The sequence below is a fragment of the Myotis nattereri genome (assembly GCF_964212035.1).
Source record: "Myotis nattereri genome assembly, chromosome: 11".
Lineage (NCBI taxonomy): Eukaryota > Metazoa > Chordata > Mammalia > Chiroptera > Vespertilionidae > Myotis > Myotis nattereri.
The window spans coordinates 48,529,619-48,601,707 of record NC_138086.1 but is presented as its reverse complement, the minus strand read 5'-3'; the positions used below and the strand labels follow the sequence as shown (position 1 = coordinate 48,601,707).

Here is a 72,089-nt window from a genome sequence, read left to right as displayed (position 1 = left end):
TGATTCTCTCTCATCATTGATGTTTCCCTCTCTCTCTCCCTCTCCCTTCCTCTCTGAAATCATAAATAAATACATACATACATACATACATACATACATAGGAATGAAAGAAGGAAGAGGGGGAGAGATGGGCTAAGAGGAGATAGAGGGAAGGAAAAAAGGGAAAGAAGGAAGAAAGGGAAAGAAGCAAGCTTTTTCCTAGAATAGCCACCTTGTCGTCATTGAGTACAAGAATGCCATACCTATAAAAAAAAAAAGAGGCAAATCTGGGACCAAATTGCTAAATAATAAGTAGCTACTTTTTCAACAATTAACAAAGTATTAAGTACTATTCTTAACTTTGGATATGAAGAAACTGTATTTGGCTAACAACATACAGATTTTTAAATCCTTGCAAAATATACTGAGTTGAATTTTCAAAATTTCTACAAATCAATAGGAAAAAGACAATCCAATTAAAAATGGGGGAAAAGCTTAAACAGTCACTTCACAAAAGTGGATATTCAAATAGCCAATAAATAATGGTACCCAACATCATTTCTTATGAGGGAACTGCAAGTTAAAACCATTACGAAATACCAAAACACACCCACCAGATGAAAGAAAATTAGAACACCATTATGCACCAGCTAAAACTCTGGTAGGAGTAGAACTTGGTATAACCACTTTTTAAATTATTTGGCATTATCTACTGAAGCTAAACATATGCACATCCTATGGCCTAGGATTCCACTCTTCTCTATACACCCAACCAAACGCAAATTATAGGCACCAAAAGACATGTACAGGAATGTTCAAAGAATCATAATTCATCCTGACCAAAAACAGAAGCAATCCAAATATCCACCAGCAGTAGAAAATATAAATAAATCATTGTATATTTATAAATAAGTGATAATATATATTAATGAGATACTAAACAATAAGCACAAATTACTGGTATGTAAAACAGCATGGATGAGTCTCAGTGGGCAGGTTCATGCAGGGCTATTCAAGCCTTGGTAAGAGTCTGGTTTAATTCAGAGTATATGGCAAGAACTGTGGGAGTAAGTGCAGAGTGAGAGGCCTACACAAGGGAGAGACTGCTAACTGTGCCTTCCCATGCTTAGAACTCAGGAAATAGGGAGTAACTTGGGTGCTTTGGCAGGAAAGATCTTTGACAAACCTTCATTAATGTCATCTATTGGCACCAAACCCCTTGCCAAAGGCAGGATAGTATATAGCTTAACCCCCTGCATTGCTGCCAAATATCTGGTGTCCCCCAAACCTCCACGATCCTTGTTCTCTTGTCTCAGAGAAAACCATTATTTTTCTAGTGGTGTCTTTACAGAGAGAGAGAGAGAGAGAGAGAGAGAGAGAGAGAGAGAGAGAGAGAGAGAGGAAGAGGAAAGGGAAAGAGATCCTAGAAGGAATGTCTGTAAGAAGAGCAGGGAAGAGGCATGGAGAAGCACTGGATGCCAAAAATGGAGAAGGTCATTGAGAAAAATAGTGTAAAGATGTTAAAGATAATTAAGATTTTCACACATGAAAATCTTGCTTTGCAAGGAAGTTACTGGCATTGTCCAGTGTGTGTGTGTGTGTGTGTGTGTGTGTGTGTGTGTGTGTATGTGTAGCACAGTACTGAGAACTCAAACTGTGCTTAATAAAGATTTGTGGATCAATTCTCCACACAGGTCTAATAATTCTCAAATATCTAAATGTAGAATTTCCAGGACTCATAATGGGAAACACAGTGAATGAAGGCCTAACCCAGCTTGGAAGAACATAAATCTATTTCAGGGTTTGATTTCTAAAACCATATTGCGCTTTTTCTGCCATGAGTAAACTATCTTGTTTTCCAAATGGCTAGCAGTTGTATCTTCAATAGAGTAAACATTTGAAATTTTTGGAAACTATAATTAAGGAACATTGTACATATTTAGTAAGTCTGGGCCAGTCACTGTGATTATGTATTTTATTTATTTATTTAATCTTTATTGTTGAAAGTATTATAGATATCCCTTTTTTTTATCCCCATTGATCCCCTCCATCCAGCACCTGCCCCACCCTAGGCCTTCGCCACAATATTGTGTCCATGGGTTATGCATAAATGCGTATAAGATCATTTACGTACACGTTTCCTCGTTTTGTCACTATGACATCTCAGTGGGCAGTGGTACTCCTGAGAGCACCTGACACATTCTCAGGAAATTTGTGAACTAGTTCTGCTGCTAATTTGAATCTGCCATGATGGGAGTATTTACATGTCGGAAATTGGCAAATGCCACAAATCAGCCTCACTTCCAGAGAGCTGGTTGTTATACCTTTACCAGCACAGCATTGCATGGATCACTGTCCTGACCTTATGGAGTGGGAAACTGAGGCTCGGGCAAGTTACATGCCCTCTCAGAAGTTAGCCATCTCCTTCTGCAGAGCCGGGACTTGGAGCCTGTTCTCCAGCTTCCAGCCCATGCTTTATCCCTTAAGTCTTGCTTTGTAATTGCAGCATCACTAATGATCTACTTCATTAGAGGTATAATTTGAGTTTAATTGAAAAGCCTAACTTGTAATTTGAACAATCATTTTCTTAATTTGTTGTCCTACTATTTTATTATTTAAAAATTATAGGGACCCTTCAAATGGCACAGCAGAGGGAAACTTGCTTAATTACGTTTTCATTAATTTTGCTAAGCAGGCCCTTTACTAATGATTGCATAATTTGGTCCCAGAAGCAAAATCACATAGTATGCTCAGAAAAAGATGGCTTTCATCTAATCAGAACAAAGCAGTTCACTGGCAATAATCATATTGTTTCATTCCACATCAGGAGACCAGTAACCTCAGAGTCATGATTTATTACCCTGAAGGGCGCCTGTGGAAGGCAAAGCTGTGGGGTCAGTGATACCAAATCCTAGTGTTGAGGAACTGACGTGAAATCGGAGGATGGTGATTCCTCAACCCTGGCTGAACAGTACATTTTAAATGTCCGGGAATCATCCCAGACCAATGTAAGCAGAAGCTCTGGAGATGGGACCTGGTCATTGGCATTTTTTTTACCAATCACTCAGGTGATGGTTCATCCAAGACCAACTCTAGTCAAAAAGGAATTGTTTTCTTCCTCTGTCACTTTCACACAGTACTGCTGGGTCAACAGTTGGATCTACCTCCTTAGCAACTCAGGCAGAGCCAGCCCCACCCTGAGTTCCACGCCCCTTCTAACTGCACAGCCTATGCTCTGGCACCCCCTGCCAGCAGACTTCCAAAGAACTCAGAGCTGGACAGAGTCCTTGCCTACTTTCCTTCCACTTCTAGAATAAGCAGATTGCAATGCATGCAATTAAGATTAAGATCTTATTAAGATTAATAAGTGATTAAGATCTCATTTATTCTTCCTCAGTTAAGATGAATTACTTACTGTCTGGCCGGTGGCTCAGTTGGTTGTGCATCCTCCCATACACCAAAAGTTGCATGTTCAATTCCCAGTCCGGGCACATATCTAGGTTGCAGGTTCAATCCCTGGTCAGGGTGTATATGGGAGGCAACCAATCGTTGTTCCTCTCTTCTCTCTCTCTCTCTCCCTCCTCTGCCCTCTCTCCCTTTCCTTTCCTCTCCCTCCCTCTCTAAACATCCATAGAAGATGAATTACTTACCTTTTCCCTCCCCATTCACTTGCTCATTCATTCCTTCATTCCATCCAGCAGGGAAAGAGTACATCTTTTGAATCAGTTTCCAGTCCTACAGCTCTTTACGCCTCTCCCGGTAGAACTGTGTGACTACAGACAAGTCCTTGACTTTCTGAGCCTCAGGGTTCTTTCCTAAAACATGTAACAATGCCTGGTGTGTACTAGGTTTACAAAAACCAAGTGATATGTTAAGTACAGAGTAGTGTCTAGCCCAGGGGTGGGCAAACTTTTTGACTCGAGGGCCACAATGGGCTCTTAAACTGGACCGGAGGGCCGGAACAAAAGCATGGATGGAGTGTTTGTGTGAACTAATATAAATTCAAAGTAAACATCATTACATAAAAGGGTACGGTCTTTTTTTTTTTTAGTTTTATTCATTTCAAATGGGCCGGATCCGGCCCGCGGGCCGTAGTTTGCCCACGGCTGGTCTAGCCCATGACATATACTCATTGATAAAGCGACAATGTCATCAATTGATTTTTTAAACAAATGTTTTGGGTACCACCTATGTGCAAAGCATTATATGATGGGAAAAAAAACCCCAAAAATATAAATATGTTAAGAACTGCCCTCAAAAAGTCTGCAAGGTAATAAGGAAGACAAGATGAACATATGAATCATAATAAGACAGGAAGTGCACACTTCCATAAAAGTGGCATTGAGACAAGGAGAGATATTATAGCTTTTCATAGGGAATGGGATGAAGAAGTAAAGTATTTCATTTAAGCTGTGAATCTACAGATGACACCTCCCAGGAATAAAGTTGTATCCAACAAGTATTTACTGAACTTTGACCTTTCCAATATTGTCCTTGCATCCCACCGTGACCTCTGCATATTAGGACAATAGCTTTTCATTGTCCCTTCTCATAAAACCCAATCCCCCCTCCAGGCCCTGGCTCATGACACTTTTTAATGTGAAAGGCTCACCTCTTTTTCTAGACATAAAAATCCATATCATGCTTTAAGACCTACCCAACCTCTTCCTTAAAGTCTTCCCAAACAGATATTGGACCTAAAATAGCCTTTATTGAGTACTTGATTATAAGCTCCAAGTATAGTGTTCCTCAAAATGAATTACCTGGAGCATTTTCTAAAATGCATATTCACAGGCCTTAAACCAAATCTACTGAATCAATCTCTGGTGGTAGGAGCCTTGGAATTTGAATTTTATAGACATGCTAGATTATTTATATGCACACCAATGTTTAAGAACCACTTACCAGTCTATTTAATATCATTTGTTTATGTTGCTGCCTCAAACAGGATGCAAATGTTTCAATCTTAAGAGAGTAGCTCTTCCGTAGCCTTCAGCCCCATCACAGTGATTACCACCACCAGCACCTATCACTGTGCTCGGTCTGTAGCAGACGGGCACACATACCAACTTGTGTCTGTGCACATATGTATTTGAAGGAACCTGGGGACTTTACTTGGAGACTATTGTTAAGGGTACAGTTTCTCCAGTTTTAGAGAAAAATGATTTTTGGTCTGAAAATGTCATCCTACTTGTCAAATGTAATTAAATATAACATTTTAGAATGATGATGGCATTATCCTTTGCTTTTAATAACTCACTGGGTTGAATTTTGGAAAGAAATGAAGGCAAGATTTGTTTAAACAAGAATGTTGATCTTAGTATGTCTCAGAGCTTTTATCATTCGGGTGTATTGCTGTGTTTTGACCTCAAGCTTCCTTAACCTGTGTGTGGATTTTTTCCCTCAGGGAAGAATTTCTTTCAACAATTTTTTAATGTTCCTGTTTCTCCTGAAGAAACAGATAATTATTAGCTTAATATTCTTTAACTCAGCCTGAAATAGAAAGCACAGTGTTCTACAAATCTAGTTGGGAAAGGAAAGGAAACTATTGGCTCTATTAAATGGAGGCTCTCAGGAAAAGAGAACCGTGGTTTATCATGGTTTATCAGGGTCTAGCTTCAGCTTTCCTGGGAGTCTACAGGAGCCATTCACAGGGCTCACCATCACTGAGGTATCTGGCTGCAGAGTAATTCAGGAAACATGGAGGAATTCTGTATACACGTTTCTGTATTTGGTACATCTTGTGACAGAAAAAGCATTTTAGAGTTATTGGGTTCAAGAGAAAGCCCAGGGTAATTTCATCATTCTCAGCTTTCTTCAGATAATGGTCTGGCAAACTGATAGCTAAGTGGTGTCTGTGGTCTGCTAACTGCCTTGTTCTAACATAAACAGATAGAAAGAATGGGGCACTTTAGTATATGAAGGTGTGTATCGTTTTACAGGTAACAGGTTGATGCAACCCTCAAGTTCTAGAAAATCATAAAACTGCTACAATGCCTCTTCTCTTGGCTCCACCCCTTAGACACTAAATAACATTTGACAAAATTAAAAGTTCAATGAAATACCCCCTTATGGGAAACCAGTTAAGTAAACCTGCTGAGTGACTTAGAGTTTATTTTCAAGATTAATTTTGCATAAGTTATTAATGAAAATAACTTATGCAAAATTAATATAGTTTTGGATCAAAGACAAAATGAAAAGGCAGATATTTGGTAAGCTATATAGAGAAAAAAGAAAGAGCAATGAACCTTTCTAAATTAATAACTCTGTGGAAAATATCAGCAAATTCTGAGTTTGAGGAATATAAATTTAATTCTTCAAAATACCTACCTCTGGAATTTGTGTCCACAAAAGATGAAAAAAAGCCTTTATAAAATAAATCAAAGAAAGAGATAATTTAAAAACATTCCCTTATCTAGGCATTATCATGCATAAAAATATATTTAGAGCATTTTCAAAACTTTCTCTACATTAATATTATAAAATTAGATTCTCTCTTAGTACATTATAATGTATTCTAAGTAGATATTAAGCCCTTTGAATAAATATTCTGCATTTTAATTTTTTCTCACTTACACAGTTCACTAATTTTAATAAATGTGTTTTCTAATTCCAAGGAAAACATTTTAAGGCTGATTTTTGTGTTGTCATTCCAATTTAATGGTTTTTTTTATGTGCCAAGACACAATATGACTTCTTAGTATGACTCCAAGACACAATAATTATGACTGTTTCTACCAGTTTTGTAGAAGAAAAGCTTGTTACATTACTACACCAAAGCATGCTGGGAAAAGTCATTCATTGATTCAACACATGTTACTTGACGGTTTGTAGTGTTAAGCACCAAAATAAGTGCCATAGGAAAGCACTGAAAATTGCAAAATGAGGCCAGTATCAACTCACAATAGGAGAATTAAATGTTCACAAATGACAAAAACATAGTGAGTGCCATCAAAACAACAGATAAAAGAAGATACATTATGTGAGGTTATAGACCACTTATATCCCACTTTCTGTTGAATCTTCTATACCAGGAAGATACCTTGGCACTTTGTAGGTGTTCCTTGAAAAACAAACAGATAGCATTTGACCTGGGCTTGAAAGATGGAATGATTCATGCAAGACATGATAAAGAAAGCAATTTGTAAAATTCAGAATTATATTTGTGGGAAAATGAAAAAAGTAGTATAACTAAGCAGATGATAGAATTAAACATGGAGCAAAAAGAGATTGCAACTCTAACTTATCCATTCATAATTAAAAAGATATTAACTCCATGGAGAGGCACAGCTAGCAAATATAACAGCAATGAAAGCTGTCATTAGTTTAGCATCTATTATGTGCCAAGCCCTGTATATACACCATCTCTGACTTTCTAATAACCCTGCATGGCAGGTGTTATTACTGTCATGGTATAAATAACAAACTGGAGTCAGAGAAGTTAAATGTGACCAATATCCCACAGCAGCAGATCTGACTCCTGACTCTCTCTCTGATTCTTCTTCCAGAGTACTTCAAACAAAACAGCTGAAATCAGGGAAATACATGGATATGAATAGTGCAGGGAAATGTATTAAAGTTTCACCATTTATGTTCAGTTTTCCTTGAAGAATGATTTTCGTTCTGAAATCCCAATCGATGCCATGTGTTTCGGGCATAGTTTAGTGGAAGTGTCCAAGCCCACGTAATTGCTAGGGAACGAGTGGGCAAGAGAGGTGTCCACTCAGAGATGGGCACAGAGTGGGGAATGCTAGACAGGTGACATTGCACATGGAGGGTCAAGAGGTTCTATCTGGCTTTGGGGACACTAGGGAGGTTCACCATCCTGAGGATGGGAAGGTCGGATCAGCCATCATCCCACTGTTTACCTCCTCACCTGGTAGAGCCTGCCAGAGGCCCTGATAATAACACACAATGAAAAGAACCATGACTGCCATGGCCAGTATCAGCCTGCGCACCAAAGGGGTCACAGGTTCGATTCCCAGTCAAGAGCATGTACCTGGGTTGCAGGTTTAATCCCCAGCTCCAGTTGGGGTACATGCAGGAGGCAACCAATCTACCTCTCCTGCCGGGGTTCTGGATCCAGCATCTAGAAGGGCTCAGCAATCTGGAGAAGGGCTGTGTGTAACTTAATAAAGAGTCCAGAGACGAAGCATAATTTTGAAAGGTATTTTGGAGTCAGAGGAGCTTAGCTAAAAGGAACTAAGTTCTCCTTGTCTCAGGACCCCTTGCTATTTATTAATACAAATTGTCCTAAGACAAGGTGGAGATAGACACTTCAAAGGGTAGGATTAGGTACAGAATCCATTGTTAGAATGGAAGAATTTGCCTACGGCTGTTCAGGTGTTTGGCCAGTAGGAGGCAATAACATCTAGAGTAAGATGCCCTAAGATGTCTGGCAGTAAGCAATCATCCTTTTCAAGTTTGGGGAAATGCCCTTGCCACTCCAGATGATTCAGCCCTTGCTGACATGCTGGAATTGGCTTCCAGCACTGTCCCTCTCACATTTATGTTCTCTCTCTCTCTCTCTCTCTCTCTCTCTCTCTCTCTCTCTCTCTCTCTCTCTCCTCTCTCCTCTCTCTCTCCCTCTTCCCCCCCCCCCCGTCTCTCCTTCTCCTTCCCTTTCACTCTCTAAAAATCAATTGAAAAAGTATCCTTGAGTGAAGATTAACAAAAACAAACAAAAAAAGAACCCTGACCATTTTTTAAACTTCTGACAGGTTTATCATTAGGACATTGTACATGTTTTATCTTGTTAACTGCCACTAGGTTTTCTGCCATAGACTTAAAGGACATACTTCTATGTTTTAGCTGAAATATTCTGGGGGGTCTTGAGTTCCCAATAGAAAATTCACATGTGGGAAAATAGGAAGATGGCAGGATCATCCCTTTGTCTGACTTGCCACATATAAATTGCTCTTTCTCATCTTCCTTGAAGATGTCAATAATGTGGACCTGTTTTCCCATGATGCGCATGGTATAAATGGTTCAGTACCCACGAACAAAGCTTTCTTTAACATCTAAATGAAAGCCTACTAGAGTGAAATATTTAACATGCAGATTGGATCATGTGACTCCTCTGTTTAAATTCCTTCAATGGCTTTAATTTGCTTTTAGAATAATAGCCAAATTCTTTGCCACAATTGGGGGTGGGGGTGGGGGGGAGGGATGTCTGCTTGCCTTTATATCTTTGACCTTGGATTTATAAGCCTGAATGAATTTACTACCCCTGTGGCAATGTAGATCCAGGAAATAAGGTTCAATTTAATTAAATACTGTTCATTAGGTATCTATCATGTGTCAAGCTCATGGTAGATGAAGGAAATACAAGTTATATAAAACATGGACAATTATGCAGTCTCATGGGGGAAGCATATATAAATCAATAGGTATATGCCCCCTTAAAAAAACAGAACAATGAGGTACATGTCCCCTAAAAAGTAAGTTCAAGGTGTAGTGATGGAACAAAGTAGGGATAACTGTTGGGAGGTAGATAACCCAGGAAGACTGCACAAGAGATAAGGTGCCCGAATTGGGCTTTGAAGGATGAAGACTATAAAGTGGAAAAGAACAGTTTGGAAGAGCAGCCAGCATGTTACCAGGCCCGGGAGCATGAAGCCACTCTCTCAGGATTTTGTCAGGTTGGGTCATAACACACACGGGAGACAGGGCATCGAGCGGGAAGACAGAGCTGGGATAGACCGTGAGGGACTTGAATATCATGCTGAGTGTTTGGTTGCTAGTCTTCAAATCAACGGTTTTCAATAAGTTTTGAGTCTAGAGATCTGAATGGCAATACATCAGATTAAAAAAAATATATGAAGTTATATAATGTTATGTGTGTAAATATATACCAGTATAACTAGAGGCCTGATGCACAAAATTCATGCAAGGGGCTCAGCCCTCACAGCCCCAGTTGCCTCAACCCTCACACCCCCAGCTGCCTCGCAACCCTGCAGCCCCGCCCACTGGTCATTCCGGATGGTCATTCTGGAAGGTCGTTCCATCGTCCAGTCGAATTAGCATATTAGCTCTTTATTATATAGGATGAATATTTCTAATAAAGAGATGTAGTACCACGATTATTCACAACTGTAATTGTACATTAATTTATGTTTTAAATGTGAATCTTGAATCTAATTATCCCTGACAAGTTGGCCCCATCCACCCAGGCGGCTTGGGAAGTCACCTTCAGACAGTTCCCTCACACCCCAGTGTCTTCTTTCTGTCTGAGGGCTTTTTCTGGTGGCAAAAAACATATTCTTCAGGACAAATGTGCCTAGACAGGCCCTGAGGTGCCCATGAAACAATGAAAGAAGGGTGGCAGTGAGAAAATACCCCTGCTTCCTCAACCCTCAGGCAATTCTCAGACACACTGGGACTTTTGCTGCTAACAGGACTAAATGAAGACCTTTGTGTTTCTTTCTGTGAAAGGAAAAGTCAGACTGAGTAGCTAACAGAGTCATTTGGACTAAATGAGAGCTACATGAGCCCGTGTAGCTGGTGTCAATCTGTGGCAGATTGCGGCACCAGGGTCTTATGCAGAGCTGCAAGGAAACAATGCCAATTACCTCCACCAAGAGAAAGGAATCATCCAGCTCTCCGAGGAGTGACTTTAGCATGCTTATTCATTCAAGGAATAAGACCTTTCTTCTTTTTTTCTTATATTTCCCTCATTTTTTCCTTCTTTCCTTCCTTCCTTGGGGGGGGGGGGGGGGGGGGAGGGGATCTTGGAAGTTAAAAGGCAAAACTAACATAAGAAGTTCAAATTCGTCCTAGGTGTTTGCTAGTGTTGATGTTGGGGATATCAATCCATAACCTTTATTTACTGCTTTCTGTTTGCCAAGCACCATGCTAAGAGCTTTAGAATCATGACCTCACTTCATCCTCCTAATACCTCTGAGATAGGTATTATCACTCCCGTTGTATTGAAAATAAGAGAGCTGAGGCTTAAAGATGTCAGGTAACTCGCTCACAGGAGCCCAGTGAGGAGAAATAGAGTCTGGCAGATAGGACTCAAAACCAAGTCCCTCTGATGTCATGCCCTGTATTCCTAACCACTGTACTTGTGCTTCTTAAGCTTAACGTGAGTGGAAACACCACTGAAGAAGCTGGTTAAAATGCAGTAGGGGCCTGCAATCCTGCATTGCTAATGAGCTGCCGGTCATGCTGGACAGCGGACCACATTTGAGTAGCAGGGCTTGGCCACTTACTGGCATTATGATCTACTAGAGGCCCGGTGCACGAAAATCGTGCACCCGGGAAGGTCCCTCAGCCTGGCTTGCGCCCTCTCGCAGTCCGGGAGCCCTCGGGAGATGTCGGCTTAAGTCAGCAGTCAGACATCCTTAGCACTGCTGCGGAGGTGGGAGCGCGCCGCCCCCCTCCCCCCCCCCCCGTGGGAGTGCACTGACCACCAGGGGGCAGCTCCTGCATTAAGCGTCTGCCCCCTGGTGGTCAGTGTGCATCATAGCAACCAGTCATTCTGCCATTGGGTCGATTTGAATATTAGCCTTTTATTATATAGGATTCTTTCAGGGAAAGTGAGAATCCTATTCCTCTGAATCCTATTCCTCTGAAAAGTTAAAACAAATGGTAAAATTCTGTGTTCACTTTAAAATCTTCAGATAGTTTCTAGTCTCACCAAAATTTTAAAAATAACACAGTGAATTGTAAAGTTTTAGAAGAGCAAAACAGTTTTAAAAATTTATACACTACATTTTAGAATAGTTTCCATTTTACAGAAAAATTTCCCAGAAAGTACAGAGCGTCCATATATACCTTCCCCGCACATAGAGTTGTCCCTACGACTAATACATTACATTAATGTAGGGCATGTGTTACAATTGATAGGCCAGTACTGATACAGTAACTGAAGTCCATTCTTTACATTAGGGTTCACTCTTTCTCTTGGACATCCTGTGGGTTTTGATCCTGCCCTGACGGGACCCACATGCTGGAGCTCCCCATAGTCCTCTCCACATCCTCTGTCTCCGCAAGATCTGCCATTCATCACGTGTGCTCTGTTGTTTCTCTTATGAAAGAAAATAACATTTTTTGGCACTCATGTCTCTATCAAAAATGAGAAAATAAAAAACCAGAAAAAGCTTTATGTTTCCAGAAAAGTGGAGGAGAGCAATCCATCACTCTACTTGCATTTGTTTTTGCCCAGTCCCAGTTATTTTCTGAGTTTGAGATGCTTGCTACAGAACTTCTTGCTCCTGCAGCTTTGTTTGTCCTCTCCACCCCCAGCCAGGTAGGACAGCTGATTCATACAGGAGAGCAGGCACTCCACGCTGCAGGACACCTGGCACTTCCTAAGGGCACTCAGTTCTCCTCTTCTCATCCCCTTCAGCTGCCACCCCCTCCCTGCCCAGAATATACCACAGTGTCAGGTTCCTCCCCCGCAGGCCAGCGCTCTCCTAGGGGCTGTCTTGAGTTTCTTTGGTACAAAATACAGGATACCCACTTAAATTTGAATTGAGTATGTTCTTTGTATTCATCTAGTATGTCTACTGAGACTGACAAAAAATACTACACACGTTTTTGTTTGTTGTTATACGCTTGTTTTCTTACTAGATTGGCAAGCCCGTCTCTAAGATACCTCCCAGCTGCTCAAATATCACCCCCCTGAAATCAAGTGTTTCTTTTTTAAAAATATACTTTATTGATTTCAGAGAGGAAAAGAGAGGGTGAGAGATATAGAAACATCAGTGATAGAGAATCATTGGTTGGCTGCCTCCTGCACCCCCCTCACTGGGGACTGAGCCTGCAACCCAGGCATGTGCCCTGGCCCAGAATCAAACTGTGACCTCCTGGCTCATGGGCCGATGCTCAACCATTGAACCACACCGGCTGGGCGTCTCTTCTTTTGCTGGGACCTACTCTGTGCTCTTCCCCACACAGATCCACTTCTTGAGTTACTGTTCCTATTCTCACTCTAACTCCGTAGTTGACATATAAAATGTCCTGTCACCCTTTCTCTGGCATGATACTAATGATAGATCTCGCTGCTAATTTTCACTTCTTCTTGTCTTTCCGTCACCAGGGCAAACGTCAGGACAATCCTTAACAGAAATAGGTTGGCAAAGAAATAGGTTGTTCTTCCTAAGAATCCTTCCTTGGCACCATCTTCTTTTTAGGCGCAACCTTGTTTGTAGGCTGCCCTTTGTTTGTTTTGCCACATTTGTTTGCTGCTATTCACCCCTCTTTTTATGTTATGCAAAATCTTAAAATTACCCCCTTTCAATCCTCCCTTTAGTTTACTAGGGACAAGGCACTTTGCAGTTATAAAGTTGCCATCTTTTATATATTAGGGTCATTTTTGTTATAATAGTTTTAGAGCCAAAGTCATAAAATGTGAATTATTTGCTCAGCCCCAGACTTGATGAGCCATCACCATGGGCCCGTGAGCACTTTCTGGGTGGACCCGGGAAGGTCTCCTGCTTTGTTTTTATGTCTCGGAGGCCAACCAACGAAGGGACTCGTTTTGTAAGTAGGGGTTGCGAAGGTTTCAAAGGGCTCTTCTGAGCCTCACAACCCTCTCTCCAGTACCCAGCCCGTAAAGGCTCTCCGACCTTGTCAGATAAAAGCATGTGCTGGTGTCTTCCGTCACTGCATTCCTATAAAACTAAGAGGAAAAGCCGAAAGAAGTAGAAGTCATTTTGAGAACTAGATCGTTCAAGACTTACAACATACTTTGAGTTTCAAAGCTGAGAGGGATGGGAATTAGAGGTGGCACATAGGGAACTGTGAGAGCAAAACTTAGAACAGAAATCTCAGTGTGTGAGCAAGTCCATCAGGATCCCACCCCTCAACAGAACCGCCCCAGCTACACAGGAAATCAGTCTGTGCAGCACCAGCGTTTTGGACGCGAACCCGTACTGTCAATCCAGTCACTCACCCAATGGGCTACCCTGGACTGTTCTCCGAAATCAATCTCACCCCAAAGGCAGAAAGGAAACTGTCCCTGAGACATATCGAAAAGAATTTGCCAAAGTAACATTTATGTTTTTTATCTCTTCTTAGGTATCCCTGTAATCTGGGCCAAATGACTTGATGCAGTTGGGTTTCAGTCCATTAAGTTTGTTAAAAAAAAATGTTTTTGGCTTCACCAACTTGGGTGTTGTTGTTGTTGTTGTACCACTGCAGTGAGGTGAAAATTGCCTGTCAGTGAGATTTTTTCTTTCTAATTAATTTAATCAAAGCATCAAGAAACAAATATGTGAGGAAAGCTAAATCAGAAAGAGTCCAAAGGTAGTAAATGGTTACCTGTTGACATTGATATTCAACCATTGTATTTTTCATTTTGTTTTTGTTTGTACACCCAAGTTCCTTTAGGACTGTGCCTGAGAGGTAAGGGATGGTGTGACAGTTCTCACTCCAAGCCTTAGGGTCTCATTGAGGTCCCAGTTTCACTTTTGCTTCAAAAGTTGATGAATGCCACCTAAGCAATATCTCTTTTGTATGGAGCATTTTCTTTATCAAAGATATTATTTTTCCAGAAGTTACATGTACCCAGATAATTAATAATGTGCTTAGAGGTTTTAAGCTTGCAAAGTTGAACATTATGAATATGAATAACAGTCACCTGACATTTATACAGGTCCCATTAGCATGAGAGCAGGAAAAATACTTCACAAGTCTGAAAATAGTACAAAGATGCAAAAGAGCACAAGTTCTGACATGGGGTGGATTAATTTAAAGGCATCGATTACGCACAGCCTATTTATGCGTCCTCTGTGGTACTGAAGCTCTGGTGAATTTGGGATAGATTTGCCCTAAATTATGGAATTATATAATGTTACAGCTAGACTAATGGCTGAGGCAATAGTCTAAATATCCCCGATGGGAGATAGGAGGTGAGAACCAAAGTGAGTGTGATTCCTTGCAAGTCACAGTGTAGGACAGTGGTGCTAGGGTCCATGGCCAGACTCTCTTTATGCAGTTAGACAGTAAAGTAATACTATTCTGGTCCATACAGCATCTGTTCCAACCTTCTTCTTGTTTGGCTTCCTGGACCATAGATGCTGGAGCACCTAAACACTGCATCTCCAGGCTCCCTGTCAGCTGGTGAAAGAAAGTAATGAGCAGCAGCACTGTGAATCCTATTTGAGCCTCAGGGATGCTTGAGTAGAGTTTGGTCTTTATTTAAATTTTTTAATTTTTGTTGTTCCAAATAAATTTTAACTTCGTATTTAAATTTGTTGAAGCATTTCACAGATAATTTGTCTCCAGGCAAAATTCTTAAAAGCTAGTTCTGAGCCCACATACCTTACATGGTTGCTTGCAATCACAGTATTTTAGTAGCATTTGTTTAATTTTATTTGAGCAGTGTTTTACATCCAAAGCTTTAGCTGATCTAGTCTCAGAAAGATTCTTTAAAGATAAAACTGCCCACTGTGAACTGAGAGGATGGGGTGATAGAGAATGAATGCCCACCTTCAATTCTGCAGGTCACTGTCTTGACATGGTATCAATCAGAGTTTGATCTTCGATTTTTTTGAAGTATCCATGTGTTTAAATGAGGAACCTAAGTACTCTGTGCCTGGTTGTTGAGGTTGTCATGTGACCTGTAACTTAGGGACTGTGGCTGCACTGAAGAGTGGCAGCTCGGCACGTGACCTGTGGGTGCAGGGTGATCAGCTACGTGTTGAGGCTCCGGGATGCTGACCCCTCTCTACCCGCTTTGGTACACGATCACATTCACTTCAGCTTCTCATTTCTTGTGACCAAAAACATACCCAGTGCATGTGATTGCGACGCCAGCAGCTGCAATGCAAAGCCTCTGTGATGCTCTGGCCCTGGATGCTCTCTCTTCTGGATCCCTTAAGGCAGCGGTTCTCAACCTGTGGGTTGCGACCCCTTTGGTGGTTGAACGACCCTTTCACAGGGGTCGCCTAAGACCATCCTGCATATCAGATATTTACATTATGATTCATAACAGTAGCAACATTACAGTTATGAAGTAGCAACGAAAATTTTATGGTTGGGTCACAACATGAGGAACTGTATTTAAAGGGCCAGAAGGTTGAGAACCACTGCCTTAAGGCTAAGTAAACACTGTGCTGGCTAAGCCTATTTGCCTTGAAAATTTGAATGACAATGCAAACACTTCCATGTGTTCGCCTGGATACATCCATGTTTGTGGCAGATACAGGTAACTGTCTCCTATTTTTCTCATTAATAGAACCCCTTTTGTACTGGAGGTAGCAATTAGTCCAGTTGCTAGAATGGCTCACAGAACTCCAAAAAACCCATTTATCATGAAATCGCTGACTTATTACAAAGGATATAATTCAGGAACAGCCAGTTGTGAGTCTATATTTCCCAGCCTCCTTTGCGAATGTGGGTGTGGACAGTTACGGCTGGGAGTAGTTGGATACAGGACTTCTGGGAGAGCCCCAATAGAAGGGATATAGACTCAGTCCTTGACTCTTCCTCCTTTCTGCTGCTTGAAACATGAACTTTAAAAAAATGTATTAATTTTGGGGGATAGAGGGAGAAACACTGATTTGCTGTTCCACTTATGTATTCATTGGTTGCTTCTTGTATGTGAAAGCCATTAGGAAGGAAATGTAGAAAGATGAGATGGTGGCTTGAACTGAAGAAGTAAAAGTGTTGATAGAAAAAATGAAATGAATGTAAGAGAACTATTAAATACTTTGAATGAACGGGACTTGGTGATGGACTGCATAAAGCTGAGTTAGTAGGAAAAGGAATTTATTTCACATGGAGGAGCAATATTGGGATTTATAAGAAATAGGTACTTGGTTTTAGTCCATAGTTCCTGACTCATAGCTCCCAAAATTCTTAAGTTTCCTAAGGGTTTAGAATGATAAAGGTGTCTTTTTGCCTTGTGAATGAGGTGACTTTCAGAAGCACCTATGGATGGGGGTTCAGAGAGCTTCCAGGTTGGTGAGCACAGAGGTGGGGAAAGTGGGGAGCTTAGGGAGCGTATGGAAGCTCCACACCCCATTCCACATCACATACCTTGCCCTGCGCCTCTCTTTCAACTCTGGCTCTTCCTGAATTATATCCTTTGTAATAAGTTAGCGATTTCATGATAAATGGGTTTTTCGGAGTTCTGTGAGCCATTCTAGGAAATTAATTGAACCCCAAGGGGGTGGGGGGAATGTCATTGGGACTTCCCACTTAAAGCTGGTTGGTCAGTAGCATGAGTAAGAGCCTGGGCTTTGGCTGGCATCTGAAGTGTGTATGTGGTGGGGGGAGAGTCTTGTAGTACTGAACCCTTAACATGAGGAGTGTAATATTATCTATGGGTAAATAGTGTCAGACTTGAGTTGAATTTTTTAACACTCTGCTGGTATCTGAGAATTGTGTGTTGGGGGGAACCCCATACCCATGCACATTGGAATTGTATCCGGGAACCCAATTTAGGAGGCGAGAAAAAGCAAGCCATCATGGACACTACTCAGTCTTTGATAATGCCAGCTGGGTGGCTGAATTCATAAAAAGAAGCCCAGACTGAAGGGTAATCAGATTTAAGGCAATCAAATGAATTCACTTTTGAAATGTGGAGGGAATGAGATATGAAACTCAAGAGGAACAGATTTGTGCTGGAGAGAGATTTGTGAATCATCAAAATACGTGGTACAGAGAGTCAAGGGAGGTGATGGAGTGAGTAGGGGCTCTAAGGCCAAAATCCTAAGAACAAAATATAAGGATGTTTGGTATGGTTACTAGAGTAAACAGGGTCCTGAATTTGAAAGATACGCTCCGTTTTCAGATTTGAAGGCCATTTGTGTGACCTCCGAACCTTGGGAAATTTGCTAGTCTCCTCCTTTTGGGAGAGTTGCTATCATCTAGTGTTCACTGCCACACCTCAGTGTCTCCCTGAAGAGGGGGCTAGAGTGGGGTCGGCCCCATCTGTTGGCATGACTACCAGGTGACCAGTGTGTGACGCTCATCCATGAGAAACTGACTCAGAGACCCTCTGAGAGGGTAAGACCACTGGACAGCAAGTGTCTAAGGGCCACTTGATGAGGACAGAACCAATAGGTGCTGACCCAACAGGGCATCCATCTACCACTTCCATCAGTTCAATTGCTTTTCCTCTGGAAGGAAGTACAGTGCTGCAGTGATTAAGGCTCAGGTGCCAGGCAAACTAAAAAGGTTCATCCCAGCTCTTGCATCAGCGCCTTAACCTCAAGAAAGTTATTTAACTTCTCTAAGCTTCAGATTATTCATCTATAACATAGAGAAAATAATAGCATCCCAAATCATAGGGAAGTTAAGGTTTATATGAGAGAACCCATGTAAATCCCAGTGCCTGGTGTATTGTAAACATTCTGTTAGCTACAGGTGCTGGGTACCAGTTATTGCCTCTCCTCTCCAAGCCACCCACATTACCAGCTGTAGGATAACAGAGATTTAAATACTTCTCTTTTGCAGAGAGCACAGTATTAAGCTTTGTCATTGTGGGTTATTACAGGAGAGGGATTTCTTGCTGGTTTCTTGCTCCTGCTGCTTGGCTGTCAGTGGCACGTGTGATAGGATATCCAGTGGGACGCCCTCTAGCAGCACACCAGGATGTAGAGTCTCTTGTCAAGCTTGTAGCCTAGACTGGTGATCACTTAACATGGCCCTCCCAACATGGACACTGAGCATCCCAGACCCCATGGCACCATCTCACCACCTACAAGTTGGTTTCTGAGGCCTGACTCACTGTGTGTGCTTGCCACCAACCCCAGCCTGCCTGCATTCCCCAAGTTGTTTCCCCAGGCTGCAAACTGCCATACTGCTGAGCAGAACCCCAATACCCCAACTTCCTCTGCAAGCCTGCCTGCCAGTCTCAGTGCACCACCAGAGGGCAGTTTCTCCCGGCCCAGCAAATACAGACCAGCTCCAGCCTGGGCAACACAGCAACCAGCTCTGCTAGCCCGTGGACTGCACTCACCCACACCTCCCCCGGGGAGCTCTGCATTAGAATTTTACTATTCTTCTACCCTGGTGCTTGGTTCTCCTTTCAGTCATCTAATGTGAGTGACAGTATTCACTAGCTATGTCATTACTATGCAGATAGTTAATTCTTTAAAAGTTGCTTAGCAACTATTATTCAACATTTGGCTTTTATCAGTTTTTGCACTGAGATGATTTGAAACCCTTGAAAAGGGTGTACTATTTCAGGTATCTAGCACTGAACTCTATTTCTTTGCTAAAATAGCACAAGTTAATATTAAATTTGTATAACAATAATACATTTATTTAAGCCCATAATTGCCAATTGAGCCCAGCATTTCTGTATGTCTCTATCAGAGATCTGCAGAACACAGAATTAGTTGGAATAAATCCACTGTGTTTCAAATTCACTAATCTTGAGAGTCAAGATGCATCTCGATCAAATAAATTCTGAAAGGAAAGGTTGAAAAACGTGGTCAGTGATGGCGAACCTATGACACGTGTGTCAGAGGTGACCCGCGAACTCATTTTTTTGGTTGATTTTTCTTTGTTAAATGGCATTTAAATATATAAAATAAATATCAAAAATATAAATCTTTGTTTTACTATGGTTGCAAATATAAAAAAATTTCTATATGTGACACGGCACCAGAGTTAAGTTAGGGTTTTTCAAAATGCTGACACGCTGAGCTCAAAAGGTTCGCCATCACTGGACTAGATGAATTTACCAGCCTCTTCAATTTTGATACTTTCATATGAATCTAATTGACATTACAGAGGTCCTCTAGTATTCTAACAGGTCTCTTATCAAGAGAATAAATTAGAGATCAAATAGAAAATGCAAACAACCCTCAGTGTTGCTGACTACAAAACCATGCTTGAACAAGAATAGCATTAAAAACAAATTTACATGTCTAAAAATTTTTGACAGAATTCAACAGGTTTGTCCAGTTTCGAGCTCTTCTTCCTTATTTAATCCAAAAATCAAATCCCATCCAGCAAGTACTGATATTTATCTCAATAATGTAAAGTTCTGTCCACCAGTGACCTGATCTATACGTTGCAGAGAGGGTTCATAACATTCCCAAATAAAAATACCTATTTCATTAACACCAGCATTCTCAAAGCCTAAAAGCTCAATACATTTTTTAAAACCAATGATAGTTAAAATAAGGGGTTCTGAACTTGAAATGCTTTTGTTAAGCTTTATTGTACAGACTAACATTTTGGTTTCCCAGACTCAGTAATACTAAATTGCCTATTGGGTTTAGTGGCTTCTTGCATCAGCTCCTGCAGCTGTCCTATTTGTTCATCACGAAAGTCATTAAGTTTCTCTTCTGGGAGGGCGGCTCCAAAACATGCTTTTTCAGTTGAATTTTGGCTGTTTTCGTTAGCTTGTTGCCATAGCACTGCTGCATACGCCTAGTAAAACGAGAGAAAAATGAAGGTTATAGGTATAAAATTAAAATAAGGTCTGTATTCATTCAACACTGGAGGACTTAAAGAATTCTAATTCCAAGTACCTGTTTTTCTCTATCACTGAGTCTTCTGAACTTGATGAAAAACATACAATGCTGTGTTTTTACTATTCAGTAATAATTTTTAGTATTTTAAGATACTTAATAAGCTTTTAGCAAAGTTCTTTACCTGAAAAGCTGCAGGGTAGGGGGCGATTGACGGTGGGTGAGAATTGTCCGTGGATGGGCTTCAGAAATGAGTATAAACCACCCAAAAATCATGTGAAAAATTGTATGTAAACAAGCATAGCACTGTCCTGAAGCCATAGCTTTCATTAGGTTTTCAAAGGGTAGTCATGGGTCTTAATACGTCTAAAAGTGGGTCTCAAAATTTATTAAGTTCAACCCCCTCTTCAATTTAAAAACTAATTTAAATCACACTAGAGATTAAAAAAAAATTTTAAAGCCTTTAAGTCTTCAATATTTAACAACCATTTTGTCAGGAAAAACATTCTGTATTATTTTTATGCTGTAATTTTTCTCTCATTCAATCACCATCTTCAGTCTAATATTCCAACTACCATCATCATACACAAGTGACACTTTGAAGCAGATTCTCACTTTAAAATTAATCTTCAATCAGGCTGGAAGTACTACTGTATTTCAATTCGTGAAGTTAATGATGATGTGGTTAAGCGAATTAATTCATTAACTCTAGATAATGTTGTTACTCTAAGTGGTTTAAGAGAATTAAATTGCTTATAATTGCCATTATCACCAAACAAACTTTAATTCTAGACATTCCCTTTTTTTTTTTTGGGGGGGGGGGGTGGTTGTAATTGGTTTTAATATCATCAACACAACACTAAAGTGGCTTACCCACTTCTCAGCAATGCATACTTAATCCAAGCATGGAAGAGAGAAACAACAATTTCATGACTAGTGTGATTTTTCTTTATATTTACTTTTAATTGAATTTACTGGAGTGACATTGGTTAATAAAATCACACAGATTTCATGCCATCCCAAGTCAAGTCTCCTTCTATCACCATTTATCCCTTTACCCTTTTTTACCTCTTCCCTCTGTCGATCACCATACTGCTGTCTGTGTCCATGAGTCTTTTTTTTTTTTCTTAATCCCTCCCCTCTGACAGCTGTCAGTCTGTTCTGTGTATCCATGAGTTAGTCTCCACTTTGTTAGTTTATTTTGATCATTAGATTCCACAATAAGTTGTCATATGGTACTTGTATTTCTCTAATTAACATAATGTTCTCCAGGTCCATCCATGCTGTCACAAAAGGTAAGATTTTCTTCTTTTTTTATGGCTGAATTGTATTCCATTGTGTAAATGTACCACAGCTTTTTTATCCATTCACTTACTAATGGGCATTTGGCCTGCTTCCAAATCTTGGCTACTGCAAATAATGCTGCCAACGAACGCAGTGGTGCATATATTCTGGATTTCTTTGGCTATATTCTAAACCTTTACTTGTATAGGAAATAATATTTTCTTCATGTTTTATAGAAATCCAATTCATAGAGTGAACTAAGAAACACTTCTTAACCAGTTTACACAGATTCACTGTGGCTATCCCTTCCAGAGACAGCAGACTGAGACTACTTAATCCCATGAGAGACCCACTTGCAGATCTTGAAAACCTGTGATTTGAGGGACAGGCTTCTAATTTAGTACACAGGTAGTGGCTGACTGCAATCTTCCCCAGGGATGGAGAGGCTGGCAGGTACCAACTTAGCACTCTTCCCTTGCCCCAGTGTAAGGCACTGGTACACGTCTGATGCTCTGTCCCTTGTGGCTGCTGCCAAGAGGACACACCTTTGATAGCCTGGCTCTGATAGCCAGCAGACTTGTGTTCACAGGTTCAAAAGGAAATAGTTAACTGGCTGTCACCCCAGGACTTAATACAGAGGGAGCAAACAGAAATGCCAGTTTTCCCTGAAAGAGGTATATTTGCATACGTTAGGGACTGCTGCCTGAGGGTCCTGGGTCCAGGTAGCCTGCATGTAGGTGCTGACTGAGATTCTCCACTTTGGGATATTGACATGTCTTGTACACCATCAACTAGTTGTTATCTCAACTTCTAAAGTATCTTTGAAATATTTTTCTTGTATATCCATCAGGGTTCAAAGAAGAACCTGATAGTTAGCTTTAAGGGTATCTTTTCTCAATCCTGAGACCTTTATTTCCAATAGGGTCATAATGATTACATGAGTAACAAAGTTTTGACCCTTTTAGTTCTTGCTGTTATTTTTAATTCTCATTTTCTCCTGCTGTCAATTAAGCCTACATTTACCAGCAGTTTTTCTTCTTTCTGTTTCTGGAAATATTTCTTAAATACCTTTAGAATTATTTCAGTTTCTTAAGCCATACACATTTTAAAAGTCTAAGTAAAACACACCAAAATTATTTTCAAATAGGTTTCACAACGATTTCCTTACCAAAAGAATAGATTTGAATTGATACTTTAGCACATGCTTGTGAATTCTGATAAAATTCACTTCATGTACCATTAAGCTGCCATTTGTACTGATAGAGTGACTTGTTGGATTTGTGCTACCTGCCCCACACAGGATAACATTGAAGTGGAATAAACTTTCTTATACACCTGGCATACAAAATTTGAGACTGACTGTTGTTGTTTTTTGTTTTGCTAATCCTCACCTGAGGAAATTTTTCCCATTGATTTTTAGAGAAAAGGGAAGAGAGACTTGAGTGGGAATCGAACCCAGGACCCTTTGGTCTGCATGCCACAATTTTTAAACATGGGATAGAGATAGAGTCACAGAAAGCCAAGAATGTATGTATGGAGAGAGAGGCTAAAAAGATGCCCACAAAAGTTTGGGGAGCAGTCTTTAACATTTTGTTCTGAACATCTCACCTCTGTACTGTTTTGATCTCATAATAAAGATGTAAATAATATTTAATTAAATGGGAAAGAAAGCAAGGAGGAGAGAAGCTTTTAAGTAGAAATTTTGGAATGGAGAAAAGTTATACGTTTGGTTTTTCATGATATGTCCTACCAGCTGAGACCAAATCAATTTGCCTGTTGTAATTAATTTGGCTGTAAAGATTAACACAGATTAACACAAGAAATTGTAAATTCTCATTACTTTGCTTAATCACATTTTTTACTATTTGCCCTTCTTTGTTCTTTAAAACAAAACTGCAACTAAATAACCCAAAAGTACAGTCAGAAACATTCTTGATTCTGTAGAAAACATGACATATGAAAATCCAAACTATCAAACTCTATAAATACAAAGATAATTGCCTCACAAAAGGATACTCATATTTAGAAAAACATTTAGTGCAGGCTCCTAAATGGTATAAGAAGCTGCCGCCTTTTGAACTACATAAATCAAATTATAAATTCCCTTACAAGATAAGCATATATGGTGCTGCTATGGCCATAATTTCCTAGAAAACTAAAACGACAATAATTTTTCAGTTTCAGCAAATTAAATTATTTTTACTCCTTCAATATAAACTCCCAAACAGAAGGACAACTGCTATATCTAGAAGGGAAAAGTTACCTTTCTTCTACAATTACTGTAAGATTTTATTAGCAACAATGAACCAACAAACTTAAGTTTGGAGCATTTAATCAAGCTTTCCCTAGAGAACTGATTAAAAATGCCATGCCTCCTCAAAAAACAAAAACACCCCCCTCCATAAAAACCTGAAAGTTACCTGAATTACAAAAACTAAATTCAAAGACACTGTGGGGATTTGAAGTACAGCTGCTCAAGTCATTAATGCAGAATATTTTATATTACAGAAAAGAGGAATCTATGTTGGCAAGGATAGTAAATTTGACTTATTGGCTCTCTTTGACCCAGTTTTTTGATTTTCAAGTCACTGATGATAGATTTTCCATTTTTATAGCATACAAAAAAAAATCATCAAAAATAACCTATGCTATTTCCTAGCCACAATGCGTCACACTGATTCACAGAAAACAAACAATACAAAGTAGCACTAGTGTCACCAATAAGTGTATTTCTCAGGTGGCCATGAAGCTGGGCCCCTCTGGAATCAAGTTTCCCAGGTTGCCCATACACAGGACTCACATGTGACTCCAGGCCGTGGGGGAGGGGGGACATGTGTAATACTTTTAACAATAAAGATATATATGAGATTTCGCATTTAATTGGGATATCAGAAAAGCCTTAAAAAATAGTATCATGTTAAGTAAAATAAGTAAAAGGACAAGAACCATATGATACAACCCATGTGTGATCTAAAACAGAAAACAACAAATGAACAAACAAAAACTCAGACACAGACAACAGTATGGTGGTTATCAGAGGGGAAGGGATGGAGGAGGATGAAGAAGGTTAAGGGGGTCAAATATGGTGGAGGAAGGAGAGTAGACTTTGGGTGATGAGAACACAATGCAAAATACAGATGATGTAAATGTTAAAAGATAAGAAGAGAATCTTAAAAGCAGCAAAAGAAAAAAATATTAGTTACATACAAGAGGAAGCCCATAAGACAATCAGCTGATTTTTCAAAAGAAACTTTGTAGGCCAGAAGGGAGTGGCACAATATACTCAACATTATGAAAAGGAAAAAAAACTACAACCAAACTACTCTACCCTCAAGGATATCATACAGAATTGAAAGAGAAACCAGGAATTTCCCAGACAAGCCAAAGGAGTTCATCACCACTAAATTGGCATACAAAAAAATGTTAAAAAGAATTATTTAATTGAAAAAGGAAAGGCCAAAACTAGCAATAAGAAAATATAAAAAAAAAAGTCACCAATAAAGGCAAACATATAATAAAGGTAGTAGACCAACCACTTATAAAGCTAGAATAAAGACAATTAAAATGGCAATAAGTATATACCTATCAGTAATTACTTTAAATGTTACTGGAATAAGTGCTCCATTTAAAAGACCTAGGGTGGCTGAATAGATTAAAAAACAAGACCGTTACCTATAATGCCTACATGAGATACACACAGACAAAGTAAAGGGATGGAAAAAGATAATTCATGAAAATGGAAACAAAAAAGGCTGGGATTGCCAGGCAAAATAGACTTTAAAATAAAGGCTCTAACAGGGGACAAAGAAGGACCCAACAATTTCACTTCTGGGAATTTGAAGAAAACAAAACACTAATTCAAAAAGATGTATTCATGCCTATGTTCCCTGTAGCATTATTTACAACAGCCATGCTATAGAAGCAATCTAGGTTTCCACCTATAGAAGAATGTCTAAAGAAAAAGTGGTGTGTGTTTATCTATAGATATATATATAGGCACTGGGCAAAAATAGTTTTACAGTTGTGAGAACATGGAACAATTTATTCTTATATTATTTATTAATTACTGTATTATTTTCCATGCAAAGAACTGTAAACCTACTTTTGCCTATCCCTGAGTATACACACAAAATACCACTCAGCCATGAAAAAGAATTTGGGACAACATGGATAGACCTATAGGATATTGTGTTAGTGAAATAAGTCAGAAAAGGGCAAATACTGTATCATGCCACTTACCTGTGGAATCTAAAAAACTAAACAGACTCATACATACAGAGAACAAGCTGATAGTTGCCAGAGGGCTAGGTGGTGGGAGAACAGGCAAAAAAAAATGAAGGGGATTAAGAAGTACAAACTTATAAATAAGTCACAGGGATATAGAGTACAGCATAGGGAATACAAACAATAATATCACAATAACTTTGTATGGTGACAGATGTTTACTAGACTTCTCGTGTGATCACATCATATCCTACATAATAAAAGGGTAATATGCAAACTGACCCTAACAGCAAAAAGACTGGGAATGACTGGCCACTATGACACACACTGACCACCAGGGGGCAGACGCTCAATGCAGGAGCTGCCCCCTGGTGGTCAGTGTGCTCCCGCAGGGGGAGCTCTGCTGAGCCACGAGCCAGGCTGATGGCTGCCAGCACAGCAGTGGTGGTGGGAGCCTCTCCCGCCTCCTCAGCAGCACTAAGGATGTCCGACTGCAGCTTAGGCCTGCTCCCTGCTGGCAAGTGGACATCCACCGAGGGCTCCCGGGCTGCCAGAGTAATGTCTGACTGCCAGCTTGGGCCCAATCCCCCAGGGAGTGGGCCTAAGCCAGCAGGTAGACATCCCCCAAGGGGTCCCAGACTGCAAAAGGGCATAGGCCAGGCTGAGGGACCCTTCTGAGTGCACAAATTTTTGTGCACCAGGCCTCTAGTAGTATATAAATATCTAATCACTATGTTGTACAACTGAAACTAATATAATATTGTATGTCAACTATACTTTAATTTTAAAAAGCTTTGCATTCCATAATGAAAAAAGGAGAAATAATTATAGTAACTAACTTGAGAACATGATGCATTCAAATTATACTTTGAAATCTTTTTAGAAAATCTTCAGGATGTTATCAAGAAAATAAAATGAGCAGTATGTTTTCTAACTAATTTCTAACTAATTTCTAATTTACATTCTGGCCTTCATCAAAAACAGTGTAACAATCTACAATTTTCAGACACTCTCCAATGCGATCTGCTACAAGATCAAGTGAGTTACTATATCAAATTAAATAATGTATTTTTTAAAATCACACATGAAATTGAAAGTAATTTTACATTTCAATTGTGGTTATGTGCCATGATCCTAAGCCAGCTATTATTACATTAAATACTGCTTTGTTTCTAAAAGACAAATTTTAAGAGAAAATTAAAATACACTGTCTTAAAAGTTATTTTCTGCATTTAAATATTATTCTAATGAATCAAATGAAAGAGTGTAACATTATCATACAACAATATTCATGAGTTACCCAGGAACAATATATCTATAACCAAACCAAAGAAAAAGTAACTCAATCACTACAGGAAACTATGATTAAACATATAAAAAGTGAACTTTGGATATTTACTCTTAGGTTTTAAAGAAGAAACAGGAAGAGGGAAAAATTATTTTATAGAGCATCATGATAAAAAAAAAAAAAAGTAAAAGACATAGGAAACACAATGCCAAATCCATCACTGGTCAAAGAACTCCAAGCTACTGTTTTCCGTTAAGAGTATCCTCATAGCCATGCATAATACATCATTTAAACTATATTCACTAATATATTTATTTTACCACTTTTCCTATAGTTTAAGTTCACTATATAATTGTTATTATATAGATAAAATATCGCTTCAATAAATAGCTAATTATGAGAAATTATGTTAGTCTGTCCTCCCTCTGGCCCCAAAATTGGTTTCACTCTAAAACATCACTGTCATTCACTGTGAACAACTCAAATAATCAAGATGACGAGTGGTATAACTGTCCTAGCTTTATAAAAGAACCATGAACGAACACACCTTTAATTGAGGCGAGATAATTATTACCTTGCCTCTGTACCAGAAACAATGACATTATCATTTAGTCATTCTCTTATGTTAGAAACCACAATGGTGTCCTATTTCCCACTGAATCCAATTTAAATTCTATCAACCAGCCCCAGGTAAGCCAGCATTATTTTCTATTTAAATTTATCAAGTATCTCTCTCTCTCTCTCTCTCTCTCTCTCTCTCTCTCTCTCTCTCTCTCTCTCTCTCTCTATATATATATATATATATATATATATATATATATATATCCAACTCTACTCTGACATTTACCACAGTTTTATTAATTTTTTACTTATATATTCATCACAGCCATTAGATCTAAAGCTATGTGGCAGGAAAGGTGTTTTAGTCACATGATATACAATGAACAATCAATCAATGAATGAAGTCCCAAATCCCCTTTCTCATTAGATCCATCTCTGTATCTGCTTTATCCTGACTAAACTACTCCAGCTATTCTCTCCACCTGAAATGCCCTCATTTTTGTTGTTTACCAATCTAAAACTTTACAGCAAGCATGTCAAACTCACGGCCAACGGGCCACATGCCTTGTTTATTTAAGGGAGATAGGGAGACTAAGTATGAAACTACAGCTATAAAAACCCTTTATATTTTGAGATTCACATTTTAAAAAAAAATACTAGACAGAAAATTGGGTAAGGTCAAAATCAGTGATATTTTATAAATATTATATCAAAATGATTTATTCAATTCTACTTATCTGCATATTAGATAGCAATATTATGCTTTTCCTTTTCTGTACTTCAACCAGAGGCTTACAGATTTATTTTTCTTTATAGGTAATATGCATCTATTAAAAAGGCATTTTGGCCCTAACTGGTTTGGCTCACTGGATACAGCGTCGGCCTGCAGACTGAAGGGTCCCAGGTTCGATTCCAGTCAAGGGCATGTACCTTGGTTGCAGGCACATCCCCAGTAGGGGGTGTGCAGGAGGCAGCTGATTGATGTTTCTTTCTCACTGATGTTTCTAACTCTCTATCCCTCTCCCTTCCTCTCTGTAAAAAATCAATAAAACGTATTTTTTTTAAAAAATGCATTTTGTGTGTAAGAAAGATCAGCTGAACATCTGGTCATGTGATTTAAAACTAAAGAATTAAAAGTGACTGTCTCTGGAAAACACGAATGCAGAAATGAGGAAGAATGTGATAGAATGATGACTTATTAATGTAAACGTTTTGGTATTACTTGACTCCTGAAATCATGTAAACTTAAAACTTTGAAAAATAAAAAGGATGTTTAATGATTGTCTTTCTGGCAGGTAGTGCAGGTGTTCCTGAATGAGACCTTATTCCCTAATTGCTTCTTAGATTTCTCATCTGCCTGTATTTCCTAAAGTGAAGTCTTCCTTCTGATTTTCCTGTCAGCCTTATCTCTGTCTTAAGTCTCAAAAACAGCCAGCATCAGCAGCATCTGGGAACTGTTAAATATGTACATTCTCAGGTTGATCCCAGATCTACAGAATCAGAAACTACTGTGTTTTGAAAAGTCCTCCAGATGAGTCTGAGATCCCCAGAAGTTTGAGAACCACTACTATAATGTTCGACATTCACTTTTCCTGACTCCTTCCTTCACAAAGTCCAAACATATATGTTGGTGCTCAGACCATGCAAAAGATCAGTTTTGCTTAACGTAACTACCTGGGGAGAAGGGACCAATTATTCTAAACACTGCTCTTTATTCAGCCCTCTAATATCCAGGAACTGAGAGGTGTTTAATAATAAATTTGAAATATTTTAAGTGTTTAATGAAAAATAATAAGGAAAGGATGCCCTGAAGCCCTTTTCACCAAATAAAAATTGTAACTTAAATAGGAGCAACTACTATATCATAAAAAACTGGGTGTACTGACAATATCACATAGTTTTGACTGCTTTGTCTCATCTCTCTCAATTCTTACAACCAAAAAAAAAAACCGCCATAGAATGTGTTCTGTAGCACATCTATAAATGCCAATAAAACAAAACTTAGGATTATTTTTAATTTAAGATTAAATAACTCTATAATAGCCCAGAAAGACAGAATAAAGGATTCAAATAAAACACAAATGTTTTAATGTCACATATAATGTGTGTTAAATACTTCACACTAGTAAGTATCTGCAAAAGTCAATTCCCATTGTAAAGATAAAAAGCTAACATGGGCCTGGAACATTACTAAAATCAACTGAATGTGTGTTGGAGAAGAAAGCAATATAGTTACATGGAGCTTAACTTAGTACCAAAGTAAATTTCAATGGAGTAATCATAATTTATAGTTTATTAAAGTGACTACAAAGATTCATGTCTTTGCAAGATTTTATATAATTTTATTCAACTTTGGTATATTTTATATTTAAAACTTTAAAAAAAACCAGAAATATTAACATTTTTAGATGGTCTAAAAGGGTTGGAGAAGGGTTACTTTCTCAATAAAATCTTTACTCATTATGTTAAAATGGAAATTTAATGTATTCAATATGACCTCAGGATGAAAATAATCGACCTATAATTCATTATTAACCTGAGAATTAAAACTAAGATTTTTAGTTGCTACAATGATTCTGATCTCAACTTGCTTAAAACTGTAGTCTGGTCAATTCTCAGACCACCTTTGGAAAATGATCCTAAGGTCAAGATCAGCTGAGTGGAGTATTCACCAAATTTAACCATATATGGCCTGTATGTCTCTTCATTATTGTGATGATTGGGAATTGTTTATTATGAAAATTACTAGAGGCCCGGTGCACGAAATTCATGCACAGGAGGAGTCCCTCAGCCCGGCCTGCACCATCTCCAATCTGGGACCCCTCTCACAATCCGGGACTGCTGGCTCCTAACAGCTCACCTGCTTAGCTGCTTGATTGCCCCTAACTTTCTGCCTGCCTGATCACCTCTAAGCACCTCTGTCTGCCGGCCTGATCACCCCAACTGCTGCCCTGCCAGCTGGATCGCCCCTAACTGCCCTCCCCTGGCGGCCCAGTTGCCCCTAAGTGCCCTCCCCTGCCAGTCTGATCGCCTGTAACAGATTCTGCCTTGGCCCCCAACACAGTGGCTCTGTCCAGAAGGATGTCTGGATGTATGTCTGAAAGATTTCCTTTTTTTAGTATGGATAACATATATGCCCCTAAAAAGTTATATTTTTTTTACATACTTTAAATTATACAGTACATATTCAACCTCTTTTACCTGTTTTTTTTTTTTTTCTCTAAATATATCGATTTTTTTTAATGGAAAGGAAGGGAGAGGGATAGAGAGTTAGGAACATCAATGAGAGAGAAACATCGATCAGCTGCCTCCTGCACACCCCCAACTGGGGATGTGCCTGCAACCAAGGTACATGCCCTTGACCAGAATCAATCCTGGAACCCTTCAGTCTGCAGGCTGATGATCTATCCACTGAGCCAAACCAGTTAGGCCCCCCCCTTTTTTTTTTGGATTATCCACGTTTGTAGATATGGCATTAGTTCATTTTTCCATTGATTTTTAGAGAGAGTGGAAGGGAGAGGGACAGAGAGAGAGAAACATCAATGTAAGAAACATCCCTGCAGTTGCCTTCCTTAGGAGCCCTGACCAGGGATTCAACTTGAAACCCAGGTATGTGCCCTGACCTAGAATCGAACCTGCAACCTTTCCATGCACAGGACCACGCTCATGCTCAACCAACCTATCTACTTCAGCCCGGCCATCATACGATTTCTGGAATTTTATTTCAGTTAATTCTTGCAAAGTCTGTGGGTTAGGTAATATTCACATTTTGCTGATGAGAGAAAAAAAACCAACCTCTTCATTTTGAGACATTATTCTTCCCTCATTGCTGCATTTTCCTGCCAGCCCTAGAAAGGCTCCTGACAGCAGTTTCACTGGGTATCCAGAGTCAGAAGCATTCTCCTCACCACCACCCTTTCCAAAGCCGCCTCTGCATGGCACTGAGGCTGCTCTGGAGGGCGCCGAGGCTAGGTAACGCAGACAATGACATGATTTGGACCACTGGAGCCAGCGTACCCACCTCTCCTCTCTCAGCCTTTCTCTGCCGCTGGAGATAGGCCAAGATTTGCGGTGCTAGCACCTCGGATACAGGAAGTGCTGCAGTTTTTCCCTCTCCAGAGCTGCTGTCGCCGCCTGGAGGTTATAGGGCTGCCCTGGAAGTCCTCAGCATGCCTCCCGTCAGGGCAAACATGGTGGTGGACTCCACAATGGAACTGCTATTTTTAGATACTTTTAAACACCCCAGCGCTGAGGTAAGACTCCACTTCTTGATTCTGACTCTGCTTCTAGACTGTGGGACATGTACAAAATATCCTTAGGCATGCCTCAACTTTCGAGATCAGGATCACGGGCCACAGGCAAGGCGGCTCCTGGGTCCTGGAGGTGTCGCCTTGCCTGCGGCCCGGCTTTCCGATCTCGATCACTGGCTGGGGGGCAGGCAAAGGTGGCCCCGGTTCTCCGATCCAGGGCTGGGGGGGCCGCCTTTGCCCTGCCCCCCGGCTCTTGCCTGCCACCTGGGTTTCCAATCACTGTTCTTCCGTCCTTCCCCTTTAGCCTCCCATCATTGTGCCTATGTATGCAAATTAACCGCCATCCTTGTTGGCGGTTAACCACCATCTTTCTTGGCAGTTAATTTGCATATCGCCCGGTTTAGCCAATGGGAAGTGTAGCGAAGGTACGGTCAATTACCTTGTTTGTCTTTTATTAGATAGGATTCTATAGTATATACCATTTTATACATATCATATTTAGCACAGTAAAGTTTCTGGGAAATTTATGGGCATAAACACATAGGCCTAGATTTATTAGAAAAAAAGAGGATAAGTAAAAATTCTAGACTTTAATCAAAATAAAGAAAAACTGGACCCATATCCATGATGGCCAATCCCTAAAACAACTCAAAATGAAAACTATGAAAACATAATTTCTGATCATTTATAATGTAGCTGCCCACATAGCAGATCTCAATCCCAACTATAAGCTCTGGCTTATTTCTCATAACTATTTTACCATACTGTAGTAAAAATCAGCTTAAGAAAAATAATTCCATTTTGCAAAACAAATTTGCCACTTCATATACAGTCATATTTATTCTTTCTAAATAAAATAACTTCTCAAACAGAATTAGGAACCTATCTTTAAAGGGATCATAAATATAATTTAACTATAAATTCTCAATAAAGTGTAAAAAGTATTGATTTCCATAACAAACAATTTTCAATTCTCATAATAATGAGACATACAGGCCCCTCAGCTGAACTGCACCTTAGGGCCCTTTTCCCAAGGTGGTCTGACTGACTAGACTACAGTTTCACGCAAGTTGAGAACAGAACTACTGTAGCAACTAAAAATCTTAGTCACTACAGGTTCCAAGAAGAATGAGACAGTGACTGTGTAGGCTGGACCTGTCTCTAATGCCGTCTACAGAGTAAAGAGGAACCCTACCAGCATGCTCTCATTCTCACCTTTCTCATTGCCCAGTTTTGTAAAAGACATTAAGGACATGCAGAAAAGCGGGGATGCTGCACTCCACAGGGTTCATGCACCCATATCTCTAACAGGTTTCCCCATTTCACTGGGTTAGTCCTAGCCTTACGATGAGACCAGCTTTCAAGGCGTGCACATAATCTCCCGTGCATACAGATAATAAGTTTTATACTATGTCCTCATAAAATAGAACAGGAATGTTTTAAAGAATAGATATTCACAAAATTTAATATCCAACTTTAAATAGAATTTCCTCAAAGTCTCTATACGTCAATAGTAGACAAACTGTTAACATGATCTAAACCAATATTCCGAGGAAATGCTTTTGGTGTTTCTACTTTCAATAACACAGCCTATAGTAGTACAGTGCCTTCCTTTTCCAATTAAAAAAAAAGTTAAAACTTTGGTCAAATACACTTAGGGAGCAATTAAAACTTTCATGATCATATCCTTTCTTTTCCAGTCTAATTATCAATTGATTTTTAAAAGACAAGTAACCTGTAAGTCATTAGAGAGAAATTATTTTGAAATTCCCAAGAGGTTATGATTCAGTCCATAGTATATTTATAAACTATATATATTTTAATTTAATGGGATTTTTTTTTTTTGGCAGTTCCCAATAATTAAAGCCTCTGGTATTCTATCCTGGAAATTGGCAAGGTACATTCGAATTTTTTATAAATGTCATTTCATTGACTTTTCACAAATGCCTGCAGGCCTGTAATAAACAATGGTAAATAAGAGAGATGTAAAGACTGGAAGGGAAAGAAGAATGAGAAGAAATTATTTTTCAAGTTGATTCAGCAGAGATTAAAGCTCTAGTTCAGCGATTTTCAACTGGTATGCCACACAGGTGTGCTCCAAGAATTTTTAAAACATGAATCACTATTTAGTCAAGGGCACTGACCTCTTTTCCCTTTGATTGTCAAACAAAAAAAATTACAATGGCCTACACAACAATAGCAGTTCAGGGTGAATGAATCAAAATTATACACTTTTTTTGTCAGATTGGCAAAAAATATAATTTTGGGTGTGCTGCAGAATTTAATAATTAGTTTATGAGCCATAAGATGAAAAAGGTGGAAACTAGAAATAAGCTACCTGAGTTTGGGGAGGGGAGAGAAACTCGCAAAGTGAAAAAAAAAGGTAACAGAAAATAAAGAAGACACTGAGTATCCAGGTCTTTATTTCTTTCAGTACAAATTAGTGATTTTCTGATAAAAACTAAGCAGAGAAACACTGCTATTGTAATCATTCCTTCTTCCAATTCCAACCAATAGCAGCTAATTGTGAAGTAAGAGTCCCACAGGCTATACAGTATTTTTTAAGAGCTGACAAAGAAATTGGCACCAGAATGTGTTACTTAACACCAAATTCCAAAAATAATTCTTCCATTAGAAAAAGAAAAAAAAAATGTTATATTGCCCTAACTTCACAGGTTTCTTAACAATTACTGTATTCTTCACACCTAAGCCTCAGCAGTCCTTTGCTATTCTTTCTAAATTCCAGAGATTCAACATTACCAAATCCAAAGCCTGACCTCAAACCCTGACACCTCTGCCTTTCACTACAGTCCCATGTTTTCAACTGCCTACAGTGCAGCTCCATTTGGATCCAATGGGGAACATATCCTTGTCGTTATCATCGCTCCTTTACCAGTGTCCTCAGGATAAAATCATTCTCAAACATTAAAAATCTTAGAACCAGATGTCAGCAAAAACAGTTAAGTAGGGAACTCCAATGGTTCAATTCTCCACAAAAGCAACAAATGCACTGGCAAAAACTGGCAAAACCAACTTTTTCAGAACTCTGGACACCAACAGAGCTGCGTCTGTCAGAGAGCTCTGTGGTATTCTAACTCTCTTGTTCTGTCCCATGTCCTCCAGATGGGCAGTGGTGTTAAAGACAGCAGCTCACACTCCCAGTCCAGGTACCCAGTATCAGAGGGAATAAAACAGATCTTACACTCAAAGAATTACGATTGTTTTTTGTGACCTGTTTGGTGACTTCCTGGAGGAGTAGCTCAAAGGGCACTTGCCTTTATCTCATCGACTATGAACTCTCCAGTGCTGGGGGGCACGTGGAGTCAATTTTCAAAGACATGTAAGGCAAATGTACGAGTCATAAAATATTAACTTCCTCAAGCATGTTGCCATATGCCATACTTAAATGTATTATGAATTTCTTCTCTGAGTAACATCAAAATGCCTGTGATTAGATTTGCTATTTATCATTCTTAAAGAGCGCCGTTTAGGCACAAGCCGGGCTGACGGCTGGTGAGCGCAGCAGCCCACCTCCGCGGCAGCGGTAAGGATATCCACAGGGAGTGAGCCTAAGCTGTCAGTTGGACATCACCTGAGGGCACCCAGACTGCGAAAGGGCACAGGCCCGGCTGAGGGATCCCCTCTGCCCCCCAGTGCACAAATGTTGTGCACTGGGTCTTTAGTTATTTAATAAGATACAATTTTCTGATAAATGTATAGTTCATAAATGCTGAAATAAGGTAACAGAAATATTATATAATATGTATACATATAACACATACTTATATAATATATATTAATGTATAAAGCAAAATAGAATATATTATAGCCTAAATCAGCCGTGGGCAAACTACGGCCTGTGAGCCAGATCCGGCCCGTTTGAAATGAATAAAACTAAAAAAAAAAAAAAAAAAAAAAAGACCGTACCCTTTTATGTAATGATGTTTACTTTGAATTTATATTAGTTCACACAAACACTCCATCCATGCTTTTGTTCCGGCCCTCCGGTCCAGTTTAAGAGCCCATTGTGGGCCTCGAGTCAAAAAGTTTGCCCACCCCTGGCCTAAATGCATAAGGTACATGTTTTCTTTAAAAGGATTATAGCTACCCAACCAACCCCAACAAAAAATGCATAACTTTCTATTACATTGGAATAATATTTGGTAGCATCAATTGTCCAAGTACTACTTTATACAGAATCTATTAACTAGAATCTCTTAACAATAAGAACATGTCAAAAATGTCCAAAGATGTATATACACCTCACTTTATAATAAACAATATTTAAAAAGCTGCGTGAATCAAATTTTTATACACTGAATTATAGAAAATAAACAGAATGAAAGGGTTTAATCCTAAAAACACTGCTAATGTTTAAAATTCCCTTTGGAAATAATCAGTTTTAATTAATCTCAGTCTAGGTTCATAATCTATACACTGGGTTTCCTTAAATAATCCTGGTCTATATTATTTTTTAATTATTTCTTTCTAGCATTACAGCACATGTATCTTCCCATTTCAAAGAATTACTCATAAATATAGGGAAACTGGAAAGGTGTTTATAAGATGAAAAGAACAGAGATTGTTTTTTTAAAGACAAAACAGTGAAAGCATTCAAATTCTATATTCCAAAAGAATATAAATGTCAGCCTCCTAGAAGTACTCTCCTAATTAACCAGCCCTTAAAAGAAAAGTTTTAAAACAAGTAACCTAGCAATGGCTTGGATTTCTATATGGATGTAGGAACCAGTATACACCCAGTCTGGTTATCAGGAAATCAAAGGGAATTGCCATAACAAGGATACCATGCACAAAGAAATAACCACTTGAAGAAGTCTGGAGACTACAGAAAAGAATCAATTTAGGGAGGCAGGAAAAAAATCTTTGAAATTCTTTTAGTTTTCTAGACTTAGTCTCCAGTGTCAGATGTGAGTACCTTGGGGATACACAAATTACAGCAAGACAATCCATTGGAGCAAGGGAAGAAAACATCAGAATTTCTATTTAGGGTTTTTTAAAAAAAATTTGTTTTACTGGTATTTAAATTGCAGGGTGTCACATAACTGCTTAACACTGTGAAAGTCATGTACGATTCAGGCAATAAGTAATATAAGGTTAGTTCCCCAGTTCCCCATGCCACCAAACTGAGAGAAACCTCTCCCTACAACCACAATCTGCCCCCAGAGCCCGGTATTGGGACATGCTATAGTTGGTCAGGCCAGTTAAGTGGATTTACAATTTGTTATTTGGTCTAGTGGACAGGAGACTTTAAAAGATGCTTATAAAGAATCCTGTGGTTAAAAATAATAATAATAATGCAAGCACAAGCAAAAAAGATACTAGTGAACAGGTAACTTTCGAACCACTGAATAGATAACTCTTATTTAAAGATTTAGCATTTACCATCCTATCTAATAATAGACAAACATGGTAATTAACCATACCTCCGCTACACTTCCCACTGGCTAATCAGCAGGATATGCAAACTAACTGCCAACAAAGATGGCGGCCAGCAGCCAAGCAGGTGAAGCGAACATGAGGCTTGCTTGCTCCAGTGATGGAGAAACCCAAGGTTCCCTGCCTGCCGCAGCCTAGCTCTGAGCTCCAGTCTAAGCAACAATGTTGCAATTATAGAAACTAAACAAACCCCAGATACCTGCTTTCAGCCAGCCGGGGCCTCAAAGCTTAGAGAGCCAGTGATGGCAACAGAGTTTCAATTATAGAAGCTAAACAAACCCAGATACCTGCTTTCAGCTAGCCACAGCCTCAGAGCTGGAGCCAGCTCTCAGCTCCAGTGACAACTATAGAAGGTAAATAAATCACAGAATAAAAAAAAAGAAAGAAAAGAAAAGAGACTGGCAGCTTCAGTCACCTGCCAGCCTGAAAACAGTCCTCAGCCCCTCACCCAGACTGGCCAGGCACCCAAGCAGGGCCCCCACCCTAAAGAGGGTGTGACCAGCTGCAAACAGCCATCAGCCCCTCATCCAGGCTGGCCAGGCACCCAAGCAGGACCCCCACCCTGATCCGGGACACCCTTCAGGGCAAACCAGCCAGCCCCCACCGGTGCACCAGGCCTCTATCCTATACAGTAAAAGGGTAATATGCAAACTGACCCTAACAGCAGAAAGACTGGGAATGACTGGTCACTATGAAACACACTGACCACCAGGGGGCAGACCTCAATGCAGGAGCTGTCCCCTGGTGGTCAGTGCGCTCTCACAGGGGGGAGCTCTGCTCAGCCACAAGCCAGGCTGATGGCTGCCAGTACAGTGGTGGTGGTGGGAGCCTCTCCTGCCTCAGCAGTGCTAAGGATGTCTGACTGCAGCTTAGGTCTGCTCCCCGCTGGCAAATGGACATTCCTCGAGGGCTGCCGGGCTGCCAGAGGGATGTCTGATTGCCATCTTAGGCCCAATGCCCCTGGGGAGCAGGCCTAAGCCAGCAGGTGGTCATCCCCCAAGGGGTCCCAGACTGCGAGAGGGCACAGGCCAGGCTGAGGGACTCCCTACCCCCGAGTGCACAAATTTGTGTGCACCGGGCCTCTAGTTACTTAATAAAATCCAATTTTCTGATTAATGTATAGTCCATAAATGCTGAAATAAGTAAAGGTAACATAGAAAGTAAAGGCACAAGCTCATCATTATCAGACACATTAATGAGATCAAAACAATGGCAATAATGTATCCTTAATATGATGTGATGACAATGGCATTTACTTCTGTGGACTTTCTTCCCCAAACCCATAACCCCAGTTTATTCATGAGGAAAACACCAGACAAATCCCAACTGGAAGACAGTCTACAAAAAATAAGTAAATTAACTAGATGTGATATACTGTTCATACATCACCAACTACTTCCTGAGCACACACTAAATGTCGGGTGCTAGAGATATAAGCATAATCACACAATTTCTGATTCAAAGGAGCTTATAATTTAGTGGTGAAGCAGAGAAGTAACAGAGTAACTAGCACACAATGTAATAATGAAGAGGAGGGAGTGCATAATAATTGCCATAATTAGAAATGAACACACGCGAGTTCCATAGCAGCTTTTGGGTTGAGAAATGAGACATGGGACAGAGAGGGTATCTAGGACAAGGTGCCATCCAAAGGATAAGAAGTTGATCAACCTAAAAGGAGGGGTGTTCCAGACACAGGAACCAGTATGTATGGTATTTTAGAGCTACCTTATCCAACAGAGTAGTCACAAGCCAATGTGGCTTGAGCCCTTGAAATATAATACTGTAGAACCTGAGTTCTTAATTTTGTTTTACTTAAATTTAAATGTAAAAACTGAAATAGTTCAGCATAGTTAAGATGTCATTTCTCCCAGAGCTGATCTCCCCAAGTTCCAGAAAAATCATTCTTCCTGATGTTATTAGGACTTTTATAGTTACAGCAAACGAAACAGTGTGGTGGAGTGACCACCACATAGACCAATGGGACAAAATAGAGAACCCAGAAACAGAGTCACACAAACATGCCTAATTGATTTTTTAGGAAGGTGCAAAAGCAATAAAATGGAAGAGAAACAGCCTTTTCAACAAATGGTGCTGAAGCAAGTGGACTATATACCAAAAAAAGGAAGAAGGAAAAAAAAAAAGAAACAAGCTAAACCTCACATCATATGCAAAAGTTAATTAAAAAATAGACCATGGGCCTAAATGTAAAGTGTGAAAGAAAGAAGAAGAGAAAATCTTCAGGATCTAGGACGAGGTAAAGAATTCATACTTGACACCAACACCATGATCACAAAAAGAAAAAGTAATAAAATGGAACTCATTAAAACTTTCACTCTGAAGAAGATCCTGTTAAAAGAATGAAAAACAAACTACAGATAGGAGAAATATATGCAAACCACATCTAACAAGAAAACAAAAACAAACCAGTATCTAGAATATATAAAGAATTCTCAAAACTAAAAAAATAACCCAATTAGAAAATATGCAAAAGGCATGAACAGACATTTCACCAAAATCGCATACAGATGGCAAATAAGCACATAAAAAGATGTTTACCAGCCCGGCCAGCGTAGCTCACTGGTTGAGAATGGACTTATGAACCAAAAGGTAATTGTTCGATTCCTGGTCAGGACACATGCCCAGGTTGTGGGCTCAGTGCCCAGTGTGGGGTGTGCAAGAGGCAGCCAATCAGTGACTCTCATCATTGTTATTTCTTTCTCTCTCTCTCTCCCTTTCCCATTCTCTCTGAAATCAATAAAAATGTATTTAAATAAGTAAATAAAATAGCTTGGATTCTTGTACACAAAAATCCAAAAACACACTTTCAGATGGAGAGATGTTAAAAAATATTTATTTCAATTTTGGAAACTTTTTAATAAAAATATGAGGAAAAAATGGACAAGGTATTTTTTACAAAAAGTGAAATATCTTCAATTAAGTCACCTAACAGCTGCCAATAAAATATAATCCCTTTCTAATAATAACTTCTTTTTCAAGCTATCACTCTGAACTTCCATTGTCATAATTTATTTTTCCTTAACACATTGCAGACGGATCACAAGAATTCTCACTTCATATTAGTGTTTTACAAAGTAGCATACTTTAAAAAGATAATAGCTTGTAAGAACATGTAATAAATAACTTCAAAATGCAAAGGATATTTAATTTTAAAGTGTGCCTTTAACATTTATATAAAACGTTTTTTGTACTCGTTTAATATAAACTTATTTGGCCACTGGGTAAAGCTAGCAATAAAACTACTGGTCCACACTGGTGATACTCCTAATACTTGACAAATACAAGTGCCTTGTGTCATATCTGCAGTTTTCTTACTCTTCTGCATCTTAAAGTTTCTTGGGGCCCCAAATAATATATTTTAAAAAGCCACATCTCCTCAAAGGGAAACAAAAGAAAAATAAACAAATGAGATTATGTCAAACTAAAAAGTTTCTGCATCTTGAAAAGAAACTAACAACAAAATGAAAAGGCAATTCACTGTATGGTAGAAAATATTTGCCAATAATACATCTGATAAGGGATTAATATGTAAAATATATAACTTAACACCAAAAAAACGAATGATACAATTAAAATATGGGCAGAGGATCTGAATAGACACTTCTCCAAAGAGGACATACAAATAGCCAATAACATGAAAAGATGCTCAACATCACTACTCATCAGGGAAATGCAAATTAAAACCACAATGACTCGAGGCTGGGGTTGATCAGTGGTCAACCCATGAACCAAGAGATCACTGGTTTGTTTCCTGGTCAGGGCACAAGCCTGGGTTGCAGAATCCATCCCCAGTAAGGGGCCTGCAGGAGGCAGCAGATTGATGTTTCTCTCTCACTGATGTTTCTATCATTCTTTCCCTCTTCCTTCCCCTCTCTCTAAAATCAATAAACACGTATTTTAAACACACACACACACACAAATGACATATCACCTCACATATCTCAGAATGGCTACCATCAATAAATCAACAATCATAAGTGTTGCTAAGGATGTGAAAAATAAGGAACCCTCATGTATTCTTGGTGGGATTGTACATTGGTGCAGCCCCTATGGAAAACAGTATGGAGGATCCTCAAAAACTTACATGTACTACTACCCTATGACCCAGCAATTCCACATCTATCCAGAGAGATCAAAAACACTAACTCGAAAAGAAGGTTTTCTCAGTTAAAGAAGTCAGCAATTAATCGTAAAATATATATGCAAAATCTTACATGCAATTTTAAGAAAAAATTTAATAGCATATTGTAAAAACTACATTTTTCAGAAAAAAGTAAGATATTACAGATAGAAACAGCTAAAAAGAAGGCACACATTAATATATCCCAAGAGCAATTCTGTTTATTTTCTTTTTGTAATGTTCATATAATTACTATAAAGGTGGGGGGTTTCTTTGTCTTAAAGTAACAGATATATGTAATTTTTATTTTTTAGTCTTATTTTTGAAGGCTGTTTTCATAAAGAACTATTTTATAGTTCTAGCAATAAACCAAATTTAACAGTCAATAAATCTACATTTCAAGTACTTATCTATACATGTGTTATATGATTTTATTTTAGTGCTTCTTTATAATCATGTCCCAGTTTTTATTACAAATTATACAAACAATATATAATAAAAATCATGTGGACACTAAAAAAGGCCAAAATGTCACTAATTAAAACTTAAAAAATGTCATGTTATTCCCCCTCTCTTTTTCACTAGAGAATCTAACATCCTTTAAAACACACAAAAAAACCTTGGACTATTTAAGTTTTCTCAAAATTCCCAAATCTTTATTTTGATCTTTTCCCAGTCATCACTCATATAATTCAATATTTTTATAATTAATCTACTGTACCTATGTAAAAGTTGTATATTCTTTAAATCTGTATGAAAAGTGTATTTGTTTTAATAAGACCCACAAACATGAACTCAAAACACAATAATGTATTTGGTAGCTATCTGCCTTGCAAGATTGTGAGCTCTGAAAAAGTTATATCTGATTATATCTTATGGATTTTTTTATCACTATAAATTTCAGTGTCTAGGGTAGTATATGAAACATGGTAAGCATTTAATAAATATTTGCAGAATGAATAATTTCTTAAATTAAGACGGAAAATTTCAGAGAAGACCTGACAGTGATAAAGCAGGCAACTAACAAAACAGTCAAGAGAACATGAGATGGCCATTCCAAACTCTAGGTAAATTAATACAAAGAATGAATCAATTCCTTCATTTCTAAAATAAAGTCAAAATTCCACATTTTGGGTTTCATACATTTATCTACAAATAATAAATAACTGTACTCAATTTCCCCTAAATTGAATTTTTAAGAAAAAATACATTTACCAAAACAATTATTTAAAACACTATTAAGGGGAAATATATAAAACCTTAAAAATGGGTTAAATTTGTATACGAGAAATGGAAAAAAAAAACACAACAAAACATATATTCCATTTTAAAATTAGTTAAAACATTTAAAATGATAATAAATCTATATCAGATAACACAAACATGAAGATTACTAGTTGAAATATGAAAAGACAAATACTATTTCAAATAAAACTGAAAGTTTTTTCCATTTGTCTTTCCAGATACAAGGATCTTCTGCCATCGTGTGGCAACTTTTGAAATTACACTTACACAATAAATTCCTGTATCTGACTAGTATTTATTTCCCAATATTATTAGAAAGGATGAATCCAGCTGTAAACAGGTAAACATTCTTAGAAGAATTTAGTGAAAATGATCATGCATAGTTGCTCCTAGCTTCTCTCTTCTTCCTAAGAGAAAAATGGTGTTCATTATAGCTCAAGGAACCACATGACACTCATTTACTTTTTTTGTTTTCAAGACTCTTAGCAGTTATGACTATTCCGGGTCTCTACCAGTTCATGGTCGTAAGTTCCTTAAATAATCTTTCTTTATCTCTCCCCCATGTTAGGCATAACTTTATTAAATGTACAAAGAAGCAATGATATTAAGCTACTTTAACTTGTCCTGAATAATTAGGAACCACAGATGCCCAATATAAGTTTTATAAAGACCAGAAGCTTATTAATAGCTACACAGCACAATAATCATAACAATCATAAACTGAAACAGTTATTCATACATTCATATTCCTAGTGATTTGATAGTCTATTTAGATAAAAACATGAATTAAAGTGTTTGGAATAAGCCTAGTACCCTATGAAATACACTGAATTCTCAAATATTTATGAAATACAATTTAATAATTCCTGTAATCAGGGTAAAGGCTTTTGCTTAAACTATTAATCTTTATAAAGATTATAGTTCACACATTTGATTGGTTAACTTTTTTTTATCCAACTGTGGGCATTAGCATGTTTGGTCTTCATCCAAAAAATAATCACACATTTTTCTTTTAAGAAAAAAAAAAAAAGCAAGATTTACTGAGCATCCATTATAAGCAAAATACTGTCCTAGGAGCTTCAAAGTACATAAAGATAAGTAAAACATAGTTTTTGTGCTCAAAGAACTTACCATCTATTAGTGCCAAAAATGTCAACAAATAACCATAAGATAATGTAGAAAGCATTGAGTACAAAAACTAATATTTTAGGAAATTAGAAAACATAGAGTGCTGGGGTCCAACCCCAGCAGGTCCAGGGGTCCCCAAAGGTGTGGACGGAGTTGGCGAAGAAGGAATGACACAGAGACAGCGTTCAGTTGATCAGCAGCCTAGCCAGGATCTCTAGCCAAGTTCTGGTCAGGATCTCCAGCGAAGTTCTGGTTAGGATCTCCAGCCAGGTTCTGTGTCCATATTCTCTTGCTAGGTTCTCCAGCCAGGTTCTGTAGCCATGTTCCCTCGCTAGGTTCTCCAGCCAGGTTCTGTCACCAGGTTCTAGTCAGGTTCTCTTGCCATGTTCTATCCAGGTTCTGTAGCCAGGTTCTGTCTCTAGGTTCTTCAGCCAGGTTCTCTCGCTAGGTTCTGTCTCTAGGTTCTGTGGCCAGTTTCTGTCCAGGATTTTTTGCCATGTTCTGTCTCTAGGTTCTGTCCCTAGGTTCTGTGGCGAGTTTCTGTCCAGGATCTTTTGCCATGTTCTCTCCAGCGAAGTTCTTCTGTCTCTAGGTTCTGTGTAGGTTCAGTGTCTAGGTTCTGTCTCTTGCTGTCTTGTTACATCTAAGGGTCCCTGTTCGGGTGCCAGATGCTGGGGTCCGACCCCAGCAGGTCCAGGGGTCCCCAAAGGTGTGGACGGAGTCGGTGAAAAAGGAATGACACGGAGACAGCGTTCAGTTGATCAGCAGCCTAGCCAGGATCTCGAGCCAGGATCTCCAGCCAAGTTCTGTTCAGGATCTCCAGCGAAGTTCTGGTTAGGATCTCCAGCCAGGTTCTGTGTCCATGTTCTCCAGCCAGGTTCAGTCACCAGGTTCTAGTCAGGTTCTCTTGCCATGTTCTATCCAGGTTCTGTCTCTAGGTTCTTCAGCCAGGTTCTCTCGCTAGGTTCTGTCTCTAGGTTCTGTTGCCAGTTTCTGTCCAGGATCTTTTGCCATGTTCTCTCCAGCGAAGTTCTTCTGTCTCTAGGTTCTGTGTAGGTTCTGTCTTCTAAGTTCTGTCTTGTTACATCTGTATTTATACCAGTTGATTCCAATCCTATCAATCTCTATTCCAAAGGTTAGGGCGTTTCTTATCTCCATTCCAGGGAGTAAAGATTATGTAGCTTAAGCATGATTGGTCATAGTTAAAGTGATTAATTACCCGCCTGGCACTTAGTTAAGAGGTTTTATTCCCTCCCTAACTTCAGGGGAAAATCCCTACCTGGGGAAACAACCTTTCTCAGAGACCTTGGTTAAAACACATAGTGCCAAGAAGGTGAGCAAACATATTAAGAACAGTATGCCATATATGCCAGGTCCCTTGAAACAGCAAGCATGGACCGGCTCCCAGCAATAGAGTTTTGCTTTTTACAATAAGAATTAATCAAGAAGCCCTGGCTGGTTTGGCTCGGTGGATAAAGTGTCAGCCTGCGGACTGAAGGGTCCCAGGTTCGATTCCGGTCAAGGGCATATGCCTGGTTGTGGGCTCGATCCCCAGTAGGGGGAGTGCAGGAGGCAGCCAATCAATAATTCTCTCACCATTGATGTTTGTATCTCTCTCTCCCTCTCCCTTCCTCTCTGAATCAATAAAAATATGTTTTTTTAAAAGAATAAATCAAGAATAGAATTGATAGTAAAAGATTAGAACCGTTTTGAAAGACATTTTAGGATTTGGACAGAAAAAGACAGGAAAACATTTAGGCCAACTAGACAGTGAGAGTCAAAACAATTTAAGGCCACATTCAGAGAATAATGCTCAGTGGAATATAATTTGGACACAGAATGCATGACAGAGAATGCTAAGATGTAGAGTAGGAGAAATATATTCAAATCATATTTTGCACAATTTTGAATTCCAGGTTAAAGAAAAGTTAATGGGAGAACAATGGTGGGTGTATTTTTTTAATATATTTTTATTGATTTCAGAGAGGAAGGGAGAGAAATAGAAACATCAATGAAGAGAGAGAATCATTGATCAGCTGCCTCCTGCATGCCCCCAACTAGGGATTGAGCCTGCAACCCAGGCATGTGCCCTTGACTAGAATCGAACCCAGGACCCTTCAGTCCACAGGTCGATGCTCTATTCACTGAGACAGGTCAATAATATGACCAAAGTTGTGTTTTATAAGCTGACAGTTAAGAGACTAAAGGCAAGATTACTTATGAAATTAGTACAAATATCCAAAGGTAATGAAAATGGAGATAATAGGTCACAACTCTGATACAGTAAAAGGAAGCAATCAACAGGATTTAGCAACTATTTGGATATGGAAGTGAAGAAAGAATTAAAATGAAATTACAAAATTTGTTTTCAGCACCCTCACGGCTCTTTCCTATAAATCTTGCCTTCTTCCTATCAACCCCCTTCCTCTCCCACACTAGAGCTAGAGGTAAGTACTGTTGCTATTCATTCCCATTTTCCTGATGAGGAAGATGAGGCTTGGAGTGGTTAACCAAATTACTCAAGGTCACATAGTAAGTGGCTGAATATTAACCAATGTCAGATAATTATTGAAGTGTTAGCTGATAATAGTTTAGAATGGAATCTCTCATAGGAATAGCTATATTTTTAAAGGAAACTCAACAAGATTCTCAAAAGGAATGGCAAGTTACAGGGTAGATATATTAGAGAACTGTCTAATCATAAATTCAAAGGTTAAGGGAAAAAGAAGTAATCCTCCATACTCATACGACTCATTTGCCCCACTACGAAAAGATCAGCATTCTCAACTACGACTCTGCAGGGTACAAGTCTCATTCTCTCTTATACAGACTTGTAGCCCACTTACAAACTCCTTAACACTGACCGGGTATTAATCTCTGCATCTCCTGAAAAAGAGTAGGCAGTGAATGAGTGAGCAAATAAACTCAGTCGGGCCACTCTGCCTAATCCTCCCTGACACAGTGTGCACCAAATCCTCACACAGGTCAAGGCCTACATTTGGAACAATATCTCTAGGCCACACCTTGAACTTGTCACTCAAACCTCTGCTCCTGATTCTTTGCTTTCTTTCCAATTTTTGCCTTTAATAATGTCCTCTGGGTTATTCCTGACACGCTACTTGTTAAGTCCATGGACAAATGGCAGCCCTATATATATTAAAGAGGTGTTTCTCCTGGATCCTATGACATTTCCTAGGGTTCCCTAACCCACTGACTTCTTCCTCAGTTATGAAGGAAGAGCTTTAGTTTCCATGGAATCTAACAGTATGCACGTTAAATCATGAGAGGGCTCTCCTTTGACTGGCTATCCAGTAGGTTGTGCAGGGGGTCTGAGAGATGGGGTCAAGTTCCCAATGCTGTCAGCTTTAATTTGTATTTACTTTCCCAGAGAACCAGTATACCAAATAGTAATTAGCTCCCAGACAGCCCTGCAGGAAGAAGTCTATTTAACCACAGTGCAGTTAAATAGTATACAACCACAATTACATCTTATTTTTGCATTAGAAATCTACCATATTTATGCTATATTATGAACTAAATATCTGCTTATGGTTAATTCTAGTTAACAATGTTTCAGTATCCAAACTAAAAGGAGGGTGAATTGTCATTAATACTTCCCAGTATTAAACAGGGCTTAATAAACTGGTGGGTATCATCAAAGTATGGTAAGTAAAAAGCTAACAAACACATAATTAAAAGCAACATATGCATCTACTTCTATGACTACAGACTAAGACAAAGTAAAAGTATTTTTAAAACAAAAAAATCATCAAGATTTGGGATTCCAGTTATGCTTTCAGAAAAGTAAAGATAAAACTACTAAATAATGTTTTAAACTTGGTATAACTTCACACTAGCCCTGTTACTATTTAAGAAAATGTAGTTGAAAAATATACTGTAGTTCAACCTTAACATATGAACTCCTGCCACCCTTAATTTAGGGTGTAAAGCATATTTTGATAGCATTTAGTTGAAAAGAATAGAACTAAAATAATTTGGCTTGTCTCATCTATCAAAAGTGCCAAATCTGAATTTGTTCTTCACATCAAACAGAAATTAAATTTTCTTCTTTTCAGACACATGGATCGACATTTGTAGATAAATCCTATTTAAAACAAATTTGATGTATGCAAATGCAGGTTTACACAAAGAAACAAATTATGGGCTGAATATTCCCTTCACAAAAGGATTCACTAAAGAATGTATTTAAATAGTAAGCTTGCTAATATACATAAAATACTGTTCCATTAAAAAAATCAATTTATAAACAACCTTTCAGAAATATACTCAGTATGAAAATAGTTACCAAACTACTTCAAAAGCTTCTACTATTAAAATCTTTGTCCCAACAGCTTTATAAATTGAACAGGTGAAATTAATAGATTAAATACAATAGTTGGAAATGGCATAGAAATGTACATTATAACCCTGACACCAAAAAGTGGCGGGTTCAATTCCCAGTCAGGGCACATATCTATATACTATTATAATTGTCCTAATAATAATCATGAGACCCAAGAACCAAAGAGCAAAGAATCTGCTTTGCCTCCTTTGTGGAGACAAGCAGCACAAAGAAAGAAAAATCCAGAGACTCACATCAGTGTTGCAGTTTTGTTTGTTTTTTTCTTTTGCAGCTCTCTAAGAAGTGCTCTGAGATGTAGAACACAATGTCTGGGAAGAGGAAATCCAAAGTTGATGATCCAGAACCGAAGCATTTTGGACTAAGGGAAGCAGGAAGGACCCCAATGGCCCCAGTTGGCCATTACCTACAGATATCTTCCTGTTCCGTTTAGAATTCCACCTAAGATCAAATTCCCAATCCCTGGGGTCTCCACTGAAGTCCGAATAGATGTGGGGGTCATCTGATAGCAAACATGCAGCCTTACCATGTAGGATAATGAGGCCAAAGGAGAAATATGTAAAGGACTTAGCTGACTCAGGAAAATCTGATGGTGCAAAAGAGACAGCCTGTTGTCTGAATAAAAGGAAGAGGAAGAAGAAGAGGATGACAGGAGGAAGAGGAGATGGAGCCATTTAAGCAAGAGACGAGGACAGAAATAAAACAAAATATATACCTCAGCATGAATTCCAGAGAAGGGAAAATACCATAATATATCTCTTTGAGGTGTCTCTGACTTCATTAGATTTAATTATAAAATTAGAATATAGTCACATTGCAGTTTCCAAAGTCGCCTGAGAAATTGGAAGTGACTTACATGAATTAGTCAAGGTGTTATAAGCAGCCTGGAACTATATCAAACTCGTACATATTTCCGAACATTTAAAATAAATTTCTCACTTTGCGCATCTTGCTCTTAGCCTTGTAAAGGCATTTAAAGATATTCATGGCATTTTTTTAAAGTGGTGTTAAGTATGATTATCAGTTAGAAATCCTCAATTATCAATTGCACTTATCTACAACTTATAAAGTGAATAAATAACAGATAAACTGCCAGATAAACCTTGAAGTGTGAGGCAGTAAACAAGGTGACTGTGGAGGGTTGCAGTTCAGACTAAGTGCTGTGAAGCCAGACCCGCTGATGTTGTTGTAGTGCCTGTGTGTATATGCATATATGTATTTGCTACTCCATTTACTGCCATTCTTCATGTAGCGTGGGGGGGGGGGGGGATTTCCTCAGATGTGTATAAATTTTTTTATTCAAAAGGATAGTTTTAAAACTAACTACAGACCTCTTTACCTTCAGAAAAGTAGAGCCACCACATCGAAGTCCAGAAACCTTTGCTACTTAAACATACAAAAAAATAGCAGAATGTATATTGCATGTTTCATGTTTCTAATGATGAAATGCTTTTTGAAAGAAAAAAAATACCTTTTATTTACATATATTTAAAATATATTCAAATAAAGCATAAATATTTTACTGTTTGAGAATTTAAAAGTCAAATTGCAAGTTTTAGACATACTTCAAGTTCTAATGATTTAGGAGTAAAGAGCAAAAACATGCAAGATAAATATAATCCTTCCATGGGAATTAAGTTAGTTAAATCAACACACAATGGGAAATAGTATCTGAGTCCCTTCAGGCCCAGAAGACAAATTAGGTAGCTTAATCAACTAATACAATAATAATAATAATAATAATAACAACAACACTATGACAGAAAGAAGGTGCTTAAACTAAAAATAGACTAGCACGAGCAGGCAAACTTGCTAGTAGTATGTGTTCAGCACTGTCCAGGAAAAGAGCAGTGAGGCAGGACGCAAGACGCCTTCCACTGCAGACACAGTGAGGCCTGATGAAAAATCTCTCATGCCTACCCATTTCCTGTTATTTTAATTCATGTTTACCAGGCAACCTTCTAAACACTAATTCAGTTTCCCAGAAAGCTTAATAGTCCACCATTCCTTACTTGCAATTCTGAAGTCAAAGAAGTTTAAAAAAACAAAAGCTCTTTCAAAACTTATCTGGCAGCAAATCCTGACCTAAAATAAACATGAAGCCTTTATTTACTGTACTTAATATAAAGAGTCACATGCTTTACTGCAGAAATATTAATGTATTTTATTACAGGGTATACCACCCCAGATTCCATTGGGTGTTCCTTAAAATGCAGTAATATGCCTTATTGCCATTCTAAAATCTATAAAATTCTGAATTTTGAGACATACTATGAAAGAGAATTCGTTCCCTGGATCTACAGGTAAATATGCTGACTCCTGAAAAAGGAGAGCCCTCTTCTCAGCCTCCTGTGCCCTACCCACAGGAATGAGTAAATCAGCATTCCAATTTAAACGTTAACACTACATACATATACAAACTAGCAGACTAGAGGTCTGGTGCACAGGATTCATGCACTGGTGGGGGATGTGGCCTGCGGGATCGGCCCGCTGTGGAAGCAGCCGCTTCCCCAGGTCAGCTGAGGGGTGCTCCCACTGTGGGAGCACACTGACCACCAGGGGGCAGCTCCTGCATTGAGCATCTGCCCCCTGGTGGTCTGTGCGTGTCATAGCGACTGGTAGACTGGTTGTTCTGGTCATTACACCGTTAGGTCACTGGGCTTTTATTATATAGGATTCCATCAGATTCCATACTGTGAATCTGATGCTAGTATCTATCTCTGAGTATAGGTAAAGTCTAATTCCAGACCTACAAGATCAATGACCAGGACTTACAATCACTGCCCTGAATGGCACATACCCACCTAGAATTTCTTTCCTAAGCCTACTGGTTTCCAAGCCACCAAGTGAGTCTGTTTACCAGTCTTCCATCCTCTCTGACTAACCTGCCAAAAGACAAACTTGCTGTTAACTAACCTGCCCTCCCAATCCTACCTCTCTGTCAGCCTTCATGCAACCTTCTACAATACTTAGAAAAAGATGAAAAATTAAAATACAATAGATTTTAACAGTTATTAAGTAGCAACTTAATTTTGATCAAAATAAATTATTGGAGAATCAATGAATAGTATTTAAGTATGACCTCTAAGAAATTAAACATGAGAAGATCCTTCATGTTACTTATGAAGACTTAATACTATATCAGATGGATGGCCCAGATGATTCTTTTCTGATCTCAGTTTAGAGCCCTAACAATTCTAAATATGTCTTCTAGTGGTTAGGTAAAAAAGAGTAACTAAAGTTTAATTTTGAGTCTACACATTTCTTTTCAGCAAGACTTTATAGTTTTTAATATACAGTTTTGTACATCATTTGTCTGAATTATCCCTAAGTTTTTCATTTTTTAAAAGTTGTATTTTATTGCTGAGAGTAATACAGATGTCCCCCACTTTCTTCCCTTTGCCCCCCCTCCCCACCTACCTTCTCCTCATCCCCCCACCAGGCCTTCACCTATCTATTGTCTGTGTCCATAGGTTATGCATATATGCTTATAAGTTCTTCATATTTTTATGGTAAGTGATATTGATACTGTTGTTAATCTGGTTATTATTGACAGGAAAGGAGTAAAGGGAAGACCAGATAGTATAGAGGTGCCATTTATACAGCTTTGCTAGAAAGCTGTCATTTAACACTCTCCAAGTCTGTTCCCCACGAATCACTAGGGGAAGGGACTGGACAACAGATGCAGGTCCAGGAAGGTCTGGGTGACGTGGGCAGATGCTTACCTGTTGGTCACACACGGAAGCAAGTCAGCGGCCAGAAAAGGCATGGCCACTGTAAGGGCAGGAAACCAGAATATTTAAACTCCTAGACAAAGGGAGTTTCCTCTCTTGGCCCTTCCCTTGCTGCTTAAACCTGACCCCTGTTGCGGGGCTCTCACACCCTATACATAGATTCCATCAGATTCCATAGTGTGAATCTGATGCCAATATCTGATTGTCTCTGAGTATAGGTAAAGTCTAATTCCAGACCTACAAGATCAATGACCAGGACTTATAATCACTGACCTTATTAATTATAGATTTTTTTTGTAGATTCCATCAGATTTTTTACATAGATAACCATATTGTATGTGAATAAAGACAGTTTTATTTCTCTCCAATCTGGGTGCCTTTAATTGCTTTTCTTGTTTTTACTTCAGTGGCCATTTACAATGTTGAATAGAAGTCTAAACATTTAGACTTTTTTAAAATTTCATTTCTAAAACTCAGCAAGAAATCATATAAAATATATAGCTGACATCATTTATTGAACATGAAGAAGTCTAAGTTTAACCTACAAAATTTATAGGGCAAAATTTAAAAATATACAAGGTAACAGTATTTGACTCAGTGAATGTGTCTGCCTCAACTGCTTTGTGACATAAGACTGGTGGTAAAAATAGTGAGTATATCCAACTGCATTTTTTAAATAACATCTATTGGCTTTCTTATAATTACTAAAGGAATACATGATCTTTGCAGAAAATCTGGAAAAATCTGAGGTACAAGGAAGAAAATGGTATCCTTAATCATTTCACTGTATCATCAGCAGTTTTCCATAACAGAATTCTTCTAATAGCTGCACACTAACCCACCCATCACATGGCTATGTTATAATTCCATTCTTCTTCCATCACTAGACATCTACACTGCTTTAAATTTTTCAGTATTACCAGATACATGAAGCACAGCAATTAACAATTTTGTATATAAATCTCAGGTGACCTCTTGTAAGAGGTCATTTTGCCCATTCTTTTATTATAGCTGTTAGTGTTTTCCCTATCAAAGCAAAATAAGCTTTTTTTATACTAAGGCTATCAATCACATAACACATTATCCAAATATACTCTATGTCTTTTAACTAGTTTTTAATTCAGAAGGCATACATTCTATGTTAATTATAACTATAATAAAGACAAAACGTGCTGTATTTTTATTACCCATTCTATTATTATAGTAACACATAACCCTGAAACTAACTGTCCTGATTAAAGAGAAAAATCTTACATTTTAGTGATTTAAGCTATACTAAAGTGGTTTATGCCATCTGATATAGTATTTTTAACTCAGCTCCTAATAAAATTATATCTTGGAGGTAAAAGAATGTTTTGGTCTATCCCTAATTTTAAGGGTAAAATACTATTTCCCTTACTGAGACAACTAAAGTCCAAAGAAACCTTCCAGAAATGACACAGAAAACGTATGTGCCTGATTAGTACGAGAGTTTAACAGTTATATCGCAGCAACTTCCATTCTTATTTCATTATTGAAAATATATATATATATATATATATATATATATATATTTTGAGAGAGGTGTGTCAATTAGCATCTTGGGCTAATAAGCAAAATAAATCATGACTTAAACATTTATCATGCTAGAGGTGTAAAAGATAAAAACTTGTTTAACAAGCTTTCCTTTCCCTTAGGAAAAATACAAAAAGTGAAGAAAAAATCAACAGCTCAGATATACAAATAAACTGAAGCAAGCATAATTCAAAGAAAAAAATCTATAATCATTTTATACTGCAAACGTTTAATAGCTTTTGAAACTTAATTTCCAAAACCTTAACTAGACTTTCATGAGGTAAGAGCACAAAATTTTTGTCTATCTAGCTGTGGGATACAAATCATTTTTTTTTATAGGTCTTAGTTTCTTCATTTTTAAAATGAAAGAACTGCAAATTTCTAGCCCAAGATGGCAGACTGGAGAAATCACAGGATCTTATTCCTTCTCCCTTCCACAACCTCACTGAATTGATACTAGAGAAATTTGTTAAAGGAGCAATCCATTATGACTAAGAGAACAAAATGGAGCCATCAGCAGCCAAGAGACTGCAACAAATTTTTCAAGACAGAAAGAGGAATGTAACAAAACAGCTCAGATAGAGGAAACCACAGTTTAGAGTACAAAACAGAAAATACAGCTGAAGATAAAGCCAAACTGCCATAACCAAAGGAACACAAACTCTAGACAGGTAAGGAAATCAGAAGTGAAAAGCAAATTCAAGGGAGATTAATTGAAACTCTGTAACTCTAAAATTAATTTTCCAATCAACAAGCCTACCTATATGTAGAGTTCTCAGTCAGTTCCTTTTGCTTTACTTGCAAATATGGACAGTTAACCAAATTCACAAGATATATGAAACATGAAAGAGTCCAAATAAAATTTTAAATGTCCCCAGAAGAGATAAATTAAGAAATAAAGAATGTTGCTCTTTATTATAAGCCCTCCTATACTAATTATTTTTTTAATTACATGTATACATTACTTTGACTTTTTTTTTAAGTTTAAAAACTGTGAATTAACTAGAAACAAGAGTTTACTAAAGCAACGTGAAGCTCCCTTTGTTTTTTATTTATTTTTTTGTTAATCCTCACCCGAGGGTATTTTCTTTTCCCTTGAGTTTTAGAGAGAATGGAAGGGAGGGAGAGAGACACATCGATTGGTTACCTCCCACACATGCCCCAACCAGAGATCAAGCCCAGTACTGAGGTACTGTGCCCTTGACCAGAATCGAACCTATGACCCATCAGTCTTGCAGGCCAAGCTCTAACCACTGGGAAAAACTGGCTAGGGCAGAAGCTTCCTTTCATTCAATTCTGATACTCCCTATGTAAAATTTCATACATTTATTCTTATTATGCAACCATAAAATATATTTATTTCGCCCTAGCTGGTTTGGCTCACTGGATAGATCATCGGCCTGGGGACTGAAGGGTCCCAGGTTCGATTCCGGTCAAGGGCATGCACCTTGGTTGCAGGCACATCCCCAGTAGGGGGTGTGCAGAAGGCAGCTGATCGATGCTTCTCTCTCAACGATGTTTCTAATTCTCTATCCCTCTCCCTTCCTCTCTGTAAAAAAAATCAATAAAATTATTTAAAAAAATATATATATATATATTTATTTCATAAGATAGTAAGTAAAATTAACATTAAGCATATATAATCCTTTATCTTTAATTCTGTGCAAAAGTTTACTTCAAATTTTTAAGACTACATGTTATGTATACATATACAATACAGACACCCCTACATACACATACAGATCTAGCATATTGATGCTGTCATGCTATTACCATTATTTTAAATCTGTAAATTCCAATAAATTTTAAATCATCTAAATAAAAGGTACATACACCTCTATGTTCCAATAATATAGAATAAAGTCAATGATATATGCAAAACTGATCAAATATTGATTTTTTTAAAAAAACACCTTTAGTTACTTTATACATAAGCACTGTATACATCTCATGACACCAATAAAAGTTAAATGTTCCGAAATAGAAACATCTTAAAAGCTTCACTAAAAATCCAAATACTTCAGAAGTGGAAAAGAGAAAAATTTTATGTTCCAAGGATACACTGTTTCATATTCTTCCTCTTCATCATCCCTTTCCAATCATTGGTTAAGGACCACAATATGGCCAAAATTTTTTAAATGGTAAAGCTTAGTGTAGAAAATATACATGTGTGACATCACCATTCAATAAACCATCACAAAACACTACACTGAGTAACACGCAGAATAAACAGTACAACTGAGAGGTCCCCAAATGACTGGCTCATACTTGGTAGATATAGCCCACACACACATGACCCAACTACTGAACATAGAGGTAATTCATTCCTTTCCCCCCGCAAGCTAAAACACAAACTACAAATCAGGATATTCAAAAGCAACATAATGAGGTCCCCAAATTAGGTAAGAGAGGCGTACAATTATAAAAACTGCAAAATACCCACTCAACCCTAATTATACTAAGTTTAAAAAACTCTAAATATAGGTGACATGCAACTTAATCATACTTTTATCTGATGATCCACTTCAAAGTCATAAATAAGAAAAAGATGTCCCATGTGAGCTTCAAATGGATGGTTACATTAAATTTGAAGCACTTCCTCCTCTCTAAAACAAATACAAAAAAAGTAATAAAACAAAAAAGCATCTGTTATGAGATCTAAACTATCATACAAATCTAGAGAATTAAACATAATCAAGAAGAAAAAAAGTATGCTCCTTTGCAGAAGTAGTTAGGACAAACAAATACAGAAGAAGAGAACAGAACAACAGTTCCCGCATACTGCTACTTACCTCTGCATGTTATTCCCTCTTTCTAGAAAGTCTTTTTCTTGACACTTTCAAGTAACTTTGACTTGCTCAAGACTCAGCTTTGACATCACATGTGGCCTTCAACTTCCTCCATCCCCTCCTTGCTTCCATAGCAGTTAACAGAAAGCCTTTCATACTATACTAGAGGCCCGGTGCATGAAATATGTGCACTTGGGGAGGGGGTCCCTCAGCCCAGCCTGTGCCCTCTCGCAGTCCAAGAGCCCTTGGGAAGCAGGCCTAAGCCGTCCATCAGACATCCTTAGCGCTGCCGTGGCGACAGGAGAAGCTCCCACCACCGCCACTGCACTCGCCAGCTGTGAGCCCAGCTTCTGGCTGAGTAGCCACTCTCCCTGTGGGAGCACACTGACCACCAGGGGGCAGCTCCTGTGTTGAGCATCTGCCCCCTGGTGGTCAGTGCGTGTCACAGTGACTGGTCGCTCCACCATTCGGTCAATTTGCGTATTAGCCTTTTATTATATAGGATTATAACTAGGGGCCCAGAGCACGAAATCCGTGCGCAGGTACAGACCCTAGGCCTGGCCTGTGATCAGAGCCATCTTCCCCGGCTGCCCGCAACTGGCCCTGCCACCCATCACCGGTTCCCCATTCACCATCAGGTGATTGGAACCTGACCGCTGGGGGAAGGGACCAAGAGGTCGGTTGTTCCTGCCTGTTCACAGCCCCGCCCCCGCTGCAGGCTGCTCTCTGTGTGTGGGGCTACTGGTGGGGCGGGGGCCTTGCCTGGCGCCACCCGCCCCTGGTTCTCCATTCGACATCAGGCAATCGGAGCCTGCTGGCCGGGGAAAAGAACCAAGAGGTAGTCAGTGTGCCTCATACTGGTTGAACGGTCGTTCTGGTCATTCCACCGTTGGGGTCAATTTGCATATTACCCTATTATTATATAGAATTGTAGATTATATTCTACTAAATTTTGGACACCATGAAAATAAAAGTTATTATTCATTTTTGTGTCCCACATGACTAGCACTTTACCTGGCAATAGTAAGTAACCAATAATGATTTATAGAATGTTTAAGCCTTTTTAGATTTTCCCAGAAACAGAACTTCCACTAAAAACATCCCCCAATAGAAGAGCAAAGCAGCCATTTAAAAAAAAAAAGCACAGAAACCAGTTAAGAAAGCAACAGACACAAACAAATGGGCCAAAAAGAGAAAATTAAACACAAGGAGTCTCTTCAGAGCAGCTCCTGGGAGCTCACTGTTTCCTACTCTGTCTCATTGTATCACAAATGTTTTACTTGAGACTTAATTTTCAATGCTTATTCTGATTTCCCAGAAAGTAAGTGGTAAGAAGTTCTCTCCACAACTGGGTAAGCACCGAGAGAAAAAAGGAATGCACTGTCTAAATCAGCTATACTTCAACACTGAGCATAGTTCAACCTTTAAAATGCCAGAATAAATAAGACCCCTGAGCTACCCAGCCCCAACTCCGCTTCTAATAGTCGCCTCCTACAAGACATGAGAGTAAGATTACAATAGATATTTTACCAACCAGTTACCAAACGTTCTCCCTAACAGATTCCCAACATCTCATCCTGCATTTACAATCTTTCTCTTATGGTAAGGAATTATATAAAATCACTATTTACTCTGTAAATATGCATTTACGGTTTTATCCTAAAGATAAAAGGAAATAGTTTTCTCCTACCTACCCCAAATGGTTCTTGAACAGAAACTTTCCAGCTGAATTCCCTCTAATATTGGCCACAGTTGTCCGTGATGACAAATGAACGGAATAGAAACTCTCCTCCTAATACTGAGGTCTCTAATATTCCCAATCCTTCCCCTTTCTTTTTTCCAGGGGTACCCAACTTTGCCCGTTAAGTAAAACACATTCAGAATCCATTAGATTTATAAGTAGTTTCAGAAGTGTGTGAGAGAATCCCAGAGACCAACTCCATGTAGCACAGTAAGTGCACAACTGTGCCACTCTCAACTAGCATGACATAAACATAGGCATCAAGCTTGTAATACTCAGATAACGTGTACCAAGTTTATAATCATCATTAATTATGTCAATCTCATTAGCTTGATATAAGCATAAGCATCAAGCTTGTAATAATACTCAGGTAACATGTACCAAATTTGTAATCATCATTTACCAAAAGCAACAGAAGTCATTCCATAACTAGTATCACCAAGTATAATCATCATAAATTAGATGTTCTGAAGAACACAAGGGGAAAACGACTCAGAAGACCGAACGAGGAATATCACTCCCCGTACTGCTGCCCTAGCCAGGGTTTTCTCCCCTTCAATTCATTAGAATCTTCTCTAGCCTCATCCTTGGAAGAAAGAAACTGGCTCTCTTGGTAGACTCCACCCTACTTATTCTAACTCCCAGACTTAGACTGAGATATCTTGTAACTGATTAGAATTATTATTTTATCCAAATAGATAATTAGGTTTAAACTTAACCTTTACCCAATTGCCAACTATAGGATCCTCGCCCCATGGAACACACTTTTGTTCATTAAAAAACAAACAAACAAAAACTAAAAATGCTAGATCAATAACAGGGAAGAAGGAACAATGCTTCCCTACAGAAACATTTCCAGTTAACAAATTCAGAATAAATGAGAGAAACAAAGTCACATTGGAACACAACGGCAAGATCTACCAGTGAATGCTAAAATTAGTTGGCCAACTTTAAGGTGAAGAACCAGGATAGCTGTACAGCCTCAGAGTATCTCCCCCGAGATACGTATTAATTTCAAAGAGGAAAATCGTAACTTTATAGTGGAGAAACTTGCATATATCACCTTAACCAAGTGACCACGGTTAACCTCACCAGTAATAATAAGTAACTGATACCATGTGCCCTCTGACATGATGTACTGAGAAGGGCAGGTCGCCCGGGGGGAACCCTTCCCAATAATGCATATAACCAATCTAATCAAGAGAACACATCGGACAAACCCAAACTGAAAGACATTCTACAAAATAACTGACCAAACCTTTTCAAAAAAGTTATGAAAGATAAGAAGAGATTGAGGAACTGTCACAGACTAGAAGAAATTAAGGAGACAGGATAACTAAATACCATATAGGATCCTGGGTTGGATGCTGGAACACATTAAGAACATTAGTGGAAATAACGGGCAAAATGTGACTAGAGACTGAAGTTAACAGTACGGTGGCAATGTTAATTTCTTAGTTTTGATTATTGGTTGTATACAATGTTAACTCAAGGGGAAGCTGAGTGTAAGACGTGTGGGAACTCTGCACTGTCTTTGTAACTTCTGTAAGTCTAAAATAATTTAAAGAGAGTTGGGGGGGGCGGGCACCCAAAAAGATGAATTCCTGATACCAAGCCACGGAGGTTGAGCAGCACGTTTTACATACCCAGTTTTACTAATGCCTCAGTCTCTCCTCCAGCCTGCTACCAATTTACACGGAGTTCCTATTCCTTCCTTAGAGAGCTCCCAAGTCCTTACACTTTAGGACCTCTCCACGTGTCTTTACTTCTTCCCAACAGAGCTAGTCTCTCCTCCCGTCCTGCCGCAAACTGGCCTGGCTTGAAAGATGTGACTTAAACAGCTTAATATCTTACACTGCCACTAACAATTTAAGTGCTTTTTAAAACACATGCAAACATTTAGAGCTGTATACTGCAACTCCTGCTATTTCACAGATAAGGAACTAAGATAAGAAAAATGAAGTGATCTGACATATTTATTCATAAATGCCAGAACCTCCATATGAAGCCAGTTCTGACTCCAAGACCAAGTTACCATATTGAAAGATGCCAGTCTGCATATAAGAACATTCACCTTCCCTGGCTCCAGGCAGCCTAAGGACATCTAATAACCATGATACTTAGGAAAGATCTACATTTCACCTTTGTCCTAACTGTCCCTCTTGCAAGCCTCGAAGATTCTACAATCACGAATTCTGGGATTCAGTGACAAGATGGTGTGTTCATCCCAACCTCTATGATTTTTTAAAACAGACTTCAGTCATCTCTTCAGCCATCAACATGTCAGGCTGAAGAATTGCTTACCTCTGTTCTTCTACAAACACTGCTTCATGCTATCAAACACCTGAGATGTCGCTCTAACCTCCAATTCCATTCATTTCTTGATATTTACAAATCAGAACTAGGGGCAATCCTAGAGGGTCCCGAACGCCACCAAATACTCTGAATACCCTTTCCCCTCACTAAAAATAATAAAAAAAATTTTTAAAGTGTGTGTTTGTTGGGGGCGGGGGGGGGGGGGGAGTCAACAGGTTAATCCCTAATGCATGTGTCTGCTTTAAATTTAGTGCAATGTTGCAGAGCAAAGCGACCTGAGACTCAGGAGAAACCAACTTGCACCTGACTTAATTGACCAGCATTTTCCCCCTTGGACGCGTGTAGTCCCCCGGGCTTAACTGATTTCTCTATCAGTCAACGGAGAGCACTGCTGAGGCCACCCAGGTGCACTGGGGTTTGAAACACAGTCATGACGGAAACAAGCCTCTAGGTTTGGAAACTCAGAGTCCTGACCAAACCATACGTTTATTCACAGGCGCTTGCTCGGGGCGGGGCACTGCAGGGGACCTGAGCTCCGCGAGCACCTGACGGTGATTTATTCACTTTTGTGACCTCCCTTCTCACCCCGGCGGCGGCTGCACAGCAAGGGGCTCGCACAGCCGACACGAACCGCAGACGCCGGTGGACCGGCACCCGGTCCCGCGAGGAGCGGTGGGCGAAACGGCCGGGCTGGGGGTGCAACTTTGGGGATAACTTTTGAACAGCTTTGCGCTGTTGAACTCAAACGGAACAGGCTGCCGCTGCGTGGGACCCGGGAAAATCGGGTGGGACAGGCGGTCTTTCACGGGAACAAACCGGGACACCTGGGGGGATGGGGGCGGGGGGGGGGGGGACGCTCAAGGGTGGAGGGCGGAGAAAAGGCGGCAGCACTTGCCTCCCATTCCTGCAAGAACCGCCGGGCCTCGTCAGCACCAACCGCCTTATGTCGCCTAAACTCGTCCTTCACGTACTGGTCGCCCAGGGCTTTGAGGTCGAGGGGCAGCGCGCGGTGCAGCAGCAAGATGCGCCGGTACAAGGCCCGCACCCGCGAGACGTGCGCGGCCGGCATAGCGCCGCGCGGGGGCCTGGGGCCGCAGACCGCGCCTGCGCACAGGGCGGCGCGCGGCGGCTCCGCGCTGGGGATCGGGGAGCCCGCGGCCCGGCGGAAGTAGGCGTGCGACCTCTAACCGGTTTGGTCCGCCCTAAAATCAGGACCTTCCGGAAACGGAGCTACGGCGGCGGGCGGGGCACCGGCCGGTCGCTGTCGGGGCGGGGCGTGGAGTCGGGTGTGAGCTGCTGAAGGGCAGCATCCGGGTCAGAGAGGACGCCAACGACACGATAGGCCTGAGCCAGTTGTCACCCCACAGCCACACACCATCCTCTTTTGCATTCATCTTCCTCGCTGCCCTCCTGATAAAGGCCTGAGAAATCCTTCAGCGAAATCCGCCTCCTCCAGGAAGCCCGCCATGCTTACCTCGATGCCAGAGGGATTCGAGTGGGATTGGTCTTTCCACCCAGGAGCCTACCAACCCTCGTACTTTGCACAGTGCTGGGCTCCTGATTTGTCTCCTGAAGGTGTGACCTCTCTCATGTCATTCAAGTGAGCCCGGAGCCAGTTTCATTACCTCGAGTCAAATTGGCTGCAGAGACATCATTGGGAGGCATTTTAAAAGTATTGTTTGCAGGGCCAGAATGCTGGAGATTCTGATTAGTCTGAGATGCAGAAGTAGAATCAGGACATTTACAGATCTACACCTTGTGCCAAGGTAATGCTGAGGGTGTGGCTGGTTTCCAGAGCTGACAGCCACCTGGCCCTGTTCTGTCGGGTCACACCTTTGGTCCTTGGGCAAATCCTGATGGTTCCACCAGCAAAATAGGCAGAATTCGGCCATTCTCACCACTTCCTCCTCCACAATTGTCTCTCTAACTGGACAGCGTGGTGGCTCCTTGGATTCCTGCTTCTGGCCATGATCAACTTCAGTCATTTTCCACCTAAACTGTAAATCCGATGTCACTCCTCTGCTCAACAAAATCTTCCAGTGGCTTCTCATCAGAGTAAAACCCAAAGCCTCTCCACTTTTTAGCTCTCTACATTTCCTCCTACTGTGTTGTCCCTAGTTGGCCAGTTCTAGCCACACTGGCCTTCCAGTTCCTAGTTCATCTTCGACTTATGACCTGCTGATGATGAAGGGGCAAGAGTGTAGTAATAATCAAGATTTCCTCCTGGACCCCAAACTCTTGCCCGTGCAAACTTTTTGCAAGACACAGACATGTATCCCGCTACCAAAGGCAGTGACTTACTCATTTTATTATCCGATTCAGGGCCTACCACAGTGCCTTACAAATAGTAAGCACTCTTAATATTTATTACCTTGAATGGACTTTTTCATTTGCTTAGATTTAGGAAAAATATTTATTTAAAAGAACACAGAACATTTTCAAAAAAAAAAAAAAAGAATTTAAATTGGTATTATGACAAACCACATGAAGGGCAAGGATTGGCCAGCAGTGTGGTTATTTACTTCAGGAAATTTTTTTCTAACCATACTTCATCTCTTAATATCCCTGTAAATTAAAAATTAATTTCTTGTTCCAGTTTACTTTTTTCTGGTTTCCTTTGGGGTTAAAGTACATGTATAATAAATACTTCTTTTAGAGTTAAGGTTCTTATAAAAATGTGGAAAAAACATTCTGCCAATGAATTAATAAAAAAGTAACAATAAAAGAAGTAATTCAGCCCAAAGAGAGCAGAAAAGGTCCACAGAGCATTGGGCAGTGGATGCTCAGAAATGGCAAATGATGGGTGAGAGAGAAGCCAAGACATAGTGGTGTGGTTATGCCTTGAGGTGAGAAATCAAGCAATGATGGCGGGAATAATTGTAGGTGACTTTTTTTTTTTTTTTTCAATTGGCTGGGCAGTGAATATGTCTTGCGGACAAGACTTTCTCTTTGTTAAAACTTCCCATTGACCTTCCAGTTTAGGCTGACCACTTTTTCTCTTGTGGTCAAAATAGCCATGAACTGAAAATAAATTCTAAGTGATCTTCCGTGCCACTCATCCAGATCAGTACACTGCGTGCAGGGCTTTCCTTTACCCTCCCTCCACATGTTTCCTTTTCCTTGGTGTTACTCAGCAAGTCACTCAGCCACTCTGTGCCTGGGTTTTCTCACGTGTCAAAGAGCTGGATTAGGTCATTCTCGCTGCCTTCCAATTTTACTAGTCTAATCATGATTTCTCCAGGATTCCCTTCAGTATTTTCTGTACAAGTGGAAACGGATGGGTAACCACTTTGAAATGAGTGCTTTGAAAAGATTTTATTTAAGAAGAAAGGGGAAACCTTTCAAAACTTGATAGGGAGCACATCACCTAAGCCAGTGATGGCGAACCTTTTGAGCTCGGCGTGTCAGCATTTTGAAAAACCCTAATTAACTCTGGTGCCGTGTCACATATAGAAATCTTTTGATATTTGCAACCATAGTAAAACAAAGATTTATATTTTTGATATTTATTTTATATATTTAAATGCCATTTAACAAAATCAACCAAAAAAATGAGTTCGCATGTCACCTCTGACAGGCGTGTCATAGGTTCGCCATCACTGACCTAAGCCTTTCAGGGTACACAAAATATAACCACCACAATATACCCATACCCAGAGGGAAGATCAGCACAGCAACTGCACAAATACAGACAGAAGAGACTGCTAGAGAAGTTTTTTTAACAACCAGAGAGAGAACTTTGAGGTCAAAAGAGAGAGAAATCAGTGAATAAGAAAAACAAAAACAAAACGGCCCGACTGGAAAAGCAGCAGTTGAGCGTCAACCCAGGAACCAGGAGGTCGCTATTTCGATTAGCACATGCCCTGGTTGTGGACTTGATCCCCAGTGGGGTGTGCAGGAGGCAGTCAATCAGTGATTTTCTCTCATCATTTATGTTTCTATCTCTCCCTCTTCCTTCCTCTCTGAAATCAATAAAAATATATACTCTTAAAAAAAGACACTTGGATTCTGGGAAAAGTACCCAAGATATTAAGGTACTATGTTAAAAACTGGCTGCTAAACAGCCAATACTTCAACACTAAAGAGTTCCTGTAACAATGAGATAAAGATTTTTCTATAGCTAACACTATTTTAAACCATAAAAGTAAAAATGATCTCTGAGGAAGAGAATGTAAAAGTGAAAAGAGGAATGATGTAACTGGGTGATATTCACATTTATAAAGCGGAAGGTGATTCATAACTGAGGGGCTGTCTGAAGGGCTCTCTCCAGAATCATCCCACTTCCCGCATCACATCCACTACAGCACAGTGTTTCTCCGAGGAAATGGTTTAAACTTTCCAAATAACAAACATTTGGAACACAGCTTGCTTATATGAAGTTGGCGTTCTTAATAAAGATCCATAAAATCTCTATTATCTTTATCTTCTTCCTTCCTAGCCTCCTGCAACCCAAGCCTTCCCCTAGAACTCTTGATTATATCCCAGCTCTTCTGAGAGGTCGCTTCATAATGATCCCCTCGCTTTTCTCTCTCATCGGCACCTCCAATGATTCTCTCCAGGAGATTATTCCATTCCGCTCATAAACATCTACAAGAATAATTCACAATGGGGAAAAAATACCTCCACCTATTCTGCCTCCCCTCAAACTACCTTCCTCTCACGATGCTTCCTTCAATAACAGACCTGAAAAAAATAATGCATTTCTCCATCTCCATTCTCATCCCCCACTTGATCTCTTTTCATCTATCATTGTCCTCAGTACTCCTCTGAAATCAGTCTTCAAAGTCACTAGTCACTTGCTTCTGTTCTCACACCTACCTTCTCCAGACCTGCTAGAAATCTTCCCGTGTTTTCGCTTCCATACATTGCCGTCCAGGTGATCCCCCCCGCTAGGGTCCCCTTACCTCTGGGTCCTTAGCTGGCTTTAATTCTTCCCGCCCCCAAAATGTGAACATATCCAAAGGCTCAGTCCAAACAGTAGCTCCCTGTCAGTGTCCCTGTCCTGCCTCGCTGTCCACAGCCATTGGTGATGCTCTGCTGCCCCCACCTGGCCAAGCCCATTCTAACCACCTCAGAGGCCCTTCCCTGGAAAAGTGCCAAGACATCTTACCCAATCTCACACACACTCCTGACATCTCTAACGTTTCAGCCTTCCTCTCTATCTAAGCACTGGATACGTTCAAAGTGGATGTCCTGAATCCCTTTAGAGCAGTGGTTCTCAACCTTGGCTGCACATTAGAATCACCTGGGAATCTTTTTAAAATCCTGACTCCTGGGCCTCATCCTCCGGAAATTCTGCTTCTTTGTTACTAATGTTGTGGCCCCACCCAAGAGGTTCTGGGTTGGCAGGAGGTGCTCACTCTTACACCCCTGTCCTTGGTAGCTTGCTTGCCTGCTGCTGCCGTTGTGGCCCCAGAATTTCCCAAGGATGAGGCCCAGAAATCAGGATTTAAAAAAGATTCCCAGGTGATTCTAATGTGCAGCCAAAGTTGAGAACCTCTGCTTTAGAGTCTATGTCCCACCTTAAACTTGTCATTTTCCTCCCAAGACCTTTCTCTCTCTACCATTCTTCAATTTACCTGTACTCAGGATTCAGGAGGCATTTATAATATCTTCCATTCTCTTCATATATCTTGTTATTGAGTAATCCTTGTTGATACTTCTTTCATAAATTAGTCACTTTTCCCCATGTCATTGACCCACCTGCCAAGACTCGCATCCCTTGTTTAAATGATTATAACAGCCTTCTCATTGGAATCCCTTTCTTCAAAACCTTTCACAGCTTTCCCATCGTCTCCTGGGTATAGTCCAGCCATGGGCAAACTACGGCCCACGGGCCGGATCCGGCCCGTTTGAAATGAATAAAACTAAAAAAAAAAAAAAAAGACCATACCCTTTTATGTAATGATGTTTACTTTGAATTTATATTAGTTCACACAAACACTCTATCCATGCTTTTGTTCCGGCCCTCCGGTCCAGTTTAAGAGCCCATTGTGGCCCTCGAGTCAAAAAGTTTGCCCACCCCTTGTATAGTCTGTTTCCCCAGTATATAAAATTGGATGAAAAATTATATTACAACTAAAGGCAAGATTTGCAGTTGAGCTAGTATTAATTTACTTTTTTATTACATTACTAGTAGCCCTGCGCACGAATCCATTCGCAAGTAACTCACTGCTGCGTGCCTCAGCTGGCCACCCACCCACCCACCACCGCTGGTAGCTCTCCACTGCTGGTAGCTCTCTGCCCCGCCCCCCTGTAGCTCTCCACCCACTGCCCCGCCCCCCTGTACCTCTCCGCCCACTGTCCCGCCCCCTGTAGCTCTCCGCCCACTGCCCCACCCTCCTGTAGCTCTCCGCCACTTGTAGATTGGTCGTGATGTTATGGCGTAACAGATAATTAGCATATTCCTCTCTTATAGGATATGTGTATGAAAGTCTACTTTCATTATAACATACAATTGTATATTATACACTTTTTTAACTGAAGGGGAAAATCTAAATGATGAATTCAGACAATGATTTTAGCTTCATAATGCCATTATACTTTTAACCTACATAAAGCAAAAGAAGTAAATATGTAAACAAATGCAAAAAAATAATTGATAAGGAAAGCCATTCTTTCCACCCCCTCCAAATTAGAATGAGTTTCATGCTCACAAATCTAAGGTGACCAAATCATATTAATATTCAGCTAGATTCCAACTCTGCCATTTTTCAACTATGTGATCTTGGACTAGAGTTGTTTATGCTTCTGGTTTAAGTTTATTCCTCTTAAAATGAGAATAATATTGTATACCTCAAAAGCTTCTTGTTCATTTTAATGATATAATATGTAAAAAGGATTCAGACTAGTTAGTCTGTAGCACATAGAAAGTGTTGATTAATGTTAGCAATGATGTAATGATGTAAATTGATAGCCGATAGAAACCACATTTCTTATTTTAAGAAGTAAGTTGTTAAAAACGTTTTCCCACTTCAGAATATACCATTAATCTTAGATGCATGAAACTTAAATTAACTGAAATGATGAAGTGCAATTACACTGTGACTGCCTAAATTTAACCAGATTTTATACCTGAGCCTCTACTGTACACAAGCAGGATGGCTTTCCTTTGAGCAACCAGAACAGACGTTCTTGAAGTGATAATCTCTTGTAAATCTGGACTGAGTTTACTGATTCAAGATAAACCTGACAGCGTCTGTTAGCCTCTCAGCATGGATGACAGAAACAGAACTTTCAGTCTTGGACTTGTGTTGTGAAGTCACTTGAATTCTCATGCTGGCTGAGAATGACTTTGACAAATGAAGTGAAAATTAGTGTTTAGTCTCTGTCTACCATTCTATAGCTACGACGATGAGGAAGGAGGACCATTTATCTCCGGAATGAAGAGGGGGCCTGGATAATTCTGGGAAGTACATTATTCTAAACCAGTAACTTCTTTAAAATTATTTTCAAGGTTGCCTTAAGAATGTTTAAACAAAGAAGCATTTGTTCTTCCTTCATAAAATAAGACTTTGGCAATGAATGGTTACAGTATTTCTTTAAAAATATAACAGCAACTATCACAGCGGTCTTAGAATCAGGCTCAAGTTTTAAAACAAATCATAAATTTACTTTAATTACTTTATTTAGTTGAACCCCGAGTGGCCTTTTGGATAGTCCAATTATGTTCTTAAGCAGATGAGATTACTTTAAAAATGGATATATGATGGAATTACAGTCTTTCTCAAGAATGTCACAGCATATGCAGCCAGTAACAAAATATGCATTTCAAAGTTAGGTCAAATAGGATCTATATTAATAAAGTGTTTATAAAGAACATAAGTCTGCCCTAACCAGTTTGGCTCGGTGGATAGAGTATCGGCCTGCGGACTGACGGGTCCCAGGTTCGATTCCAGTCAAGGGCATGTACCTTGGTTGTGGGCACATCCCCAGTAGGGGGTGTGCAGGAGGCAGCTGGTCGATGTTTCTCTCTCATCGATGTTTCTAACTCTCTATCCTTCTCCCTTCCTGTCTGTAAACAATCAATAAAATATATATATTTTTAAAAAAAGAACATAAGTCTAGCCCTAACCAGTTTAGCTCAGTGGATAGAGCATTGGCCTGAGGACTGAAGGGTCCCAGGTTCGATTCCGGTCAAGGGCATGTACCTTGGTTGTGGGCACATCCCCAGTGGGGGGTGTGCAGGAGGCAGCTGATTGATGTTTCTAACTCTCTATCCCTCTCTCTTCCTCTCTGTAAAAAAATCAATAAAATATATTTTTTTAAAAAAGAACATAAGTCTAGTCTTCCTTTATGGATATATACATTTAAATATTCTATAGAGAATCTACTTGGCTATATATTGGTGTATGATATTAAAGAAAAATTTTTGTTCACAAGTACATAATTGAAATATGTTCATAAATGTAACATAAATCCATTTTAAGATATCTAGTTATAGTCCAAAATCATTCTAAATTAAATTTAGGCTAAATTAAAGGAGAAGCTTAACAGTTTATGCAGTGATTCTTTATTTGTCTTCTACTTAGCAGGCTCCTAATGAATCCATAAAAGGCTGCTGAAGATGCCTAAGGAAGGATTCTTCCTATTGAGAACCTATATGATGCTTCAAGAAGATGGGCCTCAAATTCAAGAACAAGCTGTCCAGAGGCAAATTTATCCTAAATGGGTGCTTCTCACACTGTAAGGTGCTTCCTGATCATCTGGGTACCTTGTTAAGATGCAGGTTCTTATTCCATAGTCTGGGGAGGGCCCTGAGCTTCTGCATCTCTTACAAGCTCCCAGGCGATGCTGAAGCTGCTGGACCACACAGCACACTTTAAGAGGCACGGTCCTAAAACATAATCCATATCGTAAGCTAACAGAGAATAACAGTTCCTTCCCCAAACTTCTTCATATCCAGATATGTATAATGTGGATATTTTGGGTGAGTTGTAAACATTTTAAATTTCTCCAAATTCAAGTCCAGTTTAAAATATTTTCATTACTGTCAAAAAGAAGTGTAATGAGAAGTAAAAAGAGAATTACTATTCTTTAAATAAAAGTACCACCTGAAAAGATAACAAATTATCAAGAGCAGAGAAGTACAAAAATATAGTAATCTTTGAGTTAAAGAGCCCAGGTGAAGGCGAGTCAGTCCAGCAGGGGAAGTGCTGCCTTCAGGTCTAAGGCTCGCCTGCTGTATGGGGTTGGGGGTGGGGGTGAGGGGGTGGGGGGGCCGGCGGAGATTAAGTCTTAAGTACTTAAGGCTAAAAGTATTCACTAAGGCCTACAGTTGCCTAATCAAATTGCTCCTATGCTTTTGGATCAGCGTTACATTACCCCACAGGGAATTTAAACACAACATAAACATGTATTTAAATGAACTTAGAAGAAAGCTTGTTGTCCCGTCTCCTGTTTTAATTAGATATGTCTTCTATAAGAAACATATAAATGCAGACTTTGCGGTTTCCCTGGCAAGGCTGCATTACTCAGTAAATCCACTATAATATTATTTTGTTTGCTTTTTTTCCCTTAATTAAGTTTTTAAAGTTTCCTTAGCTCTCTGTGTGGCTGCTTCAGCTTAGGCAGGCGGGCTTGTGGTGAAGGTTTGGGAGAGCACATACCAGCCGCCCTTACCCCTCCCGGGCGCCGAATCGTACCTCCTGTGCAGGAGATAGGAAAGCAAAAGAAACAGGAGGAAACATCCCAAATGCACAATAAGTGTCCTTCATAGAATCCCCCTTAGAGCAGGCTTGAGAAAAGCCCATTATTTTCCTAGCATATTGACAGACTGGGGGATACTCAAGACTCTTGAAGTATGTGGTCAGCCTTCCAGGGCCCATGGAAAACAAGGATAGTGTTCAATTATATGATGCCAATAAATTAAAATATTTTGCTGGCCTGAGTGCTATCTTCACCATAGATCTCTGGACCGGAGGCTCCTCTGCAAGCCAATTTCAGAGGCTGTCAGCAATCATGTCTTAGCAAAATAACCAATACGGGGCCATCAATACCCAGGCCTCTGACTTCTCTCTTTCTTGCTAAAGCCTCAGCAAAGGAGGGGAGGTTTGACTGGTGGGTGCCTGCTGCTGAAGGGCTGTTTAAATTAGGAAGCTGAACGGCCTCAAAACCTCGTGAGTTTTCGTCTTCCCTTTTGTCTTGTTTTAGTTTAATAGTAATTAGACCCAAGTTGAATGGAGCTAAAACTCAGGAGCAAAAAGGAGCACAAGCATAATACAGCAGGCTCCAAATATGTGTGGTTAAGTTAATGATGATTCACATCAGCTACAGGTACATATAGAGTGTCCCCAAAAATGTATACACACATTTGGAATAATTATAAAGGCAGTGTTTATTAAAATACATTTCATTTTCAAAATTAAAATGCAGCTGTTAAAGTGCATATACATTTTTGGGGGGACACCCTGTATTTGCATACCTTTCTTATGTCTTAGGACTATACCAAAAAAATAAAAGCTCATACGTCCATAACTCCATATATTATTCTTTAATTTATGTTTCTGTTCTCCAGATTATGTACTTGGTTTAAATAAATTAAAATTTACGTATGGACAAAGATATAACATAGAAAAACGGCTGTGAGGAATACACCTAAATGTTAGAAGGGGTTGTCTCTGAAAAGTGAAATTAGAGATGACGTTTATTTTTCCTTTTCCCCTCATCTCAGATCTTCTGAGCCTTTTAAAACAAAATCAAATGAAAAAAGATTATGCTACAAGCAGAAGCATAATTAATTATTTTTCTTGTCATATTTGTTCTACACCTATTTTACATAAATTATTTAATTCAATCATTCAGCACACTTCATTAAGAATCTCCCATGTACCAGGCCCCGTGCTTGGCACTGGGAATGTAGTAATAAACATACCTGTTTTCATCAAACAAATATCTGGCCAAATGCTCTTCACTGGCCTATGGAAGGTTCTAGAAATGCAGGTTCCTTGCTACCCATGCTCCTTTACTACATTTCTCCTTATTCTCCACCTTAATGTCACTGGGAGTAGAATTATTCTAAGCAAGTGTTTTATCACTTTGTTTTGATTTTTGGTAAAAGTCATGTCACCTGATGTTATGGCATAACTGCTTTTAGCCATGAAAACACAAAGGTCTCATGCCCATCTTTTTGTGGTTTTGTGTCAAAAACCCAGTAATGGTAGGGGCAGGCCTGACGAGGCGTCAGTGAACCCCTAACTCCTCTCCCTTTTGAAAACACTCATATTTAGGAAGCCCCAAAGAAGACTGTGTGAGACCAGGCTCATCAAACGGAATAAACAAAGACTGATCAAACAGTCAAAGACCAAAGTCTGTAAAAGACGCTTAGCTAGTTAAATATAGATCTTCAAAATGGAATTTTGTGTAAGGCCCAGGTTCCAGAAGAAACCACTGTGATTATCAACTTCCAGCTATCATTTAAATTCTACTGTAGCTAAGTGGTGCTCCTGCACTGTCTAGGTGTAGCATGTCATTTAAAACCATCTGCTGCCAAGCCCACCCTGTTGCTTCCCACAGTAGACAGCACATTAAAGAGATTTCTTGACTGCGCATTCAAGGTCCTTCCAACAGGGACCTAGCCCTTGTTCCTCCCATTCTTGTTTGTGCAAAACCTTTCAGTCCAGTCAATTGGCCTTACTAGCTAGTCCTAGAATATACCT

At 39.4% G+C, this 72,089-nt stretch overlaps 1 protein-coding gene across 1 annotated transcript; it reads right to left on the bottom strand.

Moving 5' to 3' along the window:
* Positions 1-19,739: 19,739 nt before the first annotated feature.
* Positions 19,740-61,573, bottom strand: SDHAF3 (succinate dehydrogenase complex assembly factor 3). The gene is made up of 2 exons (XM_081102835.1): positions 61,328-61,573; positions 19,740-20,319 (listed from the first exon to the last, which is right to left on the bottom strand). Exons 1-2 carry the CDS (start codon positions 61,499-61,501, stop codon positions 20,116-20,118), a joined length of 378 nt encoding a protein of 125 aa, XP_080958961.1. The 5' UTR covers positions 61,502-61,573; the 3' UTR covers positions 19,740-20,115.
* Between the last annotated feature and the right edge of the window lie 10,516 nt (positions 61,574-72,089).

Bases quoted from the DNA above. Each gene is read 5' to 3' on its own strand.
- SDHAF3 (XM_081102835.1), bottom strand. From the start codon at position 61,501: ATGCCGGCCGCGCACGTCTCGCGGGTGCGGGCCTTGTACCGGCGCATC. The intron at 20,320-61,327 runs GCAAGTGCTGCC...TCGTTTTACTAG, and splicing joins GGTTCTTGCAGGAATGGGAG to GCGTATGCAGCAGTGCTATG.